A 72,089-nucleotide genomic window follows, 5' to 3' on the forward strand; every position below is an offset into this window, starting at 1 on the left:
CTGTATGGCCTAAGCAGATGATGTATGACATGGTGTTTGAGAATTTACCCATGGCTAAGGGTGTGTTTGGTTGATCCCTCGTGGCTGTAGGAAGAAGCTGTTTTGGGCCATAAGTTATGGAAAAGCTGCTGTGGGTTGTGAGCTGTAGAAAAGCTGAAAGCTGTTTGGTTAAACAAGTATAAAATATATATTCTATCTTTATCTCTCTTAAAACAACTATGGAAAATATTTTTATTTCACCAATTTCAAAAAGCAGAAAGCCAAAAGCCAAGACCAAAGTCAAACCAGCTTTCAAAAATATACTATAGAAAAGCCGCTGCTTCTCATAAATAGCCTCAAAAACATCCTACTATAGTACAATAGTGCGTACAGTACGTCCACTTTAGCACTACTCGATTGAAAGCAGCAACTCCAAGACACTTTTAGTCAAGTCAGAGCTACTACAGTATTGCGGAGGTGAAATGATTATTTACCCGTGTACTTTCCTGCTAGACAATTCCTCGGCCCTCCCCTTTCGTGCCTTAGCTTCAGCTTTTTAAAAATTTCTTGTCGATTTGTTTCAGAGTTAATATAATACATGCCTCTGTGCCTTAGTTCCAGCTTTGTTCCAATCAGAAGCAGCAACCGTGAGAAATAAAGGACATCATATATATGATACTAATCAGCAAAAACAAAGAGGCAAATAAATACTCCTGAATAGTATGAGAGTATCAGTAAGGATTAGTTCTTTCAGCTAGTGGAACTAACGAGATCCAGAAGTAGGAATGCCACCCTGAACCAACAAATTGTAGGTTATCGTTGCAAGTGCTAAAAATACAGGTACTACTAGGCAAACAAATTGAGATCAAACAAATGACCGACTTCAAAAACTTAGCTAGAGGCCCATTCACAGAATGGTTAAAATATTAAGAGCAAGCATTACGAACAAAAGAAGGAAATGTTAGCTAGCATTTGCCTTCTTTATATAATTAGCTCAAGTTCTCAACTTGTACAACATGCATATCTCACATTCATGGCAGATTTGAACAGACGATATTTTTGGATTTATTTTAGATAAATTCTTTGCCCACAAATTAGACATACTAGGGTGCACCCCGCGCTTCGCTGCGGGCAAGGGTGAAGAATGATTTGACTGCTATAATATTGAATAAGCCATATCCAAAAAACTTATTATGTTTCAAGGTATGTAAAGAAAAGATGCATCCACCTATATAAGAAAACATGTCCAACGTACCTGACGTTGGTATAAAGTGACATACTGAGATTTGGAGTTGTACAAAGAAAAAGGCCAATTCTTACATGGGCGATAGTTTGCTCAACCTATAACAGAATCGACATGGCTTCCAAATCTCGAATTCTAGGAAACTGTTGCATAATTGTATCATGAGGTAAGGCAAGAAGTGGCTTTCTCATGTTGCAGGAAAACCATTCCTTCTTTCGCCTCATCAGTTTAGTGCCTGCATTGGGTGAAATTTTTCATTCAATGAAGAGCTTGCTGCGTACCACAGCACACTTTTAGAAGGCAGCAGTCCTGTCTGGGAAAAGGAAGGGGGAGGAGAGAGAGAGGAGCCGGAGAAGAAAGAGAAAAAAGGAGGAGAGAGAGAGGATCAGCCAAAAAAAAAAAAAAGGAGAGAGATCAGCGGCAGCCAGCAGATGAGGCTTTGAGAGAGAAGCCGGCTAGAGCTGAGTGATATGAGTCGAGAGAAGAAGCCAGCTAGAGTAGGTCCCACTATAATAAATAAAAAGATAAAGTACCATGCAGCGATAGGGACCAGTGTGAATCTCGAGAGAACTATGGCCGTCTAGATAAGCTCCACGGCCGCTCATACTCAAGGTTTTTTCAGTCCCCTCCCTAACCATCTTCCCTCCAGTCCGCCGCCACTCCGCCTTCTCTACTCCCTCGCCGCGACGTGTCCGAGCGCGGCCTCGGCGCTTGCCTGGAGCCATCCGCACCGCGCGGGTGCTCGTCGTCACCCTCGCCGAAGCCCTCGCCGTCGACTAGCCACGCAGCGGAGGTCGCGTCGTCAAGCTGTGCGGCCACGACACTCACTTCATCCTCGGCGGCTTCCACGTTGAGCACTGCATCGCCCCAGACCGCGTCAACCACCTTCATGACCTCTACCGCGAGCCCGAAGCCGGCCGTCCGCGACCATCCCGACCGCCTTCACCACGAACTCCGGTGAGTTTTCATCACCGGTGAGCCCTTTCCTTGCCAAAACCCAGCCTTTTCCCTACGCCGTCGTTGCCTTCACGTCGGGCTTGAACCCGAAGCGCTTACTCGCCTCCTCTGTTTTCATCAGGGACCCGTAGCCGCCTACGTCATCCGGCCCACGACGTCGCAGCCATCGTTGCCTGCTCTGGACCCTTTCGGGGCCCGTGTTCCGCCGTCGTCGACAAGCCAACCCCGATGAGCACTTTTCGGTGACCAACCACCCACCTTTTCTGCTGAAGATGCCCGTTCCCCTGCCATGACCCTCACTCGTGTTTTGGTCACAGTTTGGGAACGCGCCACCGCTGACGCATGCAAGCCAGCCATCAACCCAGCCCTGCCGTCCCTGATCTGGAGGGACGACCGCGACGCCGAGCCAGCCCCACAGTACACGAAACCTCAGAGTGGAGTCGCACCGTCCTAGCCACCAACCGACGACGTCGTGCGTTCTGTCTACACCGGACCCTACCGGTACCACACGTTCTGCCGCTGATGAGCCTTCCGATGAGCGCCCCCGCCTCAAGCCCTCACCTTTGTGCGTTGCCGATAACCTGCCTGTCCCAGCCTTCACCGTCGGCTCTGCGTACACACCACCACAGCGCACCCACGCGCGGTCACGGACAAGCCGAGCCACGATGCGAGGGTGAGATCACCCTGCCTGTGGTGTGGCACATCCACATAGGCGCCCCGCGCTCGCACGCACATAGCCCATCGGTGAGCACCCAACCCCCAACGTCGATGCCTTGCTACGCTGCCTGCCTGGCCTTCGCGCCGCGTTCTCTTCTAGTTTGCGCATGGACGCAGTCACCGCGAGCCACAGTCGCGTAGTCCGTGCGGCGTCACCAGCGCGTTCGCGCTCCACGCCACGTCCATGGCTGGAACCGCCACCTGAACCCTCGCACAGCGCGGCAACGGCCATCGTGACCTTGCCGCCGCCCTGAACACACTGATTCCTTCCCAAGCTGATGCCTTGGCGTGCACAGGACACCACAAGCACTACGGCACGCTCACACACGAGCCACAGGCCCCCGCCTTCGCTCGCCTCGTCGTTCACAACTTCTGGCAACCGCCTCGCCGTCACCGCGTACCTTCGCCTAGCCTGCGGACACGCATGACGCCTGTGGCTGTAGGGTTGAGATGGCGGACTATAGTGGGATGAATAGTTTTTTTAAAATTAATCGCGTCGTCTAATTATAACAAATACGGAATTAAAACTATCAATCTAGCCAAGACAATATCCCTCTATCTAAGTTATCAAGCACCTTGAAAAAATCCTAAACAAGAAACCAAGATGTCTGGCTAGCTAGAGCTCACATAACCAATTTTAGGAGTAAAGTCACACAAACCTATGGCACTAGTACTTTAAGCATGGGGGAGCTCCTACACAACTAATAAGCAAAAGCACAAAGCTTGTAAACTCACTAGCAAAACTCAATAATAAGGCAACTAATGTCAAATTAGAGAGGCAAATTACATTAGCTACATAAATTAAGTAATGTGACTAACAAGGTTACCAAAACTAAATTAGCCACGCAAGGGAGCTACTTCTATGCTACACAAGCAAGAAGGTAACTAGCAACCTACACAAGCAAACTAATTACAAGAGTAACTACACAAGTGCACAATGTATATAAAAGTAAATACAAGCTTGTGTAATGGGGATGCAAACCAACGGAAGATAAGGATGACACAACGATTTTTCTCCCAAGGTTCACAGTGCTTGCTAACATGCTAGTCCTCGTTGTGTCGACCACTCACTTGGTGGTTCGGCGGCTAATTGGCATCACCTGTCAAGCCCACACGTTGGGCACCACAAGAACCTACCCCGAAAGTGAGGGTAGCTCAATGACACGCTCTACTAGAGCTACTCTTCACAATCCCCGCAGGGTGAGCACAATCTTCCTCACAAATCCTCTTTTGGAGCACCACACAATCTTCTCGCTTGCTTCAACGGAGTCACAAGCCACCAAGCCATCTAGGAGGTGGCAACCTCCAAGAGTAACAAGCACCACCGCCTTGCAACAACATCACCTAGTGCCACTCGATGCAACCTCATGATGCAATCGCACTAGAATCGCTCACTCACTCAATCGGATGAACACTATCAACCAAGAGTGAGTTAGATGGCTCCCAAGAACCACCACACAAGCCACCAAGGCTCTAGTGTGCTCGACAACCGGCCAAAGGCCAACCAAGGCTTATATTTATAGCCCCACGGGGTAAACTAGCCGTTACCCCATCACTGGGCACAACCCGCAGCGACCGAACACATAGGTCGACATGACCAGATGCGCCACGCCCTGCGTCCGGTCACAAGACGATCAGACGCACCGCTGGCATGACCTGACACTCGAGCCCCTAGAGTCTAGTCATGAACAGAGAGCTCCCAAAGCCTTGATTCCATGACCTGACTGCATCAGATGAACTACGACCTGGACACACAGCGTCGTCTAATCCTCACTGTGTGCCAAGAACGCCTCCAGCGCCTCACCACGTCACCATACATCATGGTCGACCAGATTCAGCCCCTGCGCATCCATTCGCTGCCAACACGCCGCCCTTCAAAAGGTGACCGGACGTGCCGGTGATACTAGGGCCAGTGTTCTGGTCTCAACTCCTTGCCTTCAGCCAACCAGCGCGCCACGGCTCAAATTGATCGGACGCGTAGGTCCTCCCGAGGCCTGCGTCCGGTCACCTCCAGTGACCACTTCTCACCTCCGTTTCTTCACCGAATTGATCCGTTTCAACTCTAACTTCTTCTCCTTTATAAATGTGCCAACACCACCATGTGTATGTGTTAGCATTTTCATAATCATTTTCCTAAAGGATTAGCACTCTTTTCTCAACGCCACTCAATCCTAACATGAATGCAAAGTTAGATTGCTCAAGTGGCACTAGATGACCGATATGCAAACAAGTTTGCCCCTCTTGATAGTACGACCATCTATCCTAAACCCGATCATCAACTTCTCAACACACCTATGACCGATAAAATGAAATGCCCTAGATTGTACCTTTGCCTTGCGCATTCCATTCCAACTCCTCTAATGTTGATGCAACACATGCACCAACATGATCGACAATGATATGATCCACCCCATATCATCACGTGACCATATTGGTTCATCGATCTTGACTTCACTTGCTCTTCACCGTTGCTTCGGTCCATCGGCGCCAAGTCAACACACAACTTGCCCTTCACACTTGCAACCGGTTCATCGAGCCAAGTCTTGTCTTGATCTTCTCCACCTTTATCACATGACTATGTCTTGTCTCATAAGCAATGAGCTCCTTCATCACATGTGTGAGCCTTGCAACAAATTCAAGCCATTTCACCTCTATGTCATATGTTGCTCACACACATGTACTTATGGACTAATCATCCGTGTATCTCACACAAACACATATTAGTCCACCTAAGGTTGTCACTCAATTACTAAAACTAAACAAGGACCTTTCAATCTCCCTCTTTTTGTTAATTGATGACAACTCTATAAAGATATGGAAATTAAGCTCTTTTGAATTCATGTTACTTGCCCAAGTAATTTTACCATGTGTAAATAATTTTGGACAAGTACCACAAACCTGAATTGGTAGTATTAGCTCCCCCTACATATATGCTAGAGTGTTTGGTTTGAAGCTCGCACATATGCATAGATTGGAATTGTGAGAGAGTAATTACTACTAAATGATGCTAAGGTGTATAGAATAAACCTTTGAAGCGTGATACTCAATCGGAGTTGCACTTTGAACACCATCCTTAGCACCATGAGTAGCTAGACAACAAAAATACTAGAAACTCCATGAAATTAATATTATAAGCAAGGTTCTAGTACCACGTGTAGAAATACAAGTCTAGCTATCATCCTATGTATGCTAGTTATCAAATCATCAATCAAATTCTACAACTAGCATACACCACACAAGCATGCAAATCAAATTTAAAACCTTATGCAATGCAAGAAAGCACATGAATATGCATATGTCAAATGCAACCAATCAAATTCATGACCTTGCTCCCCCTACTTGTGTGCTTCTATTGTCCAAGAATTTTGATCATTCTCCATTCTTTAATGTTGCTCCATCTTTGTCCATTTTTCATGTCCAACTTCTACTTCTCCCCATGATGCATTTACATAAAAGGTGTGCTTCTCATTGATGCAAATGATTGCATTAGGGTAGATGGTTGACACTTGAATTTTCCTTTTTGATGGACACTACCATATGTTGGAATGACACCACCATAGCCCTTGAGATCACTCATGTAGGATCTTTGACCTTGATACCAGTTTATGGGGCACCTCCCCCTCTGTCATAGCATGGGTCATTCACTTGATAAACTTGAGCTCTTGTAGGTGAGGGATGTAATTTTCATTTGATGATCACTTAAGGTAGAGGATCACTTGTGGAAGCACCATCTTGTATGATTGATACCATGTGTAGAAATGTAATTCCACTAGAAAGAATTTGCTAGCTTAGAACCACTTGTAGGATTTGTCAATTATAACCATTTCTTGAACACTTATCATCTTCATGAGCTTCTAGTATTGACTTGACCTAGATTGATTTACCTAAGCTTCCAAGTCCGGTTTGAACTAATGACAAGCTTCTTCACACCTCTTACAAGGGTTATCTTGCCAATGTTGTGCTTGTCACTTGTTAGCAATCCAAATTAAATCAAGTACTTGGGTTCACTATCTCATGAATAAACTCATATACTACCATTAGATCAATTAACCATTCAAGCAATAGTGGTAGACTATGAATTTTAAACTTTCATTTGTCATGCATGATCCTAATAAGTATGTACTATATGCACTAACCGTATACTAGTAAGGGATGAAATTATCATGCACATTATAATGATACCTTTGCTATCTTGGAGTAGAGGATAGTCATTTGATTCTAATTAACCTCCGCAATAGCAATGTGAAGTCCAATTTATAGCTTGGTGAAGACCAATCATCATAGATAGAGTCCATTCTTCACCTATATGAATTGAGAACCAGATCAAGTGCATTAGCTTGACTTGTGGTTGGCTTGCTTCTTCATTTTATCTTTGCTTGCATAAGAGTATCAATGTGAAAATATCACTTGAAATATCATGACTAGCTCTCTTTTGGGTGTTGCTTGCTTTTCTTGATCAATCCTTTTGATTGCTTCAACTAAGCATCTCAAATGTTCCTCGGATCACGACTTCCATGTTAGCCTTCTAAGTACCACACTTGGTTTACCTAAAAAAGGCGGCAAGCCCCTACACTAGGAAGAAGTGACCTCTCTCCAATGAACCATTCTTGATAGTTCTAGCATTATAATGAATTTCTTTTTTTTCACTCTTTGTGGGTTTATCGGGATTCTTAATGGGTTTTATCCCATCACGAGTGACTCTCCAAACACCTAAATCTACCGCCTCAAGGTAACAAGCCATTCTAGCTTTATAGTAGGGGAAGTTAGTGCTGTCAATGTGCGGAGGTCTATAGGTATCCATCCCAACCACTCTAAATACTATTGGCTCAACGGCGGTGAAGCCAAAGGTCCAAATTAAGCGAACATGGCTCCGATACCACTTGTAAGGGACCGTGACACTTAAGAGGGGGTGAATTAGGCAATTTAAAACTCTAACTCTAAACTATGGCCTCTTTTTCTTCCCTTAGCAAAACCTATGCAAAAAATAAACTATCTAAATATGTAACTACGGTTTTGCTAGTATGTTGCTATCTCTACCGTAAAAAGATTTATGCAACCTAGGTTTCAAACCTATCAACTAGCCTATCACTAAGCTAGGAAAGTAAAGCACACACCAAGATTACAATGTAAATCGGAAGCTAAAGAGTAAGGTAGAGATATGCAAACTCCCGTCGATGACTCTGGTATTTTTACCGAGGTATCGAGAAGCGCGTAAGCTTCCCCCTAGTCCTCACTAGAGCCCCTCACAAGGAATCCCTCACAAGGGCCAAGCTCCCGGTCGAGTAACTCCATGGATAGCCTCGGGCCTTTCCCACGTACAAGTGGGTCTCCGACATGCCTTCCGGCAAGCCTCTCCCGGATGCTCACTGCCGTCTTCACTATCAAGCTTTCGGCCGAACCACCGTGGGCCTTGTTCCCTTCGGTACACGGTGGCGGCCACACCACAAACGTGGTTGGTGTGATCTCATAATACTACAAGCCCCTCTGATGTACAACAATAGTGCGCGAAAACACCAAGTGGTAGAGGTGTGCAAACCTCACTAAACACTAGGCCTAAACATAGAGCAAGCGCATAAGCGGTGGTCTAATTAACCTAAGCACTTCGCAAAGCACCTACGCTAATCACCTAATGAATCACCAAGCACTATGCAAGTGGAGATCACTAAAATGGTGTATAAACACCCTTGGTATGTTTCCTCAGCTCTCCACATCTCAAATGGCCGGTTGGAGGTCTATTTATAAGCCTCATAGAGAAAGTAGCCGTTGGGGGCGAAACCCAACTTTCTACTACTAACCGAACGCTGTTGTCGTCTTGACCGGACACGTCTGGTCGTCCCGACCGTTAGAGAGCGTGCGTTGATCATACTCTAGGCCGAGTCTGGTCTCACTCGATCGGACGCGTTCGGTCGCGCTGGCGCTGCTCTAGAACCTCTCTAGACTCGATCGAACGCTGTACTTTGTGCGTCCGGTTGTCCAGTGCCGCTACGTCCGATCACGCTAAAAACATTGTCGTGACAAAGAACAGTGTCATCGATGCGTCCGTTCACTGCTTTGTTTAGCGTCCGGTCACAGCTGCTGACGCCTGCTATTGCCAAGCAACTGATCGGACGCGTCCGGTCCCTATAAGGGTCGTGTCCGATCACCTCTGCCGGGCTCGTTTCTTCGCGATCTTATGTCTGGCTTGGTTACCATCTTCGTGCTTGGACTATGCTTGATATCTTGGGTCTTCTCTTTTGCTTCTAGGGTCTTGCTTATGGTGTTGATTGTGGGATCATCATGTCGCCTTCGTCCAAGTCACGTCTTGCAACATATTGAACTATAAAACAATTACTTGCAAATTCATTAGTCCAGTTTGGTTGTGTTGGTCATCAAACATCAAAATCCAAAGTAAATAGGCCAATGGTCCATTTTTCTCACACAAGGTTCAACTCACTAGCTTCTCCTGTGCTCTGCTTCTCTCCCCCTGAAGCTAAGGTACGGCTTGAGGCCGATTAGACGAGGGGCGTGAGAAGGCCGCCTCGTCGACTACACTGAGGGATTGAGAGTGTTGTGAGGGATGATGAGAGATGACTTGTGATGATGATGAGTGGATGGTGAGAATGAGATTGTGGATTGGGTTTAGAGAAGATTATTTATACACTATTTTTTATGCTTTCTGCATGCGCTAAGGATGCAAACCACAGCCAAACTTTTAGGATCCTCAGATCCCTTTATTTTCTATTTCCACCTAAGTTCATTCGGTGCTGACCATGGCTTGCACACATCTGGCGGTGTGCAGATTTCTTAACTTGCAGTGATGTTGAGATTGATAGTTGGTTTCGTTCTACACTCAAGGATGACTCTGGATGGGAGATCGCCAAGCTTCGCTTCCACGATAGAATAACGGTGTTTTGTATGTTGTTAGATGTATCCAAAATTTTATAATATATTTATTTGTGCACTCTGATGTTGTATGACTCTGTAATCATCTGTATTTTTTACGCTCGTGGCAGCTGAGGTATCCAAGGACTATCACAGAGGGGCAAGAGGATCAGAATTTTTATTTTGGAAATCCCGGTTCGCTACATTCATTCTCTCCTTTGTCATGCTACTTTTGTCTACTAATCCGGTCCTAAGCTTGTAGAGATTATATTGATTTGCACTTTGTCCAAGAGTGGGCTGCCACCGGTTATGTCCTGTTTTTTCATGTCCCCATAGCTACTCCGTGTGTGTGGACATCTTTCATTTTGAAACAATGTGGACATCTTTCATCAAAGGACTGCTGATCGACATCAGTTTTCACAGAGTTTGGATAAATCATTCAACGTTTTTGCTCCTACCAATTCTACTGAGGGGAAGTGTTAGACGTGCGAGTAGTGCAGGCCACCATCAATATCTAAATCAATCCGTCAATCTATGGTCAATAGATCCGTGCACATGCGAAGATCCTAGAGTCATCAACTCACACGGCCCCTCTATGGATATAGAAAAAGTAAACAAAATTAGTACTAGTACTGAACATAGATACACACACATATATAAATACATAGACATACCAGTTCAGCTTTATCATAAGTCCAATATTACTATCGTTGACTATCAATTTCATATAGTTTAACGTCATATGAATTATATATGTTTCAGATTCAACATGAGAAATGTTTTGTAATTTGCATTTTGTTAAGCTAGTCAAATATAGAAACTGCAGGCTGGGTGTATGCGGTTGCATAGGCCGGGATTTTTCTATTTTCTAAAAGAATAGAAACTATAGGCTAGAAACAGAAATTATATATATTGATTTGCACTTTGTCCGCGAGCGGGTTGCCACTGGTCAGGTCCGGTTTTTTCATGTCCCCGGCCGCAATAACTACTCCATGCGTGGAACATCTTCGATCGTGAAAGAGGCTGCTGACATGAGTTTCCGCAAAGTTTGGATAAACTGTCAACGTTTTTCCTCCTACCATTTCAATGTGGGGAAGTGTCAGACTTACGTACGAGTGGTGTATAGGACACCATCATCAATCTCTAAATCAATCCATCAATCTGGTCAATAGATCCGTGCACACATGCGGAGATCCTAGAGTCATCAAGTCATCATGCCGCCCCTATACGGATATTAATAGAAAAGTAAAGAAAGTTAGTAGTACTAGTACTGAACAAAGATACATGCGCACATATATAATTACTGTAAATACATATATACATGCCACGCATTTTAGAGTTATTCTAGATACCTATAAGGATATTAATAGAGAAGTAAAGAAAGTTAGTTGTACTAGTACTGAACAAAGATACATGCGCACATATATATTTACTGTAAATACATATATGCATGCCATGCATTTTAGATTTATTCTAGATAGAGTTAAATGCATGGTAGGTCCTTGACCTTGTATGGAGGTGTCACTTAGGTTCATCAACTCTCAAAATGCATTTTTGGCACCCTAAAGTTGTTTAGGTATGTCACTTAGGTCCATAAGCCTACGTGGCATCGCCAACGTGGCGCTGACTGTTCACAAGGGCAGACGTGGCGGCACTCCTCGACGTCACATGGTCCCAGGAGGTGCGCAACGTGCTCAGGCTCTGCGGCCTGGGCAAGGGCGACAGGGAAGGCTTCTACGCCACCGTGCTTTGGATGCGCGCGCGGGATGCGAAGACGCGCTCGCCCTCGGCCACTAGAGAGCCAGCCATGCATGCGACGCCACTGGAGCTCGGCAGCCTCGTCGTGCGGCAGCACCGCGTCCGCGAGCATCCTGGCGCAACTGGTGCACACCTCGTTGAAGAAGCCGGCCACGTGGTGCTTGTCGTGCTTCTGGAACACCTTGTACTTGTTCATTGCCAAGGACGCCACCTACGCGTAAGGCAGCGCTTCAAACTTGCACGCACACATGTAAACCTCCCGGAGCTTGAGGGCCTTGCGCAGCGGTACCAGCACCTTATGGCGGAGCCGATCACGGACGTGGTAAGCATAGTGCTTGTCCGAGATGTTGAGGTACTCTTGGTTGGACTCACGTGGGAAAGTAGAAAAATGAATCGTAGTATTTGATTCACGAGCATATATGTTAGCTTTTAGATGGACTTGTTTTCTAGGATTGCCGAAAGGCTCGTCGTGCGCTGCCGCTTGAGCCCGGCGGTGCTTGATGATGCCGCCGCTCTCGACTCCTTGGTGGCTGACGACGCCGTGCGCTCCAAGACGCCGCTGCCCCCTCGCAGCCAACGCTGTCATCCACGATGATGACGAGCACGTTCTTGATGCGGCAGCCGAGGGTGGTGATCTCGACCTTGAGTGTGCAGCTGAGGTCCAGCGGAGGTCGGCGCAGTCGTCTCAGCAGATCGATGCGCGCACGACGAGGATACCCCCTCCCTCCCCATGTCTCCTACCCAGCCCTACACCTGTGCTAGTGCTATCGGATGGAGAGCCAGCAGCTAGCAATGGAGTTCATGCGCACACGGACGCATGCATGCATTGCAAGTTGCATTCGTAGATTACTGGATCCGCGTATGTTGTGACGACGGCAATCGAGCTAAAGACGAGCGTAGAAGCCTTCCTTGTCGCCCTTGCCCAGGCCGCAGACGAGCCTGAGCGCGGTGTGCACATCCTGGGACCAGGCGACGTCGAGGAGTGCCGCCACGTCTGCTCTTGTGAACTGTCAGCGCCACGCTGGCAATGTCATGTAGGCCCGTGGACCTAAGTGACATACTTAGACATCTTTAGAATGCCGGAAATACATTTTGAGAGTTCGTGGACCTAAGTGACATACTATACAACAAGTTTAAGGACCTATACAAGTTTAAGGACCTACCATGCATTTAACACTATATATATATATATATATATATATATATATATATATATATATATATATATATATATATATATATATATATATGTGTGTGTGTGTGTGTGTGTTGTACACTAGCTAAAAGGTGAAATAAAGCTATGCTGTTAACAATTGACTCCCTGGAGTACGATACGTGTGAACCAAACCATATGGTGGACAGAACAGATAAACCTGCTAGCTCGCTCGTGCTGGAAATGACTCTGCCTGACGCCCGGTGGCCAAGTGGACCACTAGTCACCGGCCTCTGCTACTACTACTTGGCACAGCGCACAGCGCAGCTTGCTAGGATATATAGGCGTGTTTGAATCCAACAGCTCGTCGGCCATTTCGTCCTCATGCACAAATTTCGCTCGATCATCGATCGATTGATCGGTGCCAAAGGCAAGCCATCCACCCGGCCCAGCTAGAGCCACATACACGACTTGAAGCTAGCAACCTAGGACGGGTCAAACACAACTAGCTATAGCTAGGATGATGCCTACCGACGAACAACTATATTCAGGAACCAAACAAATTAATTAATTTAGTTTTTTCTATGACCAGATAATGATGAATGATCTGATCAAATAATTCATTGTTTGATTGATGATGATGATGGACAAACAAGCAAACAAACAAACAAATGAACCGGGTAGCTAGGAATTAGGAAACAAGACATATATACCAAAGCCACGTGCGTGAGTACGTTGTAACCCCAGCACGCACCCCCTCTAGTAGGGTAACAACATTGTTCCCACTGTAGTAAGTTCAATGCATGTTTATACACAACGCGTGCTATTAGTCAAAGGTCACATGAAACTCAAAACACACATGCATGTACTTAGAAACGGAGTTATAGTTATCAAACAAGGGGGGAAAACCCCGTTTGTGTTTGGTCAACATCTCACGTACTACACTATGGACGCATCGTTATTTCCCCTTGTTCTTTTTCAGCATACGCACACACATTTGAATCATGTAGTGGGTCATGCAATGCAATATTAGATTATTAGATATGAATCATATGCATGCAGTGAACATGCATGAGAATGAGATAGATATAAGCTCTCACACACATCATCCTTTCCACAAATGGCCGAAATTCATGAGAAAATTGCATATTTGAAACTCCAATCATTGCGCTTCGCAGTTTTAGAACTTCAAACGTCGACTTCCTAAAAATAGCCATCTAAACGTTTGACTCTTGATTTTCTCCCTTTTTAGCACTCCTCCATGTATTTGTCACCTCAATGGACTTTTTGCCCTTCTGATGTTTTGCTGTGCCGCTCGTACGTAGGTGACCCGTGCTGCTCGGTACTTTGCCGCTGGTACGTACGTGACCCGTGCCATGGCTGCTGGTACGTGCTCATACGTACGCCTGGACACTCGCCACCTTGGCAGGCAGGCAAGCAGGTCGCCACCGCCGCCGCCCCTGGGAGGCAAGAAGACTGTACTGTATTGACGGAGGAGGAGCGGTGGGCAGCAGATCGAGAACTCGCTAGGGCGATCGCAGTGGTCGGCGGTAAGGATTCGCGCAATCCATGGCCATGGCGTCGGGCTCGGCCAGGCCAGGGTCCGTCGCGGCCAGGCTAGGGATCGGCGTGGCCAGGGCTCCGAGGGCCGAGGCCATGGCTCATGCGCGGCCACGTCCTGGAATAGCGGAGCGTCCATGGCTGGCACGTCGAGGTCGTCCGGCGGCTGGCCTTCCATGGCCGGCGGGAGCCTCGTGCAGATGGCCTCGTGCGGGGGCGCCGCGGCGGCCAGAGATCTCGTGTACGTGAGGCCGGGCAAAAGGGTCCGTCCAGATCACAAATACATGTATACATACTAGAAAAGAAAGAAAATGTACATAATGTCAAGAAAATTAGGAGTGTAACGTTTGGAGGCTCATTTTTACAAAGTGAACATTTGGAGTCCTAAAACTACTTAGCGCGACGATTAGAGCCCGAAGTAATTTTCTCTAAACGAGAAATTCTCATCGGCGAAGATTCCAAAAACCAGCCGCGTACAGTACCTGGGACACGGAACACGACGACCCACGGAGTACGTGTCCGGGCACGGAACCTGCCAGGTGCCGCAGTACACATAGTGCGGTCAGCCGTCCGGTCAGCACCATCTATCTATCAGTCCATGGCAGACATGATGACATACCCGCACTCTAGGACACGGCCAATATGCAGCTCTGTTTCCATCATTTAGCTAGCTAGCTAGCCCGGCCGCCATGTCTCGTTGCTCTGCAGCTGACAGGTATCTTCTTGCACGGTTTGGAGCCTAGCTAAGCTAGGAAGCAGTGCATGTACTGGCCGACCACGGACGACAACTCCCTGCACCTGTAACTATCCGTGTCCACCGTGTGCTCCTCCGTATAGTCCTCCAAAACGTGCATTTCCTTCGTCATCGTCGTCCAGACGTGCATTTCCGGCCACATGTCACGTGCGCCAAAAAAAACATCACACGCAACTAAAAGCAAGAGGCTAGCTTTTTTTTTTTTTGATAATAACATCAGTAGGCCAGCTTTCGCGATCAGTCAGGGATTCCATGTGGCGCACTGTGCTACCGAGCATTAGATATTCCGTACGTAAGGAACACTGGATCGATATTGCTTATTGCCCACATTCTCAATCTCCAGAGATTTGCGGAGCTTGCATTGCAGTGCCTCATCACCTGTGCCAAACTTTTTCGCATTCTCCACCGACAGGGAAACACACTTATTACACTTTAATTATAAGACTTTTACCTCATTGTGAAATACACTACTAGACAAATAAGTTTTAATGATGTTACTAGCGCCCGCCCGTGCACACGGAGGTGACTTCCGCCCGCACACTCCAACCCCCACCCCGCATCGTCTTCTTCCTTCCCACCCCGTCGCCTCGCCTGCTTCTTTCTCGCATCCGGCGCCTCCCAAGCCACTTCCTTACCTCGCCCGGCACCGGATCCGGCGACGCCGCCCAAGGCTCCGGTGAGTGCCCCCGCCTCCACCACCTCCCACCACTCACGTTCTGCCATACATAAGTAACCCCTTTTTGGCTGAGTAGGATTCGACAATGGGCCTGAGTGCCTACCATCGGCGGCGACCTCCTTCTTCCCCTCCCTCCCACTCCCTCCAGCCCGCATGCAGCCATGGCGACCTCCAGCGAACTCTGCCCATGGCGCCCCCGCCTCGACCTGGCCCCGCCGCCGCTGACGCCGCCAGCTCCCCTAAACCAACCGCCGGCCATCCCTAACACCTGGCCGGCCTTCCTCCCCCCGGACGGCCCCTTCTAAGGCCGTCGAATTTGAAAGAGAGGGTGGCGGCGCAGCTCGCCCGAACCCTAGCTACCGCCGGGCAAGCACAGGCGTGGGCAAGATCTTCTCCGTCTCCGGCTCGATCCGCCTCCTACCACCCGCGAGTCGGTGCCGCCGCCGTCGTGCCACCACCAGAACCCTAGCCTCCAGAGTCGACGCGGGCGCATCGGACAACCACGAAACAAAGTGGATTGCGTGGATCGGACGGCAACTAAGGAGTGCTTCCGGAAGCTCCAGGGCGTGCGCGCTCGTTTTTTTTAGCTTTTCCGAACTTTTATAGATGTCTTCTATTTTTTTCAAGGGTAGTTTATTTGGCAAATCATCTCTAACGATCGAGGAGCACCGTAACTTATTATATTTGAATCACCCCTAGAAATCTGTTTTGAGGACAATTCTATTAAGCAAACCGTCCTAAGAAGTAGTGGCCCGCTTAAGAGAATTGCCTCTGAAAGTCGTATTTTCATGGGCGGTTGGTTGTGTAAACCACTAGGTGATTTCTAAGGGTTGTTGACTTAGTCAACCGTCGTCGTTAGAAATCGTCCATAACTTTTGAAAATGAAATCAGATGACAATAAAATTTGAATCACAATTATAGAGCTTGACAAGATCTAAAACTATAGTTAACAATTATTTTTTTATTTCAGATAATCTAAAGGTCCATATATATACTTTAATTTTTGAGATTTTAAAATTTAAATTGCAAAACTTTCGAACGATCTTGGATGGAAGCAAGCCCTATACCAAAGTTGTAGTGCTCAACGAGATCTAAAAACCTTGTAGTTGAAAAGTTTTCCATTTGAGATCGTTTAGAAGCAGAAAGACTCAATATAAGATTCGTAGATGTTCATACAAAATGGTAGCATCCTATATTTGATCACAGGCGACTATGTGTTGTGTTTGCAGGCGACTTGGGCGCGAGGTAAGAGGCTACGGATTTTAATCCACGATATTAAATAATTGAATCTTACGATACATACGGTTGCCAGTTATGTAACCTTACCATAGCATTTACTTGGCAATGCACAATTCTTATCTTCAAGACCCAGAGCACTGCCAGTTATGTATAAGAAAATGCTAAAAAAAAGAGAGAGAAAATGCTAAAGAATGAACAGTAACCATTTGCAATGGCTATAACTTCCATTCGTATTCTTATCTTCAAGACCCCAAGCGGTGCTTGTTCCACCGATTTTGCGTGGACTTGTTATAGACAGATTGACGAGGTCCTTGTCATCGGAAAACACAGAATGTCGCCCTTGGACAAGTTCAAATAAGCTAGTGCGTCTACTAGCTCATTGACAAGACATTCCTTTTGTGCAAGTCAATGCTTCAGGCATACTTAACTGAACCAGATCCACTAATTAAGCTTCTAGTCAAAAAGCAAGGAGAGCCTAATTGCTTGCCTGGATGCAAATCATATACATACACTACTTTGACTTGAAGTAGACTAACAACTCCAACATGTGTGCATATATATGTGGTGACGTTTTTGGAGAAGGCAATATATATCATGCATGTATCTAGCTGGCTAATTAGCTTAAGGGAGTGATCGATCAGGTGTCGTACCGTGCAAAACTCTAGCTAGTTCTCCATGCGTGTGTGCTGCTCTCATGCGTAAGACGCCATCCTTTAAAGATATTCAGGATGTATCGATATCTGCCTTGGTCTACCCTTTTTCCAACGTACCTTGGAACACGCATTCACGGGCACTGTATGACGAGAACTGGAGAAGTCATATGCCGCTCGGACTACGTACACTGCCAGGGAAAGAGCCATTTTGAACTGGCAGGATCAGTGCATAATAACCCTCGGTCCGTAGGCTTGGACGGTGTAAGGCCTCTCTTTGTTTGGTTGGTATTGCTCTAGCCAGGAAGCATTAGGCTTTTAGTTTTTTAGAACCATATGCAAAATGTAGAGAAGGAAACTTAGTATATACACGATGGATTCTTGTTTAGTGCTAACAAATTGCCCTCACGTTATGTGCCATTGGGCCCCTAGCGATGAGGCGAGGCTAGGGAAATCACAAAGCTTGTCCCTGTCATTTGAGAGAGAGAGAGAGAGAGAGAGAGAGAGAGAGTTGGCATGGTCATGATAGTGATGACAGCACTGTGGTGCTGGTCCCATCCGTTAGTGAGAGAGAGGAGGAGATATAGAGGCACGAGGCTTGGCTGGGCTTGGCCCAAGTTGGCTTGGCACATCAATCTATAGAGGAAAAGACAAGGTTGGGCTAGGGTCGTGTTTTTTGTGGGTTTTGGACGTAGGGTAGTTTACTGCTAGCTATGATTCAGTTTATATTTTTTGTGTATGGATTTGAATTCACTACGAACTCAAATCAACACAGATTAAAGACCCAAATGAAATTTAATAATGACCCAAAACAATCAAGCAGCACATGATCGAATTTTTCGCGATGTGCAATACAACTTACTAATTTCAATTTGAGAAGAAGTTGAAGCGTTGACTTAGGTATGTATGGCCTACACGGTTACATGATTTCAGTCATTTAAAGATATTTGCAAACAAAACATAGCACGATTTTGTGGTAGGTTACAATCACAACCGCCGACCATTCTTCTTGCAGGCTACAGAAAGCAACTGTGATGGCCTTTGGGCTCCGACAGTGACGACCCATTGTCTGGTGGTGGCAAACCCATATATAGCCCCTGAGGCCTGGGCAAATTGCAGTAAGCAACCGGAGGAGGACCTTAATTAACTATGATGCTGATTACGGACGCACTAAACTAATATATACAGTGCTCGTGGGACCGATATATAGATGCACCGGCAAAAACAACGCGTGCAGTAATTCAATTGGAGGCGCGAACTCCACGTGTGAATTCTATTTTGACGTACTCCCTCCGTCCAAATTTAAGTGCTCATTTGCACTTCAAAATTTTTCCCAAAATACTCGGTTCTCATAGGCCTGAACGAGCGCAGCAGTAGCCTAGAATCTTGGAAAGTTCAGACAGAGCAATACAGCAATAATAGTATTTTATTTCCTCTACGGAACGAGTGGCCGCGGACGGACAGGGCTGGAGGCGTGGACCACACATTTGCTGGGCTTGACAATATGCGCTGTTACTCTATCGATCTGGCTTATCCGTACAGAACGGCAGCATAGGGGTAGAAAGGTAATTTGCCACCTCCACTGAGTTGCTGCGTTGAACCTAGACATGTAGTTATCGTGGGACGGAGGGATTACGTGTGAGGCGACCAAAAGAAGGCAGAATTCACAGTGCGCATGCTGTTGGGCTGTTGGCTTCTAGGAAGAAGCTACGCGCGCGACCAGGTTCCTTTTGGTTGTCTCTGTTGGGCTCTCCGACGCCGCTTGGCTGGATGCCAGGAGGCTGCAGCTCAGCTGATAGCGCCACCTCACTGGGAGGCAGGAGCCGGAGAAAGTCTCCACGTGTCCCATCACCTGACCTGATGGTGGCTGTCACTCTGCTAGCTATGAGCTAATTGTATACTATCACCATAGGCTATCATACACGCGTAGTAGTACCTTTTGTTCTACGACGACCAAGTCTTCCGCAACTGCTTTTCCTCAGACCCCACTATTAGCAGGTGTATTCTGTCCGGCTTAACCTGCATGTTAATGTTACCGTACAGGCGTCTTGGTCCCTAATGGAAATGTGCACAATCGATAGAAAAGGTACACATACATATATACACTACGTAGAAAACGATTTTTAGCGATGGATCGATTTTTTTTTGTAGGGGCGGCTGGTTATGGAGCCGCCCCTACAGTGGCGTGTTCGGATGCCCAGACACCAGCCGCCCCTACAAATGGAATAGCAGGGGCGGCTGGTGTTACGAGCCGCCCCTACAAATAGGGTCTGATTTGTAGGGGCGGCTCAATCACCAGGCGCCCCTGGAAATTCTATTTGTAGGGGCGGCTGGTGATTGAGCCGCCACTACAAATGGCCCCGTATTTATAGCTCCTATTTGTAGGGGCGGCTCAATCACCAGCCGCCCCTACAAATGGCCCCCATATAAAACTGAGGCAGCACCTTTTTCCTCCTCGGGTCACTCACTCCAACCCGTGAAAAAAAGGTGGGGAGGCCTTGGGCACCTTCCAAAAATTACTCTACTAAGGGGGAAGGTTTTGGTCTCAAATCCTTTGGTGGAGAGGTTGTAGAAGGTAAGAAAATGCTATTACACACTTTTTTTTGAAGTTTTAATGGTTGATTAGTGAATAATTAGAGTTTTGTTTTTCTCTCTCTTCTATGGTGCTTGAGCTATTTATGAGCAAATTAGACCCAACTTTTAAATGTACTTGGGTAAATTAGGGAGGGGAACAAGACCATACCCTTATTTGGTCCATGTTTCTTGATTTTAGTGAACCATTAGTTAGTTTTATGGATGTTTCATGTGCATGTGATCTAGATCTAGGGTTTGGTTTTTTTTATTAATTTCGTTTTTGTAAATTTATGTTTGATAAAATTGGACTAGGGTTTGTACGAAAGATATTGGGTAAAGTATAATTATTGCTAATTGTTGTCTTTGAAATTGTTTATTGTAATCAATAAATATGTATTTTAATTATTTATGGATAAAGAGACCATTAATTAATTTTCCTCTACCATGGTGTGTTTGTATGCTTCATGTAATTATATTAGATTTATATTCATATATATCTGAGGTATATACAATTATTCTCAAATAATTATTACTTTGATTAATTTTTATATATATCTGAATAAGTAGTCCTTTAATGTTTGTTTTGTTGTTGTTGTAAAAGATGGAGTACAGGAACTCTTGGATGTATGGTTTGTTAAGGTTCAAGGCAGGTTTCCGTGAAGAGGTGGATAAATTTATTGAAGCCGCAACGAAGCATGCAACGACATTGAAAGAGAATAAGGATACAATTATTTGCCCCTGTAAAGATTGCAAGAACTGTATGGCATGGACAGATGTGACTATCATCAGATCACATTTGATTATACGAGGATTTGTTGAGGACTACACAGTGTGGATTCAACATGGTGAAACGGTTATTGTTAACGACGAGGATGAGGAGGAATACAACGATGAAACCATAGAATCCCTGTCCCAATATTCAGCCGAGCTTGATGCACAAATGGATTTCAAGTTTGGCAATGAACAAGGTGGTGATGCTGGTGGTTGGGATGGTAACGACAAAGGTGATGCCAATAATGATGGTGGAACACGTGTCGGAGTTGAAGATGATTTAGATGACATGATTCGAACCCTTGGACCAGAGATTTTACTAAATAGCCCGAAAGGTCTAGAAAAATTAGAAAGAGTGACAAAAGCATCGAAGGAGACTGTGTATGGTGTTGAAAAGGGTTGTCCGACACATTGGACATTGCTACGTTTCGTGCTTGAGCTGCTCATCCTGAAGGCTAAGTACGGTTGGTCAGACTGTAGTTTCAATGATCTATTGCATCTCCTGTCATGGGTGCTGCCACAACCAAACTCAGTTCCCACCAACACATACCAAGCGAAGAAGATCATAAGTCCATTGACAATGGGGGTTGAAAAAATACATGCATGCCCCAACCACTGTATACTTTTTTGTGGTGAAATGTTCAAGTCATTGGATAAATGTCCCCGGTGTGGGGCCAGCCGGTACAAGAACAATGACCTTTACGGTGGGGACGAACCATCCACGGGGAAAAAGAGGAATAAGAAGGGTATAAAAAAGGTGGTACAAGAATCTCAACCCCCAGAGGACACTCCATTAGGTAATGATGCAAAGCAGAGAAGAATTCCTGCCCTAGTAATGTGGTACCTATCAGTGACCGACCGCTTGAGACGTATGTTCCTAAACCCTAAAGAAGCCGCACTCATGACATGGTGGGATGATGAGCGCAAGGTGGATGATGATAAGATTGCACACCCGGCTGATTGTAGTCAGTGGCAAAGGTTTGATGAGAAGCACAAAGAATTCAGCGATGACCCAAGGAATGTACGGTTTGGCCTGAGCACCGATGGAATGAATCCCTTCAATGAGAGGATGAGCAACCACAGCATATGGCCAGTGATCTTGACCATGTACAAAATCCCAACATGGTTGTGTCAGAAGAGAAAGTACCTTCTCCTCGCTATTCTTATTTCTGGCCCTAAACAACCAGGCATTGATATAGATGTGTTCCTCGAGCCCTTGATGCAAGAAATGGAGAGACTATGGAGGCATGGGGAGCAGATGTACGATGCGTTCCGAAAGGAAGACTTCATATGTAGAGCAATAATATTTGTTACTACCAATGATTACCCCGCGTTGTTTGCTTTGTCTGGACAGATCAAAGGGAAGATGGGATGCTTGGTTTGCTTGGATGGTACTACATGGGTTTAACTAGATGCATCTAAGAAGATAGTTTACCTAAGGAACCGACGTTTCTTAAAGACAGGTCACAAGTACCGCAGCAAATTGTTCTTTAGATTTTATGACAACGCCCTAGAGATTGAACCCCCTCCGGAGAGACGTCATAACGGAGAACATGTGTACAGAATGGTGAAAAACATACGCATCGTCTATGGAAAGAAGAATTCAGATGGTACGAACAGAGATAGAAGCACACCTCCTATCGAAGGCGTACCTTTCAAGAAACAATTGATCTTCTTTCAGTATCTGCCTTATTGGCCAGACTTGGAGGTCCCCCATGCCATTGATGCTATACACGTGCAGAAGAATATCTTTGAGAGTCTCATTGCTACCTTGATGGACACAGGCAAGTCAAAGGATGGTCTGAAAGCACGGAAAGACATGGTGCAGCTAAACATGATGCCACAGCTTCACCCAGTACCTGAGGCTAATGGAAAATACACTCTGCCCACGACGTGCTTCAACCTAACACCAGACGAGAAGAGAGCTATATGCACTTTCCTGAGGGGGATCAAAGTCTCGACTGGGTTTTCAGCAAATGTGAAGAAGCTAGTGTCGATGAAGGACTTGTCAATAACACACTGCAAGGCTCACGATTGCCATGTGATGCTGACAATGTTTCTACCTATTGCAATAAGGGCTATAAAGCTAGAGTTCTTGAAAATGGCCATCACCCGCATGTGCTACTTCTTTTCGAAGATCTCACAGAAGATGATTGGCAAGGAAGAGCTGAGTGACCTACATAAATTTGTGGTGGAGACACAACACACAAAACCAACTAGAGATGTGTTTACCTCCTGCTTTTTTTGATATAATGCCACATCTCATGATTCACATGGTTCATCAGATACAGGCGCTTGGCCCTTGCTACTTGCATGAAATGTGGTCCTATGAGCGGTTCATGTCAGTTTTAAGTCGATACGTGCATAATCAAGCATACCTAGAGGGCTCCATGATAGAGGGTTACAGTACTGAAAAAGTCATCGAGTGCTGTCAAGAGTACCTAAAAGTACAGAAAGGGATTGGCAAACCCGATTCTCGTCATAAGGGTAGGCTGGCTAGGAAGGGCACCAGTGGTAGAAAAGTATTCATCGACCATGATTACAAAGAGGTGAGTCGGGCGCATTACAGTGTCTTGCAGAGTACACAACTGATGCAACCGTATATTGATGAACACTTGGCTATCATTATGGCGGAGAGAAATGGCCATTCGGATGATTGGGTCATGAAACAGCACTAGCAACGACTAACTATATGGTTGAAGGACCAAAACATACTGCCTGAAGAAACCATAGACTCTATTACCATCAGTAGGTTGGCGGAGGGGCCATCGAGACAAGTGACATCTTGGAATGCTTATGACATCAATGGGTACACGTACTATACCCACGCAAAGGATAGTAAATATGTGAACCAAAACAGCGGCGTTCGAATAGAGGCTCTCGATGGATTAGGGCGAAAGATCCAATACTTTGGCATCATTGAAGAGATATGGGAACTTGACTATGGAAGGGATATAACGGTGGCCCTGTTTTGATGCCGCTGGATCAAACAACACCAACTGAACGAGATCGGATTGAGAGTCCTGGACCTCGAGAATCTAGGCTACCAAGATGACCCTTGGGTGCTCGCTTCACGTGTCGCACAAGTTTTCTATATGTCTGACCCACAAAGTAACCTCCCCCCGAAGAAGAAGACAAAGCACGTGGTTGCCTCTGGGAAACAACACATTACTGGAGTTGATGGCGTGGACGATGTTGAAGCTTACAATAACTATGATGAGATGTCGCTATTCACAGACTTTCCTAAGAAGATCAGTGTTGTGGAAAAGAACATCCCCAAAGATATAATGCCATGGGAAAGAAAGGTGTCAAGGGGAAAGTCGTTACAGTGGGCTAGCTAGTTGTTGAACATGGAGTGTTTATGTAAGTGTGTGTTTGTAAGGCTTCATTTATGCATGCGTGTGAGACTATATATTTATGTACGTGTGTAAGACTACATATTTTTGTATGTGTGTGAGACTACATTTTATGCATGTGTGTGAGACTACCCTTTGCAACATCCAGATCTACAATTGTTACATAGCTCATTTTCCCATTTGAGAAAGTTTTATCAAACACTAGTCACAAATTCTTGAATCTCGTATAGACTTTCTGAAACTATGTCACACACTTGTGAAATTTGAACTACATTTTGTTCAAACTTTCTCAAATGAAAAAATAGACTATATAAGTATTGTAGATCTTGATGAGCTGAACAAACTTGGTATTCAAAACTTTTCAATTTGAGATAACCTAGGGTTCCAAAAACTAGTTTGTAGGCGTTGAAATTTAAAAATCACAAATTTGAACCGTCTAAACTTTCTCAAATGGAAAGTTGACCAAAACAACAATTGTAGATATTGATTCGTTTAACAAACTTGGTATTCCAAACTTTTCAATTTGAAGTCATTTAGAGTTCATAATACTAGAGTCAAAGTGTTGTTTTTTCATTTGACCAAATTTGACTTGGTCAAACTTGCTCAAATGAGACACTACATGACCTCAGATGAAAAAACTCTGAATATCAAGTTTGATCATCTCAGCAAGATCTACAATTGTTACATAGCTCATTTTCCCATTTGAGAAAGTTTTATCAAACACTAGTCACAAATTCTTGAATCTCATATAGACTTTCTGAAACTATGTCACACACTTGTGAAATTTGAACTACATTTTGTTCAAACTTTCTCAAATGAAAAAATGGACTATATAAGTATTGTAGATCTTGATGAGCTAAACAAACTTGGTATTCAAAACTTTTCAATTTGAGATAACCTAGGGTTCCGAAAACTAGTTTGTAGGCATTGAAATTTAAAAATCACAAATTTGAACCGTCCAAACTTTCTCAAATGGAAAGTTGACCAAAACAACAATTGTAGATATTGATTCGTTTAACAAACTTGGTATTCAAAACTTTTCAATTTGAAGTCATTTAGAGTTCATAATACTAGAGTCAAACTTGGTATTCAAAATGCATTTGTAGGGGCGGTTAGATCAGGAACCGCCCCTACAAATAGGAGGGAGTATAAATAGGAGAACCGATGCACGGGAGTCAGTCTGGGCGCTGTCTTCTTCCAACGACGCCGTCAGGCTGCCCGTGCGCCTAGGGTTTCCGCCGCCAGTCCCGTGCCCACCCCCGCGCCCTCGCCCGCCCCCGGCGCCCGGCGCTCGGCGTCCCGCACCCGTCCCCCGGCGCTCGGCGTCCCGCACCCGGCCCCCGGCCCCCGCCCACACCAGCCCCTGGTCCCGCGCCCGTGCCCGCGCCCGCCCCCGGCGCCCGGCGCTCGGCGTCCCGCACCCGGCCCCCGGCGCCCGCCCCCACGCGCCGACCCCCGGCATCCCGCGCCCGGCCCCCGGTGCCCTCCCCCGCGCGCCGGCCGACCCCCGGCGTCCCGCGCCCAGCCCCCGACGCCGGCCCGCCCCCGTGCTAGAGTTCTACTCCCCGCGCTGCCACCTGTGCGCCTCGCTGCAGGGCCTCGTGCGCGAGCTCGAGGACGGTGCCGGTGGTTCCGCTAGCTTCGTGCTCGTTGACGCCGAGGACGACCGGTGACTCCCCGAGGTGAGTCCCCCTTGCTAAGTGTTATAGGACCAAATAAAATTAGTCTACTGCTGGTTTGATTGCATCCTTATTGAGGCGGATCTGGTGGTTCGATTGCATAGGGAGGATAATGACTAGTGGATTTGCTTGATTGGCAACATAGTCCATTTATTCTCCATTATCAGTATTGTGAAATTGCTTGACAGATGGCTGGTCACTTGTTTTTTAGTGATTCCAATGGTAATTAGATCATACCAGACCTAGATAGAATGTAATATGAGATGATGTTGCAGACTGAGTCATCTGATTCTTGAAGTCTAATTCTAGGAGTTTTAGGTAGTGGCATTGTGATCTGCAACCATTGATAACTGACATTGTTTCCCATCTCCTTGGTTGGCTTCACATAAGCAAACTGAACAAAGTCCACCACAGATAGTTTCATTTATCAGTTGTGCAGACTTTTAGGATAGCACATAAGCAGCTCAACCCATAAGGCAGGTTTATTTAATATATTTTCTTTCTCTTGATGGCACCTGAATGGCTGAATCTGGAGTAGTTCAGACTTCAGCCCGTTATTATAGCCTTAATCTAGGACATGTTCTTTTGTGCACTGTGCTCATGTTAACCTACTTCAGCTCAATTGCTTTTAGATGGAGTTATTGACTAGTCATCTTCGTCCGTAGCTGATGATAGTGCTTCCATGTAATTTTTTTATTGTGCGTACATTAGTCCATGTTAGCTTGCAATTTTTTTATTATGCTTAATTTAGTCCATGTTAGCTTGGATTGACTGTTTTGATACCGAAATTTCCAATCGAGATTGTCATTTTTAATAAACTTAAAATATCAAATCAAAAACTAAAAAAATAGCATTCCACACTCAAAATCATTGTATGTTGCACATAAAATAGCTTGATGCTGCTTGTGGTGCAGCCCTAGCTTGATGCTGCTTATGATGCAGCCCTAGCTTGATTTGATATTGATTTGATAATTTAAACTGAGCAGATGCCACTGCTAATGATTTGATAATTTCAACTGAGCATATATGCCACTTTTGATTTTGTTCCCATTGTCGATTTTGATCCCATTGAGCAGATGTCAATGATTTGTTCCCACTGTCTTTGATATATTGTTGTTTGTTACCTGAGCACATACTACTGATGCTTGCTACCTGTGATGCCAAATTAATTTGAATTGAGCACATGATGGCTTCTACTGAATTGAGCACATGTTAGCACTCCCTGTCTCAAATATTTTGAATTGAGCAAATACTACTGCTGCCTATGATGCTCTCCTCTCCTATTGTGGGCTTATGCAGCTTGTGAACTACTACTAGCTAGTCCTACTACTATTACTCTTCTCTCTACTCTGTACTACTAAGTGTTGTTCCTGCTGCTCTTCTCTCATTTTTTCTACTCTCTGCAAATTTAAAATGCCTGAGGTGGTGGCTGCTTGCTGTGCTTGCTTGCCCACTACTTACTGAATTTTTTGACTTTACTTAACTACTGTTGCTGCTATATCTCTACCTCACTCTGTTGACTCTACTTAACTAGCTGGCTGAGGTGTTGCCTGCTTTCTGCTTATTGCCATTGATTGTGCTTGTTGGTTCCTTTTGGAAATGCATTGTCACTGTGCCTAGCTACTCCTACTACTACTAGCTGGCTGCTACTCTACTCTCTTCCCTAGCTGCTGGCTGCAACTCTACTCACTTCCCTATACTACTAAGTGGCTGCTACTAAGTGGCTCACTTCTACTACTCTATCTATGACTACTACTGTATCTAATTGGCTGTTTCTCTTAACTACTGGCTGCTACACTTCTCTACTCCTCTACTCTACTCCTCTACTATTACTCTATCTACTATTACTCCTCATCTACTCTAATCCATTATTTACCATATCTAAATTACCAGATTTTGATCTACAGGGGTCTTCCAACCATGTGGAAGCAGTCAACTATTTTTTGGCTAATTTTCCTATCCTCTATGTTTGGGAAGCAGCAGCTGCTTGTTTTTACACCTTTTCCTCTCTATGTTTGTTAAGCAACTGTTGCTTTTTTTTTTGCCAAATCTTCCCTCTCCTCTCCTTTGTTTTGCCGATGATGAAATTGTCTAAGTCCATATATTATATGGAATATGAGCTGATGATCAAGAACTTATGAGGAACTTGGCATCATTAGCAGTCGCCCCTACATTACCTTCTCCTCTCTTCTCTGTTATGATGCCTTGATGCTCCAAGTTCAAGATCAGATGATGATTGACATGTTTCTGAGGCCTCTACCACTGCTACTTCTCGTTTTTTTATATTGTTGTTTTATAGGACTACTTTGGTTTATAGACCTTTTTGATTTCTTATACCTTCTCGCGTACCTAAAGCATACTTTCTTGCATCTTTTAGAACAAAGCGCGAAATAATGTCGCGGACAACAGACCATGCAGCTCGATGCCCCAAGCATGATGAGCAGCCAACCCTTGAGGAGCAAGCACTAGAGGACCAGCTTACTCAGGAACAGTTCGATAACGAGGTAGAAAAGGATCTAGAAGTGATGCTTACTCAGGAGGAGTGTGACGAGGAGGAAGGCCCCGAAGGAGAGGCTGCTGAAGGCGAAGAAGAAGAGGATGATGAGTCAGAAGAGGGATATGAAAGTCCCGAGGATCCTTTACCACCTGAAGCAAGAAGGAGGCCAACGGAGGAAGATTTAGACAAGGATTTTGACCCAAACGAGGAGGTAGGGAAGAAGCCTTAGCTTGTAAATTTTGCTAAAGCTTTGGCTGTGTTACCTCTGCTAACACTTTGACCTGTCCTATATACAGGTCCCTCCTGAAACTCAGAAAAGATGACGTCGACGTCCGCGACATCTCGCTGGATAAGACGGAGTAGAGGAAAGGAGAGCAGAGGCAACAACCACAGAGATGGATCACGATGCCTCTGCTCCACAAACTCAAGACACAACCACGATTACCAAGCCTAAGAGGAAACAAGGGGATAGAAAAGGAAATCTATATCCAGATAAGGCTTGCTATGTGATAACAGAGGTTGGGCCAGCAGGGGAGATCCTTGAGCCGAAGGAATTAAGAGGACGATTCCGTAATGCGATCGGGGCCCTAGTAAGAGATAAATTGAACCCAGCAATCCCTAACTGGAAAGAGGTACTAGAGAACATAAAGAATGCACTATGGGATAGGTAGCTGAAGGTCATGATTTTCGGAGGGTAAGCACGAATTGGTAAAAAAATGCTATCAGGATGATGGGAGAGTCATTTCGACATTGGAGGTCGGAGCTTAACACGAAGTATATCCAAAAGGGGTTAACTCCCTTCAACGAGTTTGGCAAAATAACTCCTAGTCAATGGGAGGAGCTCGTGGCTCAGAAGACTTCAGCGGAGGCATTGGAGCTCAGTGCTCGTAACACCGAGCTAGCGAAGAGGAACAAACACCACCATCATCTAGGCCCCGGTGGCTACTATGCCAAGGAAGAGAAGTTTAGGAAGATGGATGAAGAGGTCGCAGCTGCTAGGAATATTGACGTGACAAAGTTGAAGGTACGCTCAAGGAACTGGATATATGCGAGGAGTACAGAACCATCCGGCAGTAATCTTAAGTTTGATAAGCCGGAGACCCAAGAGGCGGTATCAAGGATACTGAAATATGCTGAAGACAAAGAGACGGGCTCATTCAATCCTTCCAGAGAGAGGGACAAGCTTAACCTTGGCTTGGGAAACAAGGAGCACACATGCCGCACCAGGGGGCTAGGGAAAAGGATGACATGGAAGCAAGGATTCGAAGAGGATAGACACATGTACAAGAAACATGGCCGAGACCGGGAGACTAGTCTTGAGCTCCAAGTGAAGGCTCTAGTTGCGAAGGCGCTGGAGGAGCAAGGAATGTCTACGGAGCCACGTATATTAGTGACGCCACCGAGAGAAGTGGCATTAGTTACCAGCCCTCCGAAAGTTCCTAGCAGCCAAGGTTCCACTGCAGCCACAACCTCAGTCGATCTCGTACGGGAACCTACTAGTTGCACCTTGGTGTTTCTCAGTGGCCGGCAGAACACTATGATAGAGGTGGCAACAGGTGTTGCACATCCTCCCGGTGGCTTACACCACAATAATAAGATACTGCCGGACTACACTAGGGTCGAGGTGCATACAGTGAAGCCCGAGTTCATGCAGTGGAGGATAGACTACGCAACTCCCGAGGGGCTAGTGTTACTCGGAGATGTTATGGGGCAGTTCATCCTCTGGCACAAATGGGACATTATATTGACTGCTTCTTTGCCGCCTCCCTCTCTCCCAAATTTGGAGCGAGTTGTTGAGGCCGGGGAGATATTTTCACCGTCTCGTGACCCCCACATTCCTGAGATTCCACATTCTTCCCCACCTTCTATCGAGCATGTGCCTGATGAGATGCCACAACCTTCTCTAGCTCGTACCAGGCAAGTGCATCATGAGATGCCACAGTCTTCTCAACAAGCACAACCGATACATGAACAACGAGTGCCTCCTAAAGAAGGTGATGCACAAGAAGATGAGGACGTGCCTGAATGGGAACTCCGAAAGAAGATTCGAATCCACATAAGGCCAGTTTATGTTCCGATCAAAGATGTCTCGTCGGTGTCCAAGTGGTATTCCCATGATTAGTTCAAGCCTAAAAACTGAGTTAAAAAAGTCCCATCACGGGGTTCTGAGGAGGCCGTCAGTAGCAAACTTCACCAAATTGCAAAGCAGTATCCAAATGTTGATGCCATCGAATGGTCAAAGGATTGCCCAAAAAAATATGAAAGAGGCAAGCCCTTCCTACCAAACCAGGACATCCAGCGCCTACCACTTGGAATGAGAAGGTTCCATGATTGGTACTTGCGTGTTCTCCCAACGAGCATAGATATCATACAAGCATGCTTTCCCACCGGCACATTTGGAAGCCCAGCCGGGAAAATTGTCTTTGACTTCAATGACATGCACACATGCTTTCACCTGGGAGAAATGGAGATGAATCTAATTCGCACGTGGTGCCTGTAAGTCCTTGTCCTCCTGATATGATATGAATGTAATCTTTGAATTTTGTTGTAACTAACCCACGCCGTGATTTGTAGAATGCAAGTGCACATTGTCAAACAAATGCCAAGTGTGAAAGCCGGGTATGTAGACCCTCAAGCTATAGCCCAAACAAATTTTAATTACCCTAAACGGTGGACACTGGATGCCAAAGAGCTAGCAGCTGCAAAGACTCTTCGGGAGAAAGAGCACATCCGTAGTGCGAAGCTAAGGGAAGAGTCCCTTAAGGTTGCGGCATACATTGCCTTGGCTTTCAAAAATCTCCAACACCACTCTACTATATGGCTACCATACAACTTCGAGTAAGCTCAACTCTATACTTAAAGCTTTGTTCGATATATTTCATTCGATGCAAAAGGGCTTATCTAGTTCTATGATTAAATCCATGCAGCAACCACTGGATTTGTATAGCCGTCGACGTCGGGAGGAGCATGGCATGGGTCTTTGATTCATTAGATAAGGACACGGTGACATACAAAGACTTCATATCGATTCTCAAGACGTATACATATCGACAATCCTCATTAGCTTATATGTTTGTATACATACTTGTAATGTTCACTTTTGGATACTAACAAGTTGTATTTGCTAAAATAATTCGAACAGGGCATTTAGGTTCTATGTCACTAATCATCATGGAAGGCATGATCCAGCAAGGAAGGAAAAGCTAGCTATAAAAACACTATGTGCGGTAAGTGTAACTTACTTCTTCAGTACTCCGTTACATGGCTGTCAAAAGCATTACTTAACATTTTCATATGCAAAACACACAGTGCCCCAAGCAGAAGCCTGGGAGTGTACATTGTGGATACTATATATGTTCTATGATGGGTAACACCGGTGCCTACAGGAGACACCCCTTAAGGGTAAGTTTGAACCTCTTCACCCGTAGTATAAAAACTTCGTAAATGGTATAAAATACTAAACTGAAACTTGTTTTCTTGTAGTGGAGAGAAGAGAAAGGAATGAGAAGAGACCCATACAAGGATGACCAACTCTTAGAGCTCGTCGGCGACCTTTGCAACTTCACATTGGACCAGATTGTATATGTCAGAGGCGTCTACCATGACCGAGAGTCTGACTTAGGTATAAATCCTCAGTACCAACACCTTCGTGAGACTAAAAGGCTAGCTCTAGGACGTTGATAACAATGTGTATGGAATTTGTATATTTAATGATGGATTGTATATATTTATGTGAATTGGACTTGTAATTATAGTTTATAGAATACTCTTATGTTTGTAGTCGCGGTCGTGGGGTGTTCGGCAACACGAACGTTGGTCACGGGGCGTTCGGTAACGCGAACGCGGTTTGGAACGTTGGTCGTGGGGCGTTCAGCAACGCGAACGCTGTTCGGAATGTTGTTGTGGGACGTTCGGCAAAGTGATTTTGAATTGAAAATTTGATTTTTTTGCGGGAAAATATACTGTAGGGGCGGTTCTATATTGAACCGCCCCTACAAATACCTGTTTGTAGGGGCGGCTGGTACTACAGCCGCCCCTATAAATCTATTTGTAGGGGCGGCTGGTAATAAGAGTAGCCCCTACAAATATATTTATAGGGGCGGCTAGAAACACTAGCCGCCCCTACAAATCGTTTTGTAGGGGCGGCCTGAGAACCGCCCCTACAAATGCATGATTTGTAGAGACCCTTGCGTAGGGGCGGCTGGGCAAACCGCCCCTACAAATGGTCTACAACCGCCCCTACAAATGCTTTTTGACGTAGTGATACATACATACATACATACACACTGTTTCATTAATTTTTCACCAAACATGCATATATAGAAATTGTGGTTATGCACGCTACTCCCTCAATTCCAAATTATAAGTCATTCCAACATTTTTTAAGAGTCAAAGATCGAGGTCCTCTCCTCCCCTTCTAAGGCTGCTGGCAATGGAGGCCATGGGGTTGCGCACTGCGAGCTCACGCGTGACGGTCACGTAATAAAGTTTGTGATTGGTTAATACGGTGCTAATACTACTATTTGTGCTATAAATTCAAATACTATCTGTCTACATTAATTAGGTATTCAGTTATATATACCCATCACCTAATTTTACTTTGTAAAAAAATGATGTCAACTAGTAGGGCTGTTGACGACGTGTGCTCTGTGCCCGGATTTTTTATGATTTAGCCCTTTTTTTAAAGTTTCTCACAAATAGATCCCTGGTGGAAAGAATTCAGAAAATGGACCCTTAGCTCGGCGCCAGTTACTCTGGCGCTGAGCTCGAAGCCATCTTGGTGCCGAGCTCAGCGCCTACCTATGCCCCCCGCCTCTCTTCCTCTCCCTCTCTCGCCCGGGTAGAGCCGAGCCGAGGTTTGTCGCCACCGTCGCCGTCCGCACCCGCCGCCGACACCTCCACCGGCCGCCCTCGCCCGCGCCACCACCCTCGCCCGCGCCCTCGCCGTTCTAGCAGTCGCGGCCGCGGCCGCACCGCGCCCACGCCACCGCACCCACGGCCGCGCCAGCGCCCGCGCCACGCCACAGGCCGCGCCCGCTCTGCGCCACCGCGCGTGCTTGCGTGCCTGCGCCGCGCCACCGCGCCCGCGCCCCGAGGCCACCTAGCGCCACCGCGGCCGCCCCGAGGTCGTCCCGCACCTCGCCTCCGCCGCGCCACGGCCATTGCCCCTCCGCCCGCGCCCTGGTCCCCTCACCGGTTCCTGCTCCCGCGCTGCGCCCTCTCCTCGCCTTGGCCTCGCCCCGCCTTGCCGCCCTCCACCGCCGTGCCTCCCGCGCCCGTCGAGCTAGACTTGCCGCGCGGAGCCCTAGGAATCCTGCACCCATCGCGCGCCACCGCTGTCGTTGGTCGCGCCACCGCCGACCCCGCCACCTGCAGCGGCCAGCCGTGCCACTGCCGGCTCGGATCGTCGGCTGGACCCACGCCCATCGTCCGCTGTGACTCCGTCGACGTCCGCGGATCAGTCATTGGAAAGGTAAAAATTATGAATATGCAATGTACGTACTTAGTTGGCATTTGTTATTTACTAGTTAATGTGATCTAGTGAGATATATATGTAGATAGATAGAAACATAGATACATAGGTACATAGATATAGTTAGATATCTACTTAGATATGTAGTTACATATTCAGTTAACTAAATATGATCTAGCTATTTAGTGAATACTCTGTATATATATACACGTAGTTATTATCTTATTTACTTAGTTTGTAGTTAGAAAGTACTTGTTAGGTACTATCTATCGTCTAATTTGGACTAAAGGACATGCGTTTCGTTACGTGTTTGAACTAGATGGACAACCTAGTGACCATATATCATGGAGGCACCGTCGAAAGCGATCGCTATGGATATGTTGAGTTTGTTGACATGAAAAGCGTGCATGTGCTATTCAATTATAGGCCTTCATTTAGTGAGATGGTTGCAAGGGCTCGGGAGGAGCTGCATTGCCTTGGAGATGATGGCATTGCAGTTGATGGTGTACTGCACCTAGGTTGTCCTCCCAACATCTTCAGGCGAATGATCTCAATTGGTTGTGTGGAATAGTGGGAGAACTGTGTGAGATCGGCTATGAAGAGCCAGCTGCAATGTTTGGACGTGGTTGTGCGTTAGGTGTTAGTTGATCCCATCCCTCATGGGTTTACCCTAGCAATGGATCAGCAGGACACACATCGACCCTCCCGTTCCTGAACCTTATCTGTATGTGGAGATTGCACCTATGGTTCTCGATGCTCAATCTGCCCCGAATGCGGTAGTTGGAGATGGTTGTCAGACTCATGTTTCTGTGGTAGATCCTTCTTATGAGATTCCTTTGACACAGAATCATCCGAGTAAGTGTCTTAACCGCATGGTTTTTGGGAGCTTACCCTGTTCCTTACATCTATTTCTTTTATTCTTTCCTCATTTCTCTACTTATCTTGCAGGAGACATTCCTGAGAATGTGGATGTGCCCCCTGTTGCTGCGCAAGTGAACTTTGGAGATGGATTCCGTGGCTCCAATAGTGTTGAAATTATGCATGAATCGGAGCCATATGAGATGGCTAGGGCTCTTGATTCTGATGATGATCGCCCTATTGGAGAGCTGACGGAGAGTGATGTTGAGATGATGGGGCGTATCTTTCCCGGCCGTCGTGATCCTAGAGTTCACGAGTTCAGCGATCTTGCTCATTCCGATCAGGCATTTGCAGAAGGACATGATGATGAGCTCCTAAAAGCTCCTGAGGCCGGTCCTAACATGGTAATTGAGAATGGGAGGGTGTTCAATGACCTCCCTGCTTTGAAGAGGTGGTTGCAGACTTTTGCAGTGATATGAAAGAGACCTTACATGGTATTGTATTCATATGCGGAGCGCCGTTACACAGTTGTGTGTGACAAGGAACACTGCCCATGGAGGGTTTGTGCAAGGAAGCAATAGGTAACCGGAAAATGGAAGATCATAAAAGTTGTCGGGCCATATAATTCTGCAGACCATGAGCTGACACTGAGGCATTGGCAGTTGACATCTACCTTTATTGCCAAGCGGTTGATGGGAATTTTGCAGGGAGAACCCAACATGAAGGTGAGGACAATTATCAGGACCGTTGAGGCGTTGTATGGAGGTTATGTGATAACTTATGGTAAAGCATGGAGGGCTAAGTAGTGAGCATGGAAGATGATATATGGGGACTAGGAGGATGGGTATGAGCAACTGCCAGTTCTTTTCAATGCAATCAAAGCGGTGAATCCAAGCATGCATTATGAGTACATCCCAAAACCAAATGCATGGAAGGATGGGAGGACAGATATTCTTCCATGCTTTCTGGTGCTTCCCTCAGTGTGTCGAGGCCTTTAGGCAGTGTCGTCCCATCTTCTCCATTGATGGTACGTTCTTAATTGGCAAATACTAGGGCACACTTCTTATAGCCATATCCTGTGACGTGAACAACAAGTTGGTTCCTTTGGCATTTGCTTTGGTTGAGAAGGAGAACAATGACAGTTGGGGATGGTTCTTGAGGCTAGTCTAGATACACGTGGTTGGGCCTGGCAGGGAGGTTGGTGTCATATCTGATAGGCATCAGGGCATACTTAATGCCGTGCGAGAGCAGATAGAGGGGTATGCACCTTTGCACCATCGTTGGTGTACTTGTCACCTTGCCGAGAATCTACTCCAGAAGGATGGTGTCAAGGGTAACTTTGATCTGTTCCAGGAGGCTGCTCGATAGCTTGAGGATAAGGACTTTAAGGAAAAGTTGGAGCAGGTCAAAACCGCATCAAATGCAGAAGGTAGACAATGGCTCACAGGTTTGATGAGGGATTTGGAGAAATGGATGAGAGCTCACGACGCCGATGGATGGAGGTACGAGTTTAAGTGCAACAACATGGCAGAGTCATTCAATAAGTTGCTATTGGGGATACATGGTATGCCCGTGAATGCAATCGTTTAATTCATCTTCTATAAGCTTGTTGCCTGATTCAACGATAGACACGCCCATGCATTGTAGTTGTAGGAGTGATGGAGAGATATGGGGTTCGAAACCAAAGGCACACCTAGAGAAGGCAAGAGAAAGGGCTGGCACACATGAGGTTACATGCTTTGACCATGCCACAGGGACTTATCAGGTCGAGCATAGGGGTGGTACAACGTTTGATGGCAAGGTCCGAGAGTCGAGGATACATGTGGTTGTCCTCCAAGATTTCAAGTGCACTTGTGGTAAACCAAGGCAGTATCACTTTCTATGTTCTCATTTGGTGGCAGCAGCTAGGCATCGCAACTATAATATCGAGAGGAGGATACCTCACGAGTTTAGTGTCAACACGCTTGTGCACACATGGAGCCCCCGCTTTGTGCCTTTCCGGGACCCTGGAGAGTGGCCTCCATATGATGGGCCGAAGTACATTGTGGATCCAGCTTATCGTTGGAACAAGCGTGGATCAAGGCAGAGAACGAGGCACAGGATGGTTATGGATCAGATACCCGGAAGAATGAGGCATGGGAGAGGAACTCCATTTGTTACTGACCCCGAGCAGTATGAGTGTGGCAAGTGCGGTAGACTTGGCCACAATTCATGAAGTTGCCATTGGCAGATTAGTGAGGTGCGACTATTGGTTCATTTTATTATTTTATATTTGTCGTCTTCATTTAATTAATTATGCATGTCTCTTTTTATGCTTGTATTTGTGTCAATTACTTATATATTTCTAAGTTCATGTTTCATTGTATATTGAAATTCGAATTCATTCACTTTTTTTGTAGGATGGAGCAATTCCACCTGCTCGACCCGACGTACGAGGTGACCCACTGAGGATGTCTCATAGCGCTGGGGCAGGTAATAATCTATAAGTTTTGTTCAAAATTTGGTGAGCATACATGTGTTCGTGAAGTAACAGGAGACTATTTTATTCGATGCAGGACCTTCCGCTCCTTCATCCTAGAACCCACAGTGGGTTCTTGGACATGCGGTACGACGACAGGTACACTCCTTTCCTGTAAAGAGCTGCTAGATGTCATCTCTTTTTAGATTTGTCGTGGGTTGCCTAAGTTCAACTCAGCGGCCATAACTACATTGGTTGATAGGTATTAAATTGAATCATTGCTTCCATTCATGGCCATTTGTTCATGCGATTGACTTTTTGACAATTAATATTGCTTTGTCTTAAATATAGGTGGCGGCTGGAGACTCACAGCTTCCACCTACCTTTTGGGGACATGACAGTCACGCTCCAAGACTGTCAGAAGATGCTATGCCTAAGGATTCACGGCAACCTAGTCACCGAGCAGTGCAGGTCAGAGTGTTGGAGAGCACGAGTGGAGGCCTTCCTTAGGCTTGAGCTTGGCGAGCAAGTGGCTCGCACTTCTGGAGTTCCCATCTCCTGGCTATGGGAAGAGTTCGCACAGTGCCCCGAGGAGGCAGATGAGGAGATAGTTGGGTACTACTGCAGGGCGTGGATCCTACACCTGTTTGCCTACGTTCTCTACCCCAACACCACGGGTGACAGTGTGTCCTGGATGTCGATCCACTACCTCAGTGACTGGGACCAGGTGGGTCACTACAGCTAGGGCTCTGTAGTCTTGTGTTTTCTATACCGGCAGCTATGCGAGGGGTGTCGTCGGTCTTCGTCCAACTCGTCACTTGGTGGATGCGTGTACCTGTTACAGCTGTGGATGTGGGCTCATCTTCTAGTTGGCCGTCCTGAGGTTCTGGCTCATCGTGAGTGGTTCCAAGGTCAGCCTCCAAGACGGCAGCCGACATGGGCGTACCTTTGAGACCAGGCCAGGGCTCCGTACGCAAGGTTAGACCGGGCGTACATTGAGTTCACCAATGAGCTAGACACGCTGACGACGTCTAGTGTAAGTAAATTTTATTTCCCATGCTGGTTTGAAAAGGATTAGTATACCATCTAACATCTTGTTTGCACATGTTGTAGGTGGAGTGGGAGCCGTACGGTGGAGAGGACACACTTTCTTTTTAGCTGAGCAATGTTTGTGGGGCTGACGACAACTTCTATAGGGTGAGGTGCCCTCTAATCTGCTTCTATGCTGACGAGTTCCACCTGCCAGATAGGGTTGCACGCCAATTTGGAGTGAGACAGCTTTGGCCTACGGCTCTGTTCTCGACTGGCGTTGACTTACACAAGTAAGTGTTTTGATATTTCAAATGTCTCATGATGATGGTCCATTTCTATTAATATGGTGACATATACATGGATTCAAGTAACGATGACATACGTGCAGGTTGGATCGTTAGAGGAACAAGAAGATTTTTGACTAGGAGAGGCACCACTAGTCCTTCATTGAGAAATGGGAGGAGATGACGATAACGTGGACGACAACAACGAGCCACACACGAACCCTGAGTTCAGGTGGTACCAAGCTTGGTACCAGCGTGTGACACGTTGTAGGCTAAGGGTACAGTGGACCGAAGCTGACTACACCAACATCGAGTCCTCCGACGATGAAGACACGGCGTACGACCAATCGACTCGTGCAGGAAGGTAGGTGGAGGCAAGACCAATCTTGGACATAGTGGTAAGCCAATTGCCTTATTTTTGTACGTTAAGTTGTATAACAATACATTAGGCGTTCTTAGACCGACATTAGGAGTTATCTATTGTAGTTAGTGCCACCTTCGAGCTGTATCACCCTTATAATACGTTAGATTCTTGTACAAAAGAAAACAAAACCTATTGCTATCTGTTCAAAAGTATTATTACTGAGAACTTTGTTGCAGGGCAATACACTCAAATGCTCAGTTGAAGAGATCGAGCGCGTTCGACCGAGAGTCAATGACGACTACATACTTGGCTTCCTGGACGTAAGATTAAAAATATTATTTCAAACATATCATTAATACGTTAGATTCTTTCAGTTAACATAGTTTTGTACAACAGAGGCTGTCATGTCGTCTATGCCGTGCGGCTGGTCGTTGTGGTTGCAGGACAGACACGATGCAAGACATGTATGTTCCTTCCGTAGGTAGAGGAGGCTTGGGTTCCTCTAGTCAAGTAGCTATAGGGGACGGGGACGAGGATGAGGAAGACGACGACGACGACGATGTGGACAAGAGGCACGAGGAGCTTGGCCCCTCTCAGCTCTATGACGCTCCCTCGACTCATCCTACACCGCCTCTAGGCACTAGGCGACACCGTCCATGTGACCCTTACACTCTAGGTACGAGCACTCTCGGTCACAAGGGTAAGGGCAAGAGTAGGAGGCAGTGAGGGATGTGGTAGTTGTTAATATGCACTATTATGGATTTTGTATTTACTTTTCTATAACTATTTGGGATTGTATGGACATTGTGGACTATTTGGACTACGCAAGACATATTATGTTGGTTGTGATGTTCGTTGTGGTTGCATTTTGCTCCTTGGATGATTAAATATTTGGAATATATAATGATGTCTCTGTTTGTAACTGTGGATGCTCCTAAAACAAGGGAAACTCTTGCAATTTTTTTCCGTGAAACAATAATCATACTACACTGCTAAAAAGGCATAAATATAGTACATAGATTAACTATAAATTTATTAGAAAGTGTATAATCCAAACGTATCATACATACGCTTTGTAGATGAATGTAGGGTTACCAAGCAACGGTGAACGATTCTATGCTTTTCAGATAATAAAAATAGACTTTTCAAATACAGGGACAGCAGCGATTTATCACATCACTGACATAGTACTAGCATGCAAGGAAGCACAACTCCACTCTATCTCCGCCATCCATCTTATGACTGTTTGATCCAAGGGCTTAGGTGAAGAGGCACATGGATCGCTGACATGGCACACTGAGAGGCCTCCATTCCTCCTCTCAACCTATAAATAACCACTCACTCCCTCTCATTCACACACACAACAAGGAAGAAGAACACTCTTCATCATTTTCTTTCGTTGCGGTACCAATGTCTAGAGGGTCATCCAGAGGGAGAGGAAAGGGGAAGGGAACTACCTAGGGGTGGGATCTTTTTCACATACCACATCTATGTGTTTGTTGTTTGGTTTAATTACCTAAGGCATGTTAGGTTTAGTCGAAGAAAACTCTGTACCCAGGTTCGGTACATGTAGTCACATGCCATTTCATGTGTTTCGTGTGTTGATTTATATAATGCCGTACGTCGTTAGTTTTTTTTGCAGCAAGTGTTCACATTTCAATACGTCCATATCATTAAGCGGAATATGAAGACCATAAATAATAAAAACAACCACATAATGAAAAATTCAATACTATGTCATATTACACAACATATTAATACTAGAAGTACGTGCCGACAGTAGACATAGGGGCAAATGCACTTCCAAATCCTCAGTCTGAAACGTATTGAGTAAGCAACTCATCATCCGAGTACCAGTCCTCTACCACAACCCTGTTGCTGTAGCTAGGCTCACCTGCGTTGCTCTGACCTACCTGTCACCTGTAGAAGCAGCCTCCGCTTCATCTGCGACTGCTACGGCCTGAGTGAAGAACGTGTCGTTATCCTTCTCCGCCTGTAAGCCTGCCTCTGCTAGAACGATGAGCTCGCTCAGTCTGCCAGTGTCGTCTTTAGCCTCCTTCGCCTGCATGCCCACCTCTACTAGAGCAATGAGCTCGCTCAGTCTGCCAGTGTCGTCCTCAGCCTCCTGCGCCTGCATGCCCGCCTCTGCTAGAGCAATGAGCTCACTCAGTCTACCAGTGTCATCCTCATCCTCGTCCCCCTCATCAGACAACACAATCGGTGATTGAACGATGCGACCAGCTCGCGATCTATGCTCATCTAACTTCTTCTCCTCATACCTTGCACAAGCCACCTCTGTGGCATGTTCCTCGCTGCAACCAATCCCTTCATATATAAAATGCAATCAGTTAGCAACGCGATTATATTACATTTAAAATCAGGCAACGAAAAAAAGGCTTTTAAGCACTCACTGGCACATAATGTAGCAACATGCTCGTTCAAGACCTGCATCTGTACTCTTGTCTCCTCCCTTGACCTCTCCTCCTCTAACGTCATCCGCCTCTCCAATCCCCATTTGTTAAGCCCAACATCGATCGGGTTACAAATACCGCGCTGTCTAGCAAACTCACGTATCTTTTCTTTGTGATGTTTAACGAATAGGTTGACGTAGTCAGGTCCATATCTCATCTTCCGTGCAATTAGTTGCCTCTTCTTCAGTTCATCCAAGAACTTAGCTTGACCATCATAACATTCCCACCTGCATTTCCTAGTGCTCTGTTCAAAAGAAATATTATATCATATATGTCTTAGCAAAAGAAATAAAATACGATTTCATGTTTACCACAAAAATAACGAACCTGATCATACTCAATCATATGGCCGCAATAATGGCCTATTCCAAGCTCTGAAGGGACTAGGCCATAGTTGGATTTAACACCACATTCGCACATGACAGGAGGTGCTTTGTAGATTATCCTTTCTTTCTTCTTTTCCTTAACCCTCCGCGGTTCTTCCGGCCATTGGTTCTTAGGACCATACAACCATTCCTTGAAACGATACTTCGCCATTGAAAACACCTAAATAATGAGACATTAGTACATGAACACATATAGCTCAAGATTTGAATACATACACTTTGCACTTACTTCATGCTTGTTTAGACACACAAACTCCAACGTATTCTCAGGGTTTATCACAGCTCGATCTCCGCAATCGCACAGAGGAGATTCCTCGAGTCGTCTAACTATGGCTAGGTGCTTCTCCTTAGCCATCATTGGCGGAGGGTTAGGGGGGTGGAACCCACCGCTTGAAGTGCTCATGTGGATGTCTCTCTCTAAACCAATCGTCGAAAAGGAGGTACCCCTAGGATCAAACTTGTCTGCACCGTCGATCCACTGAAAGAAAAGGCACCTCTCATGGTCCTACACAACGAGATTCCAACAAAATATTAGTAGCATACTTACACAAGTAAAAAAAAGATAGTGAAAACAATTTCTTACATTAAAACGACTGCATGTGTAGAAGCAACGCGCCGCTGTGTCTGGATGTTTCAATTGAAAAACATGGGCTGGGAAACCACAGTCACAGTTAGGGACAGGGAGGTCAGGAGGGACGGGGGCATCTTTGCTAGACGTGTCGGGGTATAATTCTCGAGGACGACCCCGTTTTCGCCAAAACTCCTCCCGAAATATTTCTTGCATCTAACAAAACGGATGTAATTTAACAAACATAAATCAAAACATCACAAATAAATATCAATGAGAAACATAACTATAATACAACCAATTTCGTTCTAAGAACCGAAAGCAGTTAACATTAAACCCTAAACCTAGGGTTTCCTATTTGATGGACAACAATGAACCAATAACATAACTATATGCGCCTAGGTTTGCTAGCTTTTTTCCACGCCTTGGCATCATCCTACGGTTGTATAATATATATATTGAGGGATAGAATGAAACCCTAAGTGATGACGATTATTACGTTCAAAAATTCGACTAATATATACCGAATTGATGCCAAAAAACTAGGAGGGGAGAGAGGATACCTTGCTCTTGAAGATCTACGGATCAAATTAAGGTTTTCAAGGTCCAATATGCCGATTCGTGAAGTGGGGAGAGAAAAAACCCGAGAGGGAGGAGAAAGAAGAGGAAGAACGCTAGGGCAGGAAGGTTGGGCCGGAGTTAAATGGCAGGGAGCTCGGCGCCAATCACTCTGGCGCCGAGCTCGACGCCGTAGATCTTGGCGTCGAGCTCGGCGCCAGAGTGACTGGCGCCGAGCTCGGCGCCCTGCCATGTCATCCACCGAGCCCAGGACCTCGGCGTCAGGGACGCTGGCACCGAGACGTGTTAGCTCGACGCCAACATCAATGGCGCCCAAGCTAAGGGTCCATTTTCTGAATTCTTTCCGTCAGAGGTCTATTTGTGAGAAACTTTAAAAAAAAAGACTAAATTATAAAAAATTCGGGCTCGGCAAGCAATTGCAAGCAGCCACTGCATTAATGATGGTGTCTACTTACCTATCACTCACAATCTCCCGATCGAGCTTAATTAACCTACTGATTAATAAATTATTAACAAATAAAGGTGATGCATGACCGATGAGTGAGTGCAACGTCAGGATAGCAGCAGGGGCCTACTATGTACTGCGAAAACGGCACGATTCCGCGTTGAAACGGTCGAGGGTAGGTTACACACAGGAGCGAAGGAGAAAAGCCTCTCGTCGCTCTGTCTCTCTCTCTCTGCGGGCCGGTGTGCGCATGCAGTGTGCGGTCGGTGTGTGCATGGAAGTGGTGCAACGCCGGACGCCCTGGACCCGACACGTACCTCGAGTACGTGGACGCCTCCCACTGGCCTGAATGGGAATGGACGATGGGTACGGTGTCTCTGTGTGCTACCCGTCGGCCAGGCCAACCCTAGCTAGGTACCCACGGTGCACTACGTACATACAAAATGAGACAAGAAGCAAGCAAGCCGCAAGCAGGTGATGTGCATGCGGGTGTGATCCTGATTATCCTTGGACCAACTAAAGGTTACGTACGTGTTCACCTTGCTTTTGATGGGGTCAACACGGCTTCATTCTGATCAGGCAGGCGCAGGCCTATCTAGCTAAGCTGAAGCCATCAGTCCTGGAACTGCAAGAACTACCACACTTTGGCGAAGGAATTGAAGCAAAAGCCAAGAGGCTCGCTCCCTCCAATGGTGGTGGGCCGGATAACCTCTCTCTGCCCTACTAGCTAATGTTGGGCACAAAGGGGACGGACTTTGCACGCAAAGCTTAGGCTGCGCAGAGCTTTTTGCCGTCCAAAGATTAAATTTCGTATCGCTGGACACAAATAATTACCCATTTTGTGGTTTATTTATGTACTTCATCACCTAGAATAATGTAGCTACTCTCTCCGTCCCCAAATAAAACAGGACACATTAAGAGACCCAATTCTATAAATAAATAAATTCTAAAAAAACAAAACCCATTGAATGCCCACTTTTGTTAATAGGCAATTCTAGATACGAACATCTTAAGAAGCTCGTCTCTGTTAATTGATTAACAAAGGTGGACATCCTAAGGTGCCCGCTTATGTAAACAGTCAATTAACAGAGGCAATCTCGTCTATGTAAATGATTAAAATAGAGACACGGGCATTTGTCTAATACCGTCTGATCATTTACAGAGGCAGCTCCTAATCCCCGCCTATGTTAATCAAGGGCCTATATATCCTGAAAGTCTTTTTTGTAGTAGTGACTTTTCTAGGTACATAGCCACGAATGTATTTATTTTGAAATAGAGGAAGTATTTCTAAGCTTCCGTATAGTAGATGCTATAATAAATAGTCAGTATGAAACAAACCCCTTAGCGTGGGCGCTCTCTCTGTCCCACCGCTCACAAGAAAATTAATTTGGTGACATGCAAATTATTTTTCTTTATTTTCTTTTTAATTTAGCAACACCATGCAAATTAAATTGTCAGGCACCGTTGTCATGCACAGACACTTGTGAACATGGAGCTCACGCGCTTACGTAGTGGGACATGGTTAATGATCACATATTTTTTTACTCTCTTTAGTCTACTTTAGAAAGTCTAAGACATGTTTGGCAGAGCTCTTAGAGCAACTCCTTTTGAGCTAAATTCAGAAGGATCTCCACACGAAATGATTTATTACAGAAAAGTGATTATATGTTGATTTTACGAAGTGACTAGCAAACATGCTCGTGCGTTGCAACGGGAGAAAATCAAAACTTATATCTCTACTTAGTTACTAAAATATGTATATTTTGCATTTAATCCATTGGCAACGAAGCAATAATTACATTAGAACATTGACCGTCTATAAAAGTGTAATTTGGAATAATGTCAGCCAAATTTGCAAATTCCTTAGGTCGTGCAAAATAAGTAGAAATATATAAACACATTTAATTATCCATGAAAGAGCGAAAAAGTTCAGTGGTAAATAGGAATCCATGCAGGCAGCACTTCGCTTCGCCGTCACTGCCGCCTCCAGCCGCCACCTCCTCCCCACCCCCTTCTCCTTCTCCGCTCGCCTCCCCACCCCCAACAGGTCGTCGTGGCCGCCTGGCCGCCACCGCCTCCCACGGCACCACATCTGCTAGCGGCGCAACCCCTCGCGCCGCTACCTGGTCAGATTGGACAATAAATTGCGCAAGATTTCTGTTCATGATTTAATTAATTAGACTATTAGCTGATCTAGGTTATAATAAGAATAATTTTAATTCTTAATCAAATTATATCAATAATTTAGTAGTAAGAATATTTGATTATTAAGGATTAGGGAAGGATAAAGGATCCAAAGATCCATAATATTGTGTTTATTATTTATTTTTATGTTCATAAGAAAAATATGAGACAATCGGGAAAACAAAAATGACATGCAAAATAATAAAGGAAATGACATGAAACGGACCTGAAAGTCCAGAAAAGAAAAAAAAAAGAGAAAAAGGAGAGGAAAAAACAAAAAGAGGAAATCAGTAAAAGAAGTGAAACAAATACAAAAATGAAAACGGATCGGATAAGTAACTGATCGGAGATAGTCTAAAAAAACGGAAAAGGCCGAACAGATGACGGAATAGGAAAAGGAAAAAAACCGAATTTACTATATATATAGTAATCGTATTGGGTATGGACTTTTTTTTTGCGCATGAGTATGGACTCTTTGGTTAAACATAGACCATACACAATCCAATACGTTTTGGAATCAGACTCCGTATCGCGCTAGATAAGAGCTATAATATTTCGTATGAGCACAGTTATATATATAAGTCCAGACAGAAGAAACTCTCGACTACCAATAGTTAGAGGGAGGTGGACGAAAAAAATTGATGGATGAAAAAATGGCCGGAAATTTTGCCTCTTTATGTTGATTTTATGAAGTGATTCTTTAAATTGTACTTGGAGGCTAGAAGCTAAAACTTTAATTTTCGTGATTAATTTCCTGCACACAATCACTTCTTACATTAAATCTATGATACATAATCATATAGAATCACTTTCAGTTATATAATCACTTTGCTCGGAGACTCACTTCCCATAGAGAATACAGAGCATGAGAACTCTACCAAAATAAGCCCTAAAATAGCAATATAAAGAGAGTAATAACTACTTATTGATTATCATAATTTGTATGTAAGAATGCACGAACGAAAGAATATATTCTTTATATTCTTATTATCTTATCTTTTTTAAGCATTGGTTCTTTGTATAGATAGCCATACAAGAGAATTACAAGAGTTGATGCTAGAGAGTTATAACACCAATGTCAAAGTTACAGTTTTGATATTGTATATGGTTACGAATATCTGCAATACTGAATATTTCACACTCCCGCTTGGATGATCCTTAAATGAATATGTATGTTTCCTTAAAAACCTTGCTAAGGAAAAAACAGTGGAAGAAAACTATGGTCTAGAAAAAAGGAGTACACATATATATTCACTCCCTCGGATGGCAAAACTTAACATCTCCGAGTTCATGAAGTCCTACACCATATGTAAATTTCTTTAATACTAAAGCAAGGATTCATCTCTATAAATAAGTTTACTAAATTCTCACTTGAATAATTTCTTGGACTATTATAATACCATCCATTTAAACAATTTCATGAGTAAGAAAAACATTCGTGGGACATGTTCCATTCTATTTTCCTTATCAATCTCTTAGTTGAGTTATACAAGACCTTTCATGTATTATTGTGTATAGATGCTTCCTTTCTAAAAGTAAATTGCATTCTTCATAAACATGGTGTGTTATATCATATTCCATAACCACACAGATAATCTATTAAATTCATGAATGGCCAAAATTTCTACATTGGTTGGATGAACTTGTGTTGATATGGTTTATTTGCTTCGTTGAGGGCCAACAGATAGATGCACCACCAAACATAAATGAATATACAATTTCTAAATGACCATTACATGAATCAAATAGATACCATGGATCTGTAAAACATCTTAGTTCTCCTTTCATTTGTTGGTAACATATAGATCCATTTCTTTTGTACCTTGAGTATAACAATGTATATGATTTATGTCATTCCAGTGATTTTTATTAGGACAAAATTTATATCTTCCAATTAAATTAACAATGAATGCAATATGAGGTTATGAATGAGAGCACATAGATACACTAGTGCTCCTAGCAGTTTAAATACTTCAGGAAGCTTCATCTATATGTCAATATCGAGTGATCCATATATAAGTATCTTGTGACAATATCCATTATACGAAAGTTAAGCTTCTCTTTGTTTCCTGATTAATAACATAATCTAAAAGAGGTTACATCCAAGAAGGGATATTATGTTGCTTGATAATCAATAATAGTTGTCACATTACAACAAGAATTTGGAACAATCCTTAGGTAGTAACCATGCCTAGCCTCGATCTAGAGATTTCTCTTTTCTCATTTTTTTACAAACACCTAGTTATCAAGCCAAAAAGCTTCTCTTTTGTGAGAGAATTCAAATATGACTAAATGACACTACTCGATCTTGGTAAGATTTTCTTTGTTTGTATTCGTCAATTGACTGGTATTCTAAACCCATATTTTCATTCATAACAGCACTAGATTTCATACAAATGCATCATTGAGTATAACTTTATCATGATACTATATTTTCCGTACATAACATAGTTTAGTATGATTTTCTATAGAATTAGTTGCCTTTGTTTCATCTAGGTTCATTTGTTTGTTTTCTTTAGAAGATTTTCTGTGAAGTATTATTTCCTTGACTTGAGCAACTTAATTGCTTACTCATTTCCATTTTTTAGGATTCTTATATTTATTTGAACCCAGTGATCTACCACATTTTCTAGTAGGTCTATTCCACTAGCAATAGATAACTATCGTTCTTTGACACTAATTCAAGAGCATCAAACAAGTAGAGTGTATGGTTACTCTTTCCAAGCCTGTAAAAAGCATCTAGCAAAATTTTCACTAAACTTTGCAAATTAATTCTTCTTTTCACATTATTTTGTCCGAGGGTCAAAGTGAGATAATGATAATTCATTTCAACTTATTTCTCTATTTAGCTGCTTATGTTCTCCCCCTATTGTTACTAAAAATTGATTCATCAAAACAGTCATAAAAAACCTTTCTATAAATACATTTCACATTGATGATTCAAGAAATTGTGTTATGGATGGCTGTTTATACCCTAACATATATTCCTTTGGCTTGGGGAATCTTTGTCTGTGTGCGGAGTGGACTCGGTTAGTTTCGTTATCACTATAACTGAACCCAAGAAACCGAAACCGAATTTGATCGACTCCTATTTTTGGAAAAAAAAAACAAACGGTTCTGGATTCTTGTGGAACCGAATTTACTAAAAATGGGGGAACCGAACAGATCATTTTCGGTAACCGGATACCCACCCCTGAAATTCAAATTACACATTTCCTACTTCAAATTAAACAACCGGTTTGTTAGTGACTTACTTTCACACAGTGGCAGAGGCAGGCAGCGGACGGACGACATGCAAGCATGGGGAAGAAGACGTGTGCGGCGCGCGGTGGCGGCACTAGCACTACTTACTGTGCACGCTGACACTCGGGGACAGCCGCAAGCATCTCGACCGAAGCATCCATCCATCTCTCTAGAACACCCGCCCAAGAAGACGACAGCCACGGTCACCGCTGCAGTGCGCGCTCCGCGTCCCCGTCCCGGCCTCAGCTCCTGCCACGTCGTCGACCTCCTCCCGCGTTTGACTGCACCACCCACTCCCCCTCCCAGCACCTCCTATAAATCCCGGCCCGAATCCGCCACACCGGAAACCCAACCCCAGCTCGCTCCTCTCCCTCACTCCAAGTCTCGCCATCCACGCATACACATCCACGGCGCGGCGCGCCACAACCCTCTGCTCCGCTCGACCAACAGGCTCCGACGATCACCGGGCCGGGCCACAATCCTCAGCTCCTGACTGATTAGCTAGTTTCCGCAGCAATGGCGTCCTCCATCTCTGCTCCAGCTTCACCGGCGGCTCCGGCCACCGCGCCGGCGACGGGCAGGCCCAAGAAGCCGTCCCAGCTCAACCCGACCACCGGCAAGACCAGGACCCCGGTCCCCGCGCGGCCAATGCGCGCCGCTCCTACCCCAGCGCGGCGCGAGGCGGCCGGCGCCGTGCCCATGTGGAACCCGCTCCAGCGGCTCGCCGCGGCGGCGCTCGACGCGGTGGAGGAGAGGCTCGTGGCGGGCGTCCTGGAGCGCGCGCACCCACTGCCGCGGACCGCCGATCCGGCCGTCCAGATCGCCGGCAACTACGCGCCCGTCGGGGAGCGCCCTCCCACCGGCGAGTTCCCGGTCACCGGCCGCGTCCCGGCGTGCCTGGACGGCGTGTACGTCCGCAACGGCGCGAACCCGCTCCACGCGCCGCGCGCGGGGCACCACCTCTTCGACGGCGACGGCATGCTGCACGCCGTGCGGCTCCGCGGGGGCCGCGCCGAGTCGTACGCGTGCCGCTTCACGGAGACGGCGCGGCTCCGGCAGGAGCGCGCCATCGGGAGGGCCGTCTTCCCCAAGGCCATCGGCGAGCTCCACGGCCACTCGGGCGTGGCGCGGCTCCTCCTCTTCGGGGCACGCTCCCTCTGCGGCGTGCTCGACGCGTCGCAGGGGATGGGGGTCGCCAACGCCGGGCTGGTGTACCATAACAACCGCCTCCTCGCCATGTCCGAGGACGACCTCCCCTACCACGTGCGCGTCACCGCCGACGGCGACCTCGAGACCGTGGGGCGGTACGACTTCGGCGGGCAGCTCGACACCGCCATGATCGCGCACCCGAAGCTGGACCCGGCCACCGGCGAGCTCTTCGCGCTCAGCTACAATGTCGTGTCCAAGCCGTTCCTCAAGTACTTCTACTTCACCGCCGAGGGCCGCAAGTCCCCCGACGTGGAGATCCCCGTGGACGCGCCCACCATGATGCACGACTTCGCCGTCACCGAGAACCACGCCATCATCCCGGACCAGCAGATCGTGTTCAGGCTCCAGGAGATGGTGCTGGGCGGCTCCCCCGTGATGTACGACCGGAACAAGACCGCGCGGTTCGGGGTGCTGCCGAAGCGCGCCACCGACGCGTCGCGGCTGCAGTGGGTGGAGGTCCCGGACTGCTTCTGCTTCCACCTCTGGAACGCGTGGGAGGACGACGCCACGGGCGAGATCGTGGTGATCGGGTCCTGCATGACCCCCGCCGACGCCGTGTTCAACGAGTCCGCCGACGGCGAGGAGAGCTTCCGCAGCGTGCTGTCAGAGATCCGGCTGGACCCGCGCACCGGCACGTCCTCGCGGCGCGCGGTCCTGAGCGACGCCGACCAGGTGAACCTGGAGGCCGGCATGGTGAACCGGCAGCTGCTGGGCAGGAAGACCCGCTACGCGTACCTCGCCATCGCCGAGCCGTGGCCCAAGGTGTCGGGCTTCGCCAAGGTGGACCTCGAGGCCGGCACCGTCGAGAAGTTCATCTACGGCGAGGGGCGGTTCGGCGGCGAGCCCTGCTTCGTGCCACGCCCGGACTCCCCCGCGGGCGCCTCGGAGGACGACGGGTACGTGCTGTGCTACGTGCACGACGAGGGCCGTGGCGCGTCGGAAATGCTCGTCGTCAACGCCTGCGACATGCGCGCCGAGGCCGCCGTGAAGCTGCCGGGCCGCGTGCCGTACGGGTTGCACGGCACCTTCATCGGCGGCGAGGAGCTGCAGCGGCAGGCCTAGAGATGCTGTGCTGTGCTTTGCTGGTGCTACCTCGTCGATCAGGAACTCGACCACGACCTCACGTACATACAGACACAGGGACTACAGTAGCTAGCTGACAGTGACGTGGCAGCTCAATTATTTACAGCTAGTGTTGCTTAGCACAGTAATTTGTTCATTACTAGAGCAGTAGAGGGCCGTGTGGGACTGATTTTTGGGGCAGACGCCGGCCATACATGTATGTATATATATACATAAATATAGGAATAAAAATTGTTGAATTTTTGTGCAGAAATAGAAAAAGGAGTTTTGTACATAACTAGTACATGTCTTTATTTTTGTATATATGTATGTATACGTAAAAACCCGTATATGTATACCTGTATGGGTATGTGCATGTATTTGCATGTATTATACATGTAGGCTACCTAATAAACAATTTGCATCAAACTAGTATTTCTTTTTGCTGATGAGTTTGACTTGTGTCGGCCGCCGGCCGGCTAGCTTGTCGGAAAGAAACGCAGTACAGTGTGAACTGGGTAAACCATTCTCTGTTGACAAAGGAGTGCATCGTGCGTGTTTAGTTGTAACCGGATGCTCTGTCAAGGGCAGAGGAGCTACCTTTGTCTTAACAGAGTCAAAGTCGTCTTAAACAAAGTGCTAAAAGCGTCAACTTTAAAGATAAGGTTGATTCATCAAATAAACACTCCGTTTACAAGCAAGGCATTTGAAGGAAAGTTACCACTGGACGTACTCACTCCGTTGAAAAAGTGTATATTTTCTTTGGCTCTATCTTCAAAGTTATATATACTTTCAGCCTTGTTTCTTTATTATAGAATATACATTGTTTATATCTTATTACTGAATCAGTATTATTGTATTGTAGGAAAGGAAAATATGAGCTAATCATATGAAATATTTGTACTTTGAATAATTCAGTGTGGGTCAAACAAAATATATAAAGTTTACTTTTAGGGGGAAAATGAAAAATAAAGTATACATATAAACCAATGAAACGTGTTCATCACCACCTGCTCCCTTGGGTCAAAAATATACTTGGCACATTTAATTTCACTGTGCAGTCTTTGATGTGAATCATTTATCTCTGAAAATACAAGTCTGCTTGAAACGCTTGAAAAACAGAGAAATGGAAAAGCGTCCTAACTGTGCAGTCATGTCGCGCACCTCAAACACTTTCTTCTTCATTGTTGGGCATTTTTTTCTTTTGGTAAAACATCAGAATGAAGAGTTTTCCAAATTGTGGGGGAAATTTTGTTTCACAGAAAAAGGGAAAAAAACGTTTAGAACATTTTTTTTTCTCAGAAATAAATATAACGCATGTTGAGCAAAGAAGAAAATTTTATCGATTAGAAGAAGAATATTGGGTTGTTACCATAGACTGTTTGACACAAGGTGATTTAATTTCTAGATGCATGTATGCTAGGCCCATTCGCTGCTGATCAAGATAGTGCTGCCGCGGCTGCTGTGTTTGTGACGAGAGAAAGACAGCACTTCAATCAACAGCCGAATAGGCACACAGTGTTCTCCCAGAAGGAACGGTCCGTACAAACCAAATGTATATATACACATTATATGTACTAATTCGTGTAGTCCTAAATTAATTTAAAATCCCTACATTTTCGACTAAGGGCGCGTGGCTGGTCCGGCTGCTTCTCCTCACATGCTACAGTACATCTTTTAGCCGCTACAGTACTTCTCTCTCACACAATCAACCGCTACAGTGTTTTGTCTTCTTTTTTTTCCAGACAAACGAATGTGGCCTAAATATGGAACGCGAGAATCTTAGGTTACTCGCTCCCGCGTTCTCAACTGACGATCCTCATCAATTTGTATATGAACAACGCACACTCGAAGCACGGGGAAGGGTCGTGAACAGTAAACACGTGCTCCCTTGTTTTTTAAATATATATGTGATGCATGTTCAAGAAAAAAAAATAATTACTATATTTTTGAAAAAAAAACAGAAATTAATTAGCTTATCATAAGTAAATTATGCTCCCAATACGGAGTATATTTTTTAAATGGCTGTAATTAAATATTTAAACACTGAGGGACTATATTTAATAACGGGACGAGTACGTATCATCATTTCCACGAATACTACTCCATAGGCGTGCGTACGTGTAGTTTACTCGCTGATGCGATGAGAGTCGCGCAGGGGCCTGGATCTAATTACCTAGTCGACACGCTTCCCGGCCGCGCGCGCCGTGTGGAAATTATTAACCTCTCCGTACGATCCCCTGATGACTAGAGTGCGTAAGATGATTAGCTTAATTGGATACGTGCACAGCAAGGCAATAAGCACGTGTTACGGCCACGCACGCTAATACTAATATAATGAGCAACTCATTACGTAACTAATGACGATCGACGTCTCTGCTTACTTTTGAAATTGGAATTTGGAAAGAAAGGAGGATCCGTGCGATGCGACACGGTGGTGGACACGGCCGGGCGGGCGGGCCGGTCGGAGAACCGAACGAAAACGGCATGATCTCAGCTGAGCTTTTTACCGACGGGTGCGGATCCTGGCTGTAAAGGTGACCTGGGCCGGGCCACTTAGCCCGCAGGCTGGGTTACGTACGTACGTAGATTAATTATCAGCCACTGATGGAGTCAACGGCCCTGTGGTAGTACAACACTACTGGGCAGCAGCGCACTAACGGGATCGGATATTCCCACGCTCGCCCCAACTCCTACGGCGATTTGCACACGTTGAGCTCTTTTTGTCCTGATAATAATAAAATTAATGAATTCCACACGTTGAGCTCTTTTTTGTCCTAGTAAAAACAATAAATTCCACACGTTGAGCCCATTTTGTCCATATAAAAAACAACAAATTCTTCGATACATCAGATCAGATACAACTGAGAGAACAACGCTGCTAAAATCATGAAATAAATCCAAAATAAATAAATAAATAGGACAGCCCCAATATTTCTTCCCTAATAAAGTGCTGAAGTGGTTGCCTGAATACCAACTGTAGGACTGTTGGTGGATATGTTTTTAAAGTTTTTCAAAATTTCAACCCCAATATACAGCCTATTCATAGAACCCAGATGCCAGTGCCTAATTTTATTCTTTCCTCCTTCGTTGTCCCTTTCTTCTCTGCGATCTTCCTCTTTCTTCGAGATGGCAACGGGTACGTACCCGATGGGTACTGGCCACCCGTACCCGCACCCGCCAGATCAAAATTTTACCCGTCGGGTTACCCGTACCCGCAGGCGGGTAGAAAATTCATTCCATACCCGCACCCGACGGGTAATTCTTACCCGACGGGTAATTCTTATCCGACAATATACCCGAGTTCACACACCAAAATATAATAGCTTCCAGCAAAACAAATCAACAATAGAGCAGCAAAACAGGAATATGGGCTGGTGGAGTGGAGTGAGGATGAGGATTAGGGTTTGAGGGAGTTCTGGAATATATATACTCATATGCTTATATGGGCCAAATATGGGCTATATGCTTATATGGGCTAAAATTGCAGAGGTTGGATATTATTTATGCGGGTTTTTTTTACCTACGGGTATGCGGGTATGGGTAGTATACACCCACACCCGTACCCGCATACTCGATGGGTACAAGAATTCGTCCAATAACGTACCCGCGGGTGTAAAATGTCTTCCATACCCGCCTCCTTATTGGGTAAAACCCGTCGGGTACTCGGGTTTCGGGTACCCGTTGCCATCTTGACTCTTTCTTCTCCTATGGATTTCCACCTCTTCCATTGGGCTTTCTATTTCTTCTCCATTGGTGCCAGCACCCATCATCCCACGGTCCCACCACCCTGCACGCTCCCTAACCAACCTCCTGGAATCCTCTGCCTCAACCTCAACATCAAGAGGTCCGGTCACTCCCTCATCTAAAACCTTCTCGGTGGCGAGTTCCCGCCCTTCCTCGATGTCGTGGCCATGCTCCGAGGCTCAACCTCTCCTACAACTCTTTTGCGTCGGTACCTGTGCCGGCCATGCTTATCAACCTCTCCGTAGATCCACAATGGCCATGACTACCTTCCTTCCCTTCCCCTTCTATGTCTTCTCAGATCCATGCATGACCTCCATGACACCTAGATGCGGCCATGGTGCATGGTGGGAAGATTTGATAGTTGGTGTGGGGCCAGACTATTGGGGTAGATGTAACTCCCCCTTTTATTTGAGAGGAGATAGAAAGTGTTTTGGTGGCAAAAAAAGAGAACTATTGGGAGTTTGGTGGAGCATGAAAAATACCTCATCTCCCCCATATGATAGTTTCAAGAGGATGAGGAGTGCTATTGGGAACTATTGGAGATGCTTTAGTGGGTTCCAACATAAGAATCTTAACCAGTCCAGCTATGCTTATTTCATAAAATACTCACTACTTTTTTATAGATTAACGTCATAAAATACTTACTGCTTAGTTCATAAATATATGATGGTAGTACTGCAAATATTGCTAGTAGCCATGTCGGTATCGTAATGGACTTATATTTACCATCGAGAGTAAACATGATTTTAAGAATCTAGGCGCACATTGTCTTCATATATACTATTTTAATATTTAATATAAAGTTTTTCATAATGAATTATGTATATATAGACCCAAAGCACTTGAAATCAGCGTTGTAAAAATCTTGATTGACTGGATTGAAGATTTCTTCTTACACCAAACTTGACTACAACACACAAATATCCTAACTAAGTTAGCGTATTAATTCTACGAATTTGAGCCCCTGTTTGGAAATGGGGTTTTGCAATCCAAATCCTTTGGGTTTAAACAAATTTGAAAAAATAGTACAATTTATTAAAGTATTCATATCGATGTTTCGTCATCGGTAGATTAATGATAGGCCATTGTGTGCGAGTCAAAGTTAGATGGTAGCACAAAACAAGCGATGTTTATATTGGTTCAAGCTCTCATGAGGAATTAATACCCAACGTCATGTGTTTGGGATGTATTTTTTTTAGATTATGTGTTTGGGATGTATTATTGCTTATGCTATATATATGTGTTTACTAACGAGATACCAATCAGGCCCTGTTTTTTTCATCCATAAACCATGGGGATCGGAGAGGATCACTACGTGAAAAACGGTTTGCAGCAACGGCATAAATTTTTTATAGGGGCGGCTGGTGATGGAGCCGCCCCTACAGTGGAGTATTGGACACCCACGAGACCAGCCGCTCCTACAAATTGAACAGTAAGGGTGGCTGGTGATACGAGCCGCCCCTACAAATGAGTCGGATTTGTAGGGGCGGCTCACTCACTAGCCGCCCTCGATATTGTTATTTGTAGGGGTGGCCGGTGAGGGAGCCGCCCCTACAAATTCCATATGTACAGTACCGAGTCACCCCAAATATCTGCACCGCCCGCCCTAAAAAAAATCGGCCAGTACCACCCGGCGCGACGAGTTTCTCAGCCACAACCGCCGAACCACCCGGTGCCGAGGCCCTAGGCGCGCTTGCTTCCCCTGCCGCCCCCATGGCACCGAAGCGCCCGGCGGCGGCGGCCTCGGGGTCGGCATCCGAGACATCCAACGCGGAGGTGGACGCGGGCCACCACCAGCCGTCCTCCCCGTCCCCATCCAAGACGCCGCCGCCCAACCCTAACCCTAAGTCCGCCGCCGCTGGCCCCACCTCGGTGGCGGAGGACTTCACCACAGCCGGATCCGACTCCGAGGCCACCTACGACTTTGACGCGGACCACCGCCCCGCGTCCCGGAAGGCGGCGGCAGCGTCGTCGCCCTCGCGCAAGCCCAGGAGCCCCAGGCCACGCTCCCACTCCCACTCCCGCTCCCGCTCCCCGGACGCCTCCTCGTTCTCCGACGTCGCAGCCTCAGACGCCGACGCCGACGCCGACCCCGCCGCCAGAGACTGCGCTCAGGATCTCTGGCCTCTAGATCTCCTCCCCTTGCTCGACGACGGCCCAAATCTACCCATAGCCACAGCTCTGAAGGTGGAGCTTCATCTCCTAGGTGAGTGGCTGGCGGATCCTGTCTCCCTCTTCCTAACTCTCCCTCACCCTCACCCTCTCCCTCTCCCTCTCCCTCTCCCTCACAGATCGATCCTGGTGGGGCTTCTTCCGCAGAGGCAGCTATTGTGGAGCTCAGATCTGCTCAAAATTCTTTCAAAAATGGGTATCTCACTGCTCTCAAGGTCTGTCTATCTTTGCCATCCAGTTAACATAGTTATACTATCGATATTATGAAGTCTAAATTTCCACTACAATTGTTTAATCCGTACACATTGTTCAGACAACTATTGTGGAGCTCAGATCTTTGAAATTTATGGTCTTGGTCAAGAAGTTGTTGATCTTGCCTTCTGTGGAAGTGTATAAAAAATTGGAGGTCTCACACTTGATGAGGTAGTTAAAATCAAGTAGCAAATGGCACAAAAATTGTCTAGTATTCCTATCTGCCCTTTTTTCCACTTTAGCTCTTTTTTTTTTGTTCCGGCACACTGTTTAGAAGGCCTCTCCCCTCTCCTGTAGTTGATTTACGTCTTATATCTTTGTGACTTACTAACACTTCTAGCACTATCCTTGTAAAGCTGGGTAGAGAGACCTTATCATTCTGGGTGAAGGCATTCTCTGAAGATACTACGAAGAGGCTAGAAAACTTTGGATTTATCCAATCCAGACCTGGAGGTAGTGTCTATCCTATAACTCATGCTAAATTTTATGTTTTGGATGCATGTAACCTGGCGTTTTCTTACAGGACTACATTGTTTTATCATGATGTGGGTTTTTCATGATCTTATCTGGTTTTGGTGTGGTATTGTATGCTATAACACATACTGTTGCATCACTAGTTTGTGAATTGTGATATAAGTTTATTTCAGCTTTCCTAGAGATTTATCAATAAAGAAGTGTCTCCGTGCCTCATCCTGTCATGTAGCATGACAATTTTAAGCTGTACTCTAGCACATTTATTTTACTTGTGGAGATCTCTCTCCAGCAGTACTGCCTAGAATCAACTGCATAGCTACGCTTTTTTTAGTCTAGATTTAATGCCACCTTCTATCTTTCCCTCAAACATACTATCTTTTAGTCAGTACAGCATAGTACTTGTTAGACGACATGCCTTGGGCCTTGTGGCCCAGGTATAATCAGCCAGGCAATGTGCCTTGGACTCCAAGTCTGGCATGTATTGTAGATTGACTTGTATTTGGTAAGGGATATCGGAGGACGGCTCTGTTTCTATAAGCTGTACCTGTCCCTACCTATACATATACATGTACCATGTATCTCTCTAATCAATATATTAATTCTTGCCGTATACTCTGGTTTCAGTACTGAATTATGTTTTTCTTTTGAATAGGTGAATACCATGCGAATAATCCTGAGATGACCAAGCTGCTGCACAAAGCAATTCGTGAGAAAAGAGATAATGCGTACACTGTCTACCAACAACATCTTGCAAGCCGTCCTGTCAATGTAAGTAGTGATCCTTCAGGTTGCTAATTATTGAATTTTTTTTTGTTACCACGAAGCTCATAGTGTCTTTTTTCTGTAGGTTCTTCGAGATCTTCTTGAACTGAAAAGTGATCGTGCACCTATTCCTATTGGCAAAGTGGAGCCTGCAACCTCCATTGTTGAACGTTTTTGTACTGGTGGAATGTCCCTAGGAGCCATTTCAAGGGAGACACATGAAGCTATTGCAATTGCAATGAATAGAATAGGTGGAAAATCTAACTCAGGAGAAGGTGGTGAGGTGGGTCATATAAATTCCTTTACAACATAGCTGATTATCTCTGTCAGGCTTTTCAAGTGGAATCTGCAACACAGAATTGCTTATGGACTTGTCATTTTGCACAGGATCCAATCCGTTGGAATCCCCTCACAGATGTTGTAGATGGTTATTCTCCAACACTTCCTCATCTCAAAGGTCTTCAGAATGGTGACACAGCCACAAGTGCCATTAAGCAGGTGGATTATCATAGTTCATTTCTTTTCAAGCATTTCTTTTGATAAATTCTCTTAGTTACATGGACTAACTTGACTAATGGCTGTCCACTAAACCTGATTTTCCAGTATCATCAATCAAAGCAACTCATCATTCCATGTTCATGAAACTAGAACTGTATTTATGGTCCATGCACAGCCTTAACCTGTCTAAAATGAAGTGCGGTTGCTAGGAACCCAAGTTTTATCTGCTTGGAGCACTATTATTTATATTATCTAATTTGCAGATAGCTGATGCGATTGAGAATGAGAAGGAATTTTTCAAGGCATTTCAAATCTATAATGTCGAAAGAGCTGTCTGTGGTCGGGTAGCAGGTGTGTCTGGAGAAGAATAAGAGCTCATAGTATTATTTTTTCCTGATGTGTAGCCATTAGATCTAGTTGAGTACTTACTACATTCATTTTTAGTCTTCGCAAAGCATCTCAAAACTTGTCTCAGATTTGCTTATCAAGCCTGACCAATGCCCATCTTACATGTAGTTCAAACACAGATAAGTCATGATGGAGTTGTGCATGAGAAATATATGTTCTGGTCGAATTTGAATTATAAATTAAAATTTTTTTTTGTGAAAAAATGATTTGTAGGGGCGGTTGGTACTGTAGCCGCCCCTACAAATCGATTTGAAGGGGCGGCTGGTGTTCCCAGACCGCCCCTATAAATCGATTTGTAGGGGCGGCTACAGTACCAACCGCCCCTACAAATCGATTTGTAGGGGCGGCTGAAAACACCAGCCGCCCCTACAAATCGATTTGTAGGGGCAGTCTGGGAACTGCCCCTACAAATGCATGATTTGTAGAGACCCTTGCGTAGGGGCGGCTGGGCAAACCGTCCCTACAGAGCCTCTGGAGCCGCCCCTAAAAATCGTATTCTACGTAGTGGATTGAGGAGAAATTTGATTTGTAGGGGATTTAATCCCCCTCAATCCCCTTGGTTTTGAGAGAAAACGAACATGACCTCAAGAGGTTCAGCTCCTTACCCTCCCTGTATAGCTGGTGTTAAAGTTACGAGGTTGCACCACTTGCGATTGAGCTTACATATATATTTCTAGGTTTGTTACAACAGTATATATCTCCAAGATATTCGAGATGATATTTATCTATGTTTTGCATGTCAAGTTTGTGAAGATACCCTGGTTAGTACCTGAAATCTATCCATTCGGCTCGTCCCATGCTATGTTCAAGGATCTGGATATACACATAGTGGTGATACTCAGGGCTCAAGTCATCCACACTCATCTTGTTCTAAACAGATCTTTGGTGGTTTGAACATATCTATAGTTAACTATAACATTTTTTCTTCTACAAGTTCATTGTTGTTGTATATAATTTGCATAAGTAACATTTGATAATTACTTTGCATCACCTTTAAAAAAACAATAATCTTATTGTATGTATATACTCGTGTCAACAATATATGATAAATATGACCCGCTCCATGGATGTAGGGGGGGCATTCAAACCACCAACGATCATGCACAAAAAAATACATACACAACAACAACCAAATAAATGTCTATGTTACAATCACTACTACAAATATCCACATCTATGACGAATAGCTTTCATCACTAAAGGAGCCAAATTCGTTATAATTTTAGCTCTATGATGAATTTATGACGAAAAAGGGTTCGTCACAGAAATCGCGTCACATTTGAACTTTTATGATGGTTTTCGCAAATCGTCATAGAAGTAACTTGATCTGTGACGAAAAACAGAACATCATAGAACTGTTTTGGCATGCGTAGCAGGGGGGCTGCCATGCTGGTGGGTGCTTCCGTTGGAGATGCTTTCCACGTGTACATGATATAGCCGGTTGCATTGGAGATGGTTCGGGTACGTGTCACCTTCTTATTGCACAACGTGGCCATCTCTGGTTCTTGCACGTTTTAGGTTCTTACTGACCCATGTGTCGGTTCCCTATTGTTCCACATGTCAGTTTTCTACTGGCACACGTGTCACTTCTTCATTGGACCACGTGTCGTATTATTATTGGTCCACGTGTCCGTTTCTTATTTGACCACGCGTCATGATGTTGTCCGTCCACGTGTCATATTTTTATACGTTCACGTGGCTTGATGATTTCCTTCCACGTGTCGTGCCCTCGCCAATTCACATGTCATGCACTGGTTGGTCCACGTGTCACATTTTTATTTGATCACGTGGCCCGTCCTGGTTCTACCGCGTGCACGACTAATTACATTAGAAAAGTAATTTGAGATCATCACTACTACACAGATTGACAACATAATTATTCATGCTGGCAATCAAATACCAACAATTAACATTTCACATATCAGCAGCAAGCCACTGACAGAGTATCACCACAACAAACCATCACATGAGTCCACACAACAGACCACAAATGTTCACCGCATCAAGTCGTAGGAGTTGAAGACTGAAAGTTAATTACTAGGAGAGCTTAAGCGCATGACTTGCTCAAAGAGCCTATTGTACTCCTCCTGTTGCCGTTTCTTGAATTCCTCAAACTCCTTTTCAGACTCTTCTGTCTTCCTCTTCAGTTCATCCACTAGTTTGACGAGGGCAGCGGTACTTTCCTGTTCACCAGCAAGCTACTCTAGAAGTGTCATCTCCGCTGATGTCTCTGCTCTGCTGGAGTTTCTTAGGATACCAGCATTCTTCAAAAAAGATTTTTCCTGCTTGCCTAGGAGGGGGGCTTGCCCTAGGAGAGGCATAGGACCTTGGAAACAACATCAGTACTAGTCATTGGTTGCTGCCCATTAGCAACAAGTTCTGCTTGCATAGCTTCCATAGCTTTCTGCGAAATTCAATCAGTAAAATATTATGTTATAGATAGTGGAAGAGGACTTCAATTGAAAACCCAAGAGATTAATTCATAACAAGTAATGCATAGGACTTCCTCAGCCTACTGCTGATAAAGATTACATAGGCACAATGCATAGGTCTTTTGCAGACTACTACCGATAGAGATTACATAAGCACAATGTATATGTACCATATTGATTGGTGTAAAATTACAACTACAAAATGAAATGATGTTGCCACATTAGGCTCCTACTGCGTTTCCTTCTTTTATGGCAATGGGTTCAGTAGATTTCAAGGAAAGCAAATGAAGATACTTACAACTGCTACTCTTGCAGCATTGCTTAGGCCCTTTTTGTACAGGTATGGAAGTCATTGAAGACTTCCACAACATTAACATCTTCATCAGGTTGACCATGTTGTTCAAGTCCTAAATCATCATGTTGTTTATCAAGTCCTTGATCGTGTTCTGTGGCCTTCCTCTTGTTATCCTTCTGTTCACATTGCACATGAGTTTCTATTTATATTTATACAAAGGCAAGAGTAACAATAAAACACAACCATCACTTACAAATATTTGTAGTTGGACAACATAGGAGCTAGATCCTGTAGATTGGTGGTACTTCACTTTTGCATGGTTTTGCTTGTTCGTCTTAGATGCTTCCTATAGCTTCATTTGTGTTAGACTGCAGCACAAGTAGACCATAGCAAGACTAGATAGGAAATCGATGGGTTCACACACACCTTGTTCTTAGCACTAGACCAAGTCAGCTAGATGTTCTTTATAACTTCTGGATTTCACAACTACATCATCGATGTAAATTTCAACTATTCTGCCAATCAACTTATGAAAGATATAATTCATGGCTCGCTGATAAGTTGCATCAGCATTCTTCAGGCCAAAAGTCATGACTACCCATTCATATAGACCAATAGCTCCAGGGCATCTAAAAGCAGTCTTAGGAACATATTCCTCAGCCATGAAAATTTGATTATAGCCCGCATTGGCATCCATAAAACTGATAACTTTATGCCCTGAAGTTGCATCTACAAGAGGTCAGCTATCGGTATTGGATAACCATCCATTGGTGTAGCTTTATTCAAATCTCTAAAGTTGATGCAAACCCTTAGTTTTCCATTCTTCTTGAGCACAGGGACTATATTCAAAATCCACTCCGCATACCGACACTGTCGAATAAACTTAGCCACATACAACCTTGTAATTTCCTTCTTAATATCTTCAAGTAATTCAGGTTTAAATCTCCTCGGGGTCTATTTAAATGGATGATATCCATCTTTAATAGGCAGCCGATGTTCTACAATCGATTAGCTAAGATCTGGCATTTCATAATATTCCCAAGCAAAATACTCTTGATACTCCTTCAAAAGATTTATTAATTCTTGTTTATACTTAGGATTCAATTTAGCACTTACATACGTCGTCCTAGGCCTATCGCTAGGTCCAATATCAACCTCCTCTAGCAAATCGGCCGACATAAACCCCTGCCCTAATTACCCCTCTGTATCATCAATTGGGGAATCCATTAAGACACATCTTCAGAGCCGACTGCTTGGATCAACTGTTGACATTCATCATTGACTTCGATGATGCCTCTTTTTACAATTTTGCTACAGAGGCATTTGTGTTTCCTCTGCTCATATTCTGAGGGAGCTTTGAGTTCTCCAGTTTGAGCGAATACCATATTAATATCAGCTGTTGGCTTGCCCTTATCAGCTGTTTGTTTGATGTGCCAAGCCTGAGGTCCATTGGATTTCTGAGCTTCTAATTCTCTATTCCTTAAGCGCTGAACTCTTCTTTTCTGACTCCTTGTCAGATCTCCTGGACACCATTGTCCCTCCTGCCAAACATACTCTTTTTTTTCTTTATCACAACCGACCTAATTCTGATCATACTCATGCTTGCCCAGCCGATTGTGAATTCCTTCATTTTTTATCCACCGATCCTTGTTATCATGTTGATGACTTAAATGCTCATGGATAGACCGGTGGTTGGTTTGAGATCACCTAAACTCTGAATACGGATTACTGCACTCGGGTCAGTTATGTCTTGTTGGCAATTTTAAACCTTCATTCTAACAGTGCCAGAAGAAAGGACAGTTCCAGTGTAATTCAGCAGCTTGCTCGCTTTCATACCTTTCTTCTTCGCACTAGCGCTCGTATTCCTCTTCTTCAACCCGACGCTGGTAGTCTTTTGTCCTTTTGACGCTGCCACTTGTTCAACAGAATCCTAGAGGTCACACGAGGACATATAGCACCAGCTCCAGAGGTCTCACCTTGCTCATATCGGCTCTTTTGTTAATCTGCTGCTTAGCCTTCATGCACTCATTAGCCGACATCTAAACCTTAGGGTCGACTGACCCATATTCTTTAGTCTTAGTTGATGTCAACACTTCCGTCTTTTCTTAAGCCAACTAGAACTCTACCATATGGACCCCTGGAAAAGGATGTCCATCTATGTCCATTGTTGGTTTCTTGGTTGGTTCAAACTTGATTTTCCCTTGTTCGATGGCCTTCTGAATATGTAGGCGGAAGATTCTGCACTCATTAGTATTATGATTAATAGCATTGTAGAACTTGTAGTATTTCTTCCCTTTATGTTCTCCAGCCGAAGGAATCACATGATTTGTAGGTAACCTCAATTGCTTCTTTTCCAGCAGCAAATCAAAGATTTTATCGGCCTCTCTGATGTCAAAGTCATAGGCACTTTCTATTTATTTTACCTAGGGACAAGATACAGGAGCCTTGGCCCATGTCCACTCGGCGGCTGCAACCTCTGGACCATCTTCATCAGAGTTTGCATCGTATGGATCAAACATAGTAGCAGTACACTTCAAACACTTCTCTTTGTGCCTGGTCCAATGTTGGCTCTTAAAAGCAAACACCCTTTGAATTAGGTGGGCCAAACTCTCAAACTCTTGGCCATCAAATTTCTCTCTGAGCATTAGGGACATCCCTTGAAGGGCGAATTTAGCCAATTGGCCATCAGACAGATTTAATGAGTAGCAACAACTCCTTACTTCTCCAAATCTTTGAATGAACTCAGAGCCTGACTCATTATTCCTCTGCCTCATGTTTGTCAAATCTGTGATCTTCTTCTCTCCTATCCCATTGTAAAAGTATGCATGGAACTTGTTCTCCAGATCGGCCCATCTAGTAATTAAATTTGGTTCAAGTGATGAAAACCAACTGAAGGCCGGTCCGGATAGGGACAAGGGGAAGAAACGAACTTTATGTGCGTCCTCAACAGATGCTTCTCCAAGCTAGATGAGATAACGGCTAATATGCTCCATGGTTGATATCTCATCTATCCTGGTGAATTTGGAGAAATCGGGGACTCTGTAATGTGAAGGGCGCTGCACAATATCATATCAGGCCGAATATGGACGCTGGTAAGAGCCAACCTGATTCTTAGGCTTCAAACCAAACTGGTTCAACATCATGGCTATTATCTTGTTGACCAACTCATTAGCGTTCATGCCAGCAACTTATTGCCTCGGCTATCCTTGAATCTGAGCCTGAGAGCCTTATACTTGAAGATGTTGATCCTGAGCCTGAGGTTGTTGCACTTGAACATGAGATTGCTGTCCCTAGGCCTGAAGCTGCTAAAGTTGTTGTGTATTATAACCATAACAATTTTGGTACTTAGGATGTGGTAAAAGCTCATATGTTCTGGCATAAAAAAACAAATGATATCCCTCCGGGTAGTCGATTTGAGCATTGTGAGTTGCATACCCCTGTAAACGACTATTGTAATAATTTGGATCAACATTCTTGATGATCCTTTGCATTGATGGAGCAATTTTATAGGCCGACTGAGGCGTTTGATAGGAAGTGCTGAATCTCCCTAGAGCCAGCCGTTGCACAACCTGCTGAGTAACTGGTGAGGTTGGTTGCTGGACTGCATACGTCTGGGTCTGTCTAGTAGGAAGCTGAGTCATCTATGTGACAGGGGCATTCGGTGATTGCTGTGATGGTGGTTGCCCCCTGTCATTTGAGCTTGCCCCTGTGGTTTGCAGGGCTTGTCCTTGCCCCCTGCTGTTGGCTGAGCTTGAGGGTCTTGAGCTTGTTCTCCTTGCATTGGTGCCTGCTGAAGGCTGCTGACTAGAACTAGGCACACTGCTCCTCACAGCTGAAGGATCATAGCCACTGAATATGATGGTCCTACCTGATCAACTGGCGCTCCATAGAAGACTTCTTTCATGACATTGCCAATTGTATTGGCCAACACATGATTATGATTTGTAAAAGACTCATGAACGGTCTTGTGGACCATCTGAGCAGCAATTTTGCCTCTAGCTTCCTCATTTGGATCTCTCTGTTCATGTAGGAGAACTCTTAGCAATGGAATCTTCCAAATGACTGAATCACATGTCCTACTATAAGACAATAGACACTTCTCTCGGAACTCCTCCACTGCATTGTCGATGAGCGTTCTCTGATCTTCTGACAGCTCCTCAAAATTAACCTTGAGGATGGCATCGTTGTCCATGTTGACGATTGTGGTCACACCGGACATGCCAAAGGATGTGTCGATGGTGAAAATTGATGGGCCATCGGGACACACAGCAAGTCGGGAGAAGCCGCGTGGAGCAGATCTCGACCTCTCCCCGAGCTTAGGGAAACACTAGGACCGAAAGGTCGTGACCTGAGGCGTGCCAGTCAATTTGACCCTATAATTGACAAGGAGGAAAGATTGATCAGTAATTTAAGGTGGAACATGCCGGTGTTACTTCAGATAATTCCAAATGTGCGGCTAAGTAGCCGATGAAATAGGGCTATCGACTAAAGAGTCGAAATCCAACATGTTCATGATGCAAAGCAAAAAAAAAGCATGTCGGCAATTATTAGATATTTAAGTGTATAGATCTTAACCAACTAATGATCATGAGAGCATGTAAAGGTGTGATGGATAATCATGAAGGCATCTATATTATTTGAGAAACATACTAGCTTCTGACCAAGATAAGAACAAATACATACATATGAGTAGCCAGTATATCCTCAATAAGTAGGTTATCGGCTAAAATAGCCGATCCCAGCGGAAGTAAGCTCATAACATGCAAACACTCAACCATTAAACATGGACAGATCCATAAACCTATCTGTCGAGGACCGAATACTGGGATACCCAAAGAGGAGGAGCTAATAACCATCAAACGTTGATGGTTCCGAACAGACAAGAACGCAACTACACTTCTTGCCAATGACCCAAGGTTGGCTCTACCTCACCCAACCCCTGAGGGCTGGCTCTACCTCGCCCGACGTCCAAGGGCTGGCTCTACCTCGCCCAACCCTCGAGGGCTGGACTCTGCCTCACCCGATACCTGGGGGTAGACTCCATCGCGCCCGATGACTCAGGGCTGGCTCCACCTCACCCAACGTCTAAGGGTAGGCTCTACCTCGCCCGACATCCGAGGGCTGGCTCCGCCTTGCCCGACGTCCGAGGGCTAGCTCCGTCTCGCTCGACGTCCAGGGGCAAACTCCGCCTTGCCTGACGTCCTAGGGCAAACTCTGCCTTGCCCGACGTCTGGGGGCAGACTCCGCCTCGCCCAACGTCTAAGGGCAGACTCTGCCTCACCTGATGTTTGAGGACAGACTCCACCTCGCCCGACATCTATGCGCTACTCCTTCAAAACTACACGTGTAGATAAGGCGGGGCACTCAAGTCAACCGCAATACCAAGGACCATGCCCTACACACCTATAGGAAAGTACCATCAGGATATGACCAAACGGGCGCTTTAAGCCCTTTGAGGCATGTCAGAGCCCAAACAGTGTTATGGGCGCCGACATTTGTCCTATAGTGTTATGGGCGCCGGCATTTTCCCTCAGACACAAATCCTAACGGAAACATATGACAACCACTATGGTCTTTGAGGAAACTCATGTCATCTACAGTAATGAACATGGGGCCTCTACACCGTCTGCTCCCCGTAGGGTTGTGACTTGGCACCCTGGTGTGTCGCGCCACCCGCCAGGGCGGGATGGGACGTGACCACTTGCTGAACGAAGCCAGAGCACAGCCCTATCAGGATCACCGAACATGTTATCCCAGGCACCGTCTGCCATGTCAGCAGGGCAGGCTCAAAGGAAAAGGAAGACCCGGCACCTTCGAAGGACCTTCTTTGCCTCTGGTTTTCTTCTTTCTCCCATCTATAATCCTTGCTCCCCCTTGATCTATAAAAGGGAGGGTAGGGCACCCCACTAAGGGGATGGATCAATTCAATACACCACGCATCACATAACACACAGCTGAGTAGCATCCAAGCTCTCAGTGCCCTTTCCACCTTCCCATTAGAGACTTGGGACCTGTCCCTCTCTCGACCATTTGTACCCCCTACTATGAACCTTTCAGTGCTAATAACACAAGCAGCCACCGCAAACTGGACATATGGACATTCTGCCTGAACCAGTATAAACCTTGTGTCTTTTAGCACCCTACCCAGGCCCAACGCGCAATAAATACAAATTTACTAGTTGGTATTTACTCGAAACACCGATAGTTGGCGTGCCAGGTAGGGGAACTTTGCATGTTTCGACATGAACACCAGGCCTCGGATGGCTAATAACAACGATAGCTGGGTCCCGGGTGCGCACGTGCACTTCGGGGACCTAAACTTCATTGCCACAGTGGAAGGAGAGTTGGCGCAGGCTCCTACCACCGCCCAGCCTCTCCGCTCCACCGGTCTCAACGCAATTGCCGAGGTGTTGGAGGAACTACAGCTGCACGCACTAGAGGTTCGCACCACCCCTCAACTTCGACTACGGGAAGCTAGAGCGCCAGCTCCATGCCTTCCTGGGACCCCGACCATCTCGGGAGGACCTGTGCCACCTCACATTTTCACTCACCAACATCATGATGTGTCTTGCCAGAGGAGAGTTGCTCTCTCTAGAATACCTTGTCGAGAGCACAATGACCGCGCTCCCGTGCGGGTCTCGCAGCGCGGTTCCGGTGCATGAGCGTCTTGGCCCTCACCGCGACGCATGCGATGTTCTCAACACCTATAGGCATGCCTGCGGCGAGGCAAGGGAGGAGGCCAGCCGTGGCTACCACCCATGTCATGGCGGATGCTACGACAGCGGCGAGGACCGAAGCCCCAGCCCCGGCTTCCTAAGACCTCGGGCCTTTGGCCAATGCGTCCTCAAAGGCAGGGCAAAGCGGGACAAGGACGCCGGTAAGGGTGCCTCCAACTGTCCCAACAAGAAGAACAAACAGTGGTGCAAGGGCTCGTTCGTGGTTAACACTGATCGCAAGGGGGGGCGGAAGCCTGCGGAGGGTACCCCGGGCCACTTCGAGAGGCTGCTTGAAGGGTCATGCCTAAACCATGCTTTCCCCGTCAAGCACCTATACAAAGACTACATCTTTGTGAAGCGGTTCTTATCCGGAGGCTCCGGCAAGGGGTAGTAGAGGATGGAGCCCAGCTAGATGAAGCGTGCGACATCACCCTCCTTCGCTCGGCCAAGTACACAAGGACCGCCACAAGCTTCTCCCTGCCATAGGGGGGACCGTATGTCATCTCAGAGATGCTCCGGCCAGGCACCTACAAGCTCAAGACCATCAACGGTGAAGTCTTCATCAATGCCTGGAACATCAAGCAGCTACGTTGCTTTTACCCATAATAAATGCACACTTTCTCTTATTAGTTTTGTTATCAAACTCCTTGATCTTTCGTGACATCCAACCCTAGCAACAGTAAAGGGTCGGGCCTCACTCGAGGGCTGAAATGAGCATATCCATCCGGCAAACATTCTTTGTGCCTGCCCCCTTTTTCACGTTAAGACCTAGGAGCTAGGTTTACAGGAACAAGCTCTAAGTATAACTGGTTGGACTGTGGGATACTTATGCCCAATGGCTATGGTGTCTTTGCTCACTAGCATGATCAGAATTGGCTCGCCCGCACTCTGAGCTTTTACGACCTTAACGACGGAAAGGGTCGGAATGCACTAACTCTTTATGCAAAAAGGGGAGAAGAGCTAAGAGACCATTTGCTACACGGAAATTCAAGAGCTTGTCCATTTGTTACAAGTTTTCTCCGCTTGGCTTATCTGCCTAACTAAAATCTTGCGCAGGATGTCCTCATCCTTTATCTCCGTAGGAAAGTCTCGCCTGGGCAGGAAAGTCTTGCCTGGGCAGGTAACACAAGTCGACCGGATGGCTCAGCCATGGCCAAGGAATGGGTAGGGAGCAGATAGGATCCCACCCATATCCGATGGAGGCTACACACCCTTCTTTATGGTCTACGGTTCTGAGGCCATCCTCTGAACCGACCTTGGCTATGGAGCGCCAAGGATCAAGGCATATGACGAACAGGGAGCTGAGGCGACCCTTGAGAACGCCATGGACCAGCTAGATGAAGCACGCGATGTCACCCTCCTTCGCTCGGCCAAGTACCAGCAGGTGTTACGACGGTACCATAGCCAACGAGTGTGGGGATGGGCCTTTAATGTCGGGGACCTGGTCCTCCGCCTCGTCCAGAGCAACAAGGATCGCCACAAGATCTTCCTGCCATGGGAGGGACCATATGTGGTTGCGGAGGTGTTTTGTCCAGGTGCCTACAAGCTCAAAACCATCGATGACGAGATCTTCACCAATGCCTGGAACATCGAGCAGCTATGTCGCTTTTACCCCTAAAAACGCATAGTTTCTCTTATCAGTTTTGTTATCGAAATCCCCGATCTTTCGTGACATCCGACCCCTACAAACGGCAAAGGGTCAGACCTCACTCGGGGGCTGATGTGAGCTCATTTATCCAACAAACATTCTCTATGCATGCCCTCCTTTTTCATGTTAATTCCTAGGAGCTTGATTTATGGGAACAATTCCTGAGTATGACTGATAGGACTGCGGGAAACCCACGCCCTGATGGCTATGGTCTCTTTGCTCACCAGCGTGATCAGAATTGGCTCGCCCACACTCCGAGCTTTTGCGACCTTAACCACGGAAAGGGTCGGGATGCGCTAAACCTTTTTTACACAAAAAAGGGGATAAGAAATAAGAAGCTGTTTGATGTAACGAAATTTGAAAGCTTGTCCATTTGTTACAAGTTTTGCCGCCTGGCTTCCCTGCTTAACTAAATTCTTGCGCGGGATGTCCGTATCCTTTGTATCCGTAGGAAATTCTTGTTTCAGCAGGTAGCCCGAATCGACCGAACAACACGACCATTGCCAGGAAACGGATGGGACAAGCTTCCCCTTACAAAGTGATTTCATCATGAAAAGGGACTAATGTATTTATGAATACAAAAAACTATTCACATGGGGGCTCCCCCACAACTTCAATGGTTACATTTGCTGACCACTTCTACTCTAAATACTACTATGGCCGCACGGCGGCATCGGCCAGTTCGTCTACTGTAGCCGCCGCGCCACGCTATCCATCAGCAACGTCCTACCGCTCCGTGGGATCGTTGAGGGTGCCGTCGTCTGCAATGTCGAGCACCACGTCGGTGACCATGGTGTCTTCGCCAGGGCATCTAGGGACTACGCCATCGTGATCAGCCACAACCCTGACAACAGCACCTCAAGACGAGGTAGCTCCTGGACAGGGACGCTGCCGGTCGAAGTATGGCCGCCATGGCTGGTGGATGTCTCTGACATCTCATCAAACTTCATGAACTGGCCGACCTGAGTGGCTACAAGGCTGAAACCCCCCATCGGCGCATTCCTGGGTGGCTTCCCCACCAACAAGGCTTGCCCAGAGAAGATTCGCCGAAAGAAGTCTACGTACGGCTCCATCCCAATGAAGGCCTCACGGACGTTGACAAAGTCGGCGATGTGCAGCACCCTCTAGTGCGCCTCCTCCTTCAGTGGAAGGGCCCCTTCTCGGCGAAGGCGGCTAGCACCATCTCATCTATGTTGGATGACCTCTAGCTCAACATCACGCTCTGGATTCACGAATGGATCTATGAGTTCTCCTCTCCCTCGCTTTACCCTCTCTCACTTAGGAACCGCCACGATGCACGAATGCACTCGGTGAGAAGGAAGAAGGAGGAGAGGCAGCAGCTCAAGAATAGGCGGAGGAACAGGACGAGAACCCTCTCTCTTCCCCTATTTAAGGAGGAGATGCAGTAGTTGGAGAAAGGCGAAGGATTGGGGTGAAAAAACCTCTCCCTTTCCCTATTCAATGCGGATGGGAATTCGATGGGACGCCTGACCGACGGGACGTGCCCTGCTCGACGAGATGGCACCTGGTCAAATAGGGCATGGCATGGGCATGGCCCACCACTACCGCACGCTGGGCGTGAGAAACAAGGCGCAGCCGCATGCATGCGGCTCTCCACCTTCCTAGGCAGGACCTAGAAGGGCCC

General features: G+C 45.8%; 3 protein-coding genes across 3 annotated transcripts; 2 read left to right on the forward strand and 1 right to left on the reverse strand.

Annotated features, from left to right (window-relative positions):
• Window positions 1-33,373: 33,373 nt before the first annotated feature.
• On the reverse strand, window positions 33,374-33,748 carry LOC136543318 (uncharacterized). Its single transcript, XM_066535798.1, has one exon. It carries the CDS (start codon window positions 33,746-33,748, stop codon window positions 33,374-33,376), a length of 375 nt encoding a protein of 124 aa, XP_066391895.1.
• A 15,377-nt stretch (window positions 33,749-49,125) lies between these two features.
• LOC136545192 (9-cis-epoxycarotenoid dioxygenase NCED4, chloroplastic-like) lies at window positions 49,126-51,359 on the forward strand. The gene has a single exon (XM_066537237.1). The coding sequence runs from the start codon at window positions 49,286-49,288 to the stop codon at window positions 51,038-51,040; it is 1,755 nt and encodes a 584-aa protein (XP_066393334.1). The 5' UTR covers window positions 49,126-49,285; the 3' UTR covers window positions 51,041-51,359.
• A 6,181-nt stretch (window positions 51,360-57,540) lies between these two features.
• Window positions 57,541-59,316, forward strand: LOC136543319 (ferredoxin-dependent glutamate synthase, chloroplastic-like). Its single transcript, XM_066535800.1, has 5 exons — window positions 57,541-57,664; window positions 58,338-58,453; window positions 58,533-58,730; window positions 58,835-58,945; window positions 59,209-59,316. The coding sequence occupies exons 2-5, from the start codon at window positions 58,364-58,366 to the stop codon at window positions 59,314-59,316; spliced, it is 507 nt and encodes a 168-aa protein (XP_066391897.1). The 5' UTR covers window positions 57,541-57,664; window positions 58,338-58,363.
• The last annotated feature ends 12,773 nt before the right edge of the window (window positions 59,317-72,089 follow it).

The sequence above is a fragment of the Miscanthus floridulus genome, chromosome 3 (assembly GCF_019320115.1).
Source record: "Miscanthus floridulus cultivar M001 chromosome 3, ASM1932011v1, whole genome shotgun sequence".
Classification (NCBI taxonomy): Eukaryota; Viridiplantae; Streptophyta; class Magnoliopsida; order Poales; family Poaceae; genus Miscanthus; species Miscanthus floridulus.

Excerpts from the sequence above, each read along its gene's own strand:
- LOC136543318 (XM_066535798.1), bottom strand. The coding sequence starts at position 33,748 with ATGGGTGCAGGATTCCTAGGGCTCCGCGCGGCAAGTCTAGCTCGACGG.
- LOC136545192 (XM_066537237.1), top strand. The coding sequence starts at position 49,286 with ATGGCGTCCTCCATCTCTGCTCCAGCTTCACCGGCGGCTCCGGCCACC.
- LOC136543319 (XM_066535800.1), top strand. The coding sequence starts at position 58,364 with ATGACCAAGCTGCTGCACAAAGCAATTCGTGAGAAAAGAGATAATGCG. Across the intron at positions 58,454-58,532 it reads TTGCAAGCCGTCCTGTCAAT|GTTCTTCGAGATCTTCTTGA; the intron begins GTAAGTAGTGAT and ends TTTTTTCTGTAG. Across the intron at positions 58,946-59,208 it reads CCACAAGTGCCATTAAGCAG|ATAGCTGATGCGATTGAGAA; the intron begins GTGGATTATCAT and ends TCTAATTTGCAG.